The sequence below is a fragment of the Ovis aries genome, chromosome 1 (assembly GCF_016772045.2).
Source record: "Ovis aries strain OAR_USU_Benz2616 breed Rambouillet chromosome 1, ARS-UI_Ramb_v3.0, whole genome shotgun sequence".
In the NCBI taxonomy this organism is placed as follows: domain Eukaryota; kingdom Metazoa; phylum Chordata; class Mammalia; order Artiodactyla; family Bovidae; genus Ovis; species Ovis aries.
This window is the reverse complement of record NC_056054.1, coordinates 110274717-110346805: the sequence shown is the minus strand read 5'-3', so window position 1 is coordinate 110346805 and position 72089 is coordinate 110274717. Positions and strand designations below refer to the sequence as shown.

The 72089-nt window shown below is 37.9% G+C and overlaps 1 protein-coding gene across 1 annotated transcript; it reads right to left on the bottom strand.

Annotated features, from left to right (window-relative positions):
• Window positions 1-20809: 20809 nt before the first annotated feature.
• Window positions 20810-53874, bottom strand: LOC101113975 (olfactory receptor 10J1-like). The gene is given in 5 exon segments (XM_027965428.1): window positions 20810-21756; window positions 47288-47300; window positions 53397-53656; window positions 53659-53799; window positions 53802-53874. Coding segments are annotated over 5 exon segments (1434 nt in total).
• Window positions 53875-72089: the final 18215 nt, after the last annotated feature.

The window sequence follows — 72089 nt, the reverse complement described above, 5'->3', positions numbered from 1 at the left end:
CCCTGTCTTATTCCTCTGCCGTCTTGGGACTTCTCCTAATTATATAATTTAAACTGTATTTGTATCCTTCAAAACCTAGTATATCTATCCTTTAATTCACCCATTTATTCAAGTGGTGTTTATTGAGGGCTTCATTAGCTGTTTATATTGATGTGATGAAATTAGCTCTTAGAAGCCTGGAGCCATCTCAAAATTTTTGATCAAGGAACCCTTTAAACTCTTTAAAAATTATTGAAGAGCCTGAGAGATTTTATTTATATTATTTTACTTTAGCAGGAATTAAAACTGAAAAAATTGAAAATATTTTTAATTAATTTATTTAAAAATAGCATTAAGCCTATTAGATACTAACATAAATGACATGTTATGAAAAAAAGTATAATCAAAAAATATTTAGAAGAGTGGTACTGACTTAGATTTTTGCAAATCTTTTTAAGATCTGGTTTTAACAGAAGATATTTGGATTCTCATGTATGTTTCTGTATATCAACTAATGCCATGTCACATATTATGTACCCTCTGGAAAACTCCTCTCACAAAAGAGAATGAATGAAAAAGATAATTAATGTCAGCATTCTCATGAAAATTGTTTTGACCTGACAGGCCCCTTGAAAGGAATCCCCTGACCACTCTGAGCATGTCTGAGCTAGTGCATAAGATGTTGTCTACCTGTTGTGAACTGTGTTTGCTGAGGTTTCCTCTCCTTGCCCTGACCACGCTGACTTTAGAATTTAAAAAGGAGCTAGATGTAGGAGTGCGGAAGCATCCTCCTCATTGAGGAGGTCATGGGCCTCTTTCATCTTTGGGCATTTCTGTGGTCCATTGGAAGGGGCATTAAAAAATGCCTGAACTGGGGAGAGGAGGAAATGAGATGTAGAGCTGGGGTCAGGAGGTTCTAAGTGGTGCTCATCACTCATTATTTTTTAATATATGTGTGAGAGATGGACTTTATAAAACTTGTTTTCTTGTTGCTTTTCTCTTATTTCTAAATTCCAGCCAGTCAATTAGAGCCTATGCTGTGCTTAATAGCATCAATTGCTGAGAATCAAAGGAGACCGTTTTTTCCCCCTCCCTCCCTTCCTTCCTTTCTAAAGTTATTGGCTCTGAGGGCACTGCAGTTCAGAGCCAAGAAGTACAGTTTAAAAAGTCTAAAGATAAAGAGCTTCACTATTGCATATGTCTAAGCCATTGGTCATACTCCTTTCTTCTTTTCCATATGTCAAATTAGTATATGTGTACACATCTACACACATTTTTTAAAATTCTATTTGTTTGTATAGATCAATTTTGGCTATTTTTGTACCAATTTTATGCTGTTTTAATTAATATAGATTTATGATATACCTTGATATTTGCTAGATGAAGAAACCCATTCTAATTTTTTCTTAAATAGTTTTTTGTCTATTTTAGCACATTACTAAATATAAGCCCCATGAAAGCAATGATACTGTTTATCAGTTTGATTGCTGCACCCCTAGAAGCTTTAATAAAAGTGACACAGTGTAAGCACTCAATAAATATTTGTTAAATAAAGGAATGAACTAATTTTAGAATTAGTTTTTCAGTGTGTGTGCAGCATCTTACTGGGCTTGTTAATAGGACTGCACTGAATTTGTGGATTGACTTTGCATCTTTAAATCTTCCCATCAATGAATATGGCTCCATTTATGCAGTTCTTTCTTTGTGTCCTTCAGTAAGCTGACATAATATTCTACAGAAGGATCTTGTCTATTTTTTGCTGTATTTTTGTAAGGTGCTCAGGTGTTTTTGTTATTGCTGTAAATGGATATTTTTATATAACAGCTCTATTGAGCTATAATTCACAGAACATAAAGTTCAGACTTTCAAAGTGTGCAATTTAGTGGTTTTTAGTAAATTCACAGAGTTGTGCAACTATCACCACTGTCTAATTTCAGAACATTTTTATCACCCCTAAAGATACCCTCCATTAGCCATCAGCAGCTGCTCTATTTCTCCCCATTCTCAGCTGCTCACAAATACTAATCTACCTTCTATCTCTATGGATTTGCCTGTTCTGAACACTTTATATAAATGGAATCATACAATATGTTGTTTTTTGCGATTAGCTTATTTTGCTTAGTGTAATGTTTTCAAGGTTCAACCATATTGTAGCATGTATCAATATTTCACTCATTTTTATGACTAAATAATATTCTAATATGTTGACAAACTCTATTTGTTTATCCATTCACCAGTTGACTGAAATTTGGACTGATACCACTTTTTAGGTGTTATAAATGTAACATGTGTTTATTTCTTTTGGATATATGCCTAGAAATGAATTGTTGCTGGATTCTATTTTGGTGAGGAATTTTGCATCTCTATTCATAAGAAATATTGGCCTATAATATTTTTTCTTGTGATATCATTGTCTGGTTTTGATATTAAGATAATACTAGTCTCAAAAAAAAATACAATACTAGTCTCATAGAATGCATTGAAAAATATTTCTTTTTCTTGTTTTTTTTTTTTTGGATGAGTTTGTAAACAATTGGGATACATTCTTAATGTTTCATTGACTTCACCAGGGAAATTTTCTGGTCCTGGGCTATTCTTTACGGGAAGTTTGTTCTTGTTATAGGTCTATTCAGATATTCTATTTCTTCCTAAGTGGGTTTTGATAGCTTATGAATTTCTGGGAATTTGTCCATTTTATCTAGGCTGTCTTATTTGTTGGCATACAGTTGTTCATATAATTATATTAAGACCTTTTAAAATTTCTGTAAGGTTGCTGGTAATATCTTCTCTAATTCCTGACTGTGGCAGTTTGTGTCCTCTCTCCTTTTCTCTGGGCTTCCCTGATGGCTCAGATGGTAAAAAATTTGCCTGCTGTGCAAGAGACCTGTGTTCAGTCCCTGGGACAGGAAGATCCCCTGGAGAAGGGAATGGCAACCCACTCCAGTATCCTCACCTGGAAAATTCTATGGACAGAGGAGCCTGGCAAGCTACAGTCCAAGGGATTACAAACAGTCGGACATGACTGAGTGACTTTCACATCCTTTGGCAGTTTGTGTCCTCTCTTTTCCCCTTGGTCAGTCTAACATTAAGTTTTATTAACTGTGTTGATTGTTTTAAATAATCAATTTTAGGTTTTGTTAATTTTTCTATTGTTTTTCATTATCTATATCATTTGCTTCTCCTCTTTTTTTTTTTTTTCCTGTCATTTTGTTTATTTAGATTTAGCTTGCTCTTCTTTTTCTGTTTCTTAAGGTGGAATCTTAGGATACCAGCTTGAGGACTTTCTTTTTTAAAAATATACCCATTTACATATTTCTCTCTAAGCATTGATTTTTCTGTATTTCTTAAGTTTGGGCATGTGTTTTCATTTCTTTTAAAGTAGTTTCTAATTTTCATTATGATTTTTTCTGTGATACATTGGTTATTATTTAGGAGTGTGTTAATAGCCACATATTTGTGAATTTTCTAAGTTTCTTTTTGTAAGTGATTCCTAATTAATTTCTTTACATGGAAATATACATTGCTTGATCAATCCTTTTAAATTTCCTGAGGTTTACTTAATGGTCTAATATATCGACTGTCCTAAAGAATGTCCTTGTTGAGGAGAATGTGTATTTTGATAGAGTGGAGTGTTCCTTGGATGTCTGTTCCATTTGATTTGTAGTATTGTTCAAGTCTTCTTTTTCCATGTAGATCTTATTCCTAGTTGTTTTAGCTATTGTTGAAGATGAAGTTCTAAGGTTTCCAACTATTATGTATATTTCTCCCTTCAAATCTGCTAGTTTTTGCTCCATGTATTTTGGGGATTTGTTATCCAGAATGTGTACAATTTAAAATTATTATGTCTTCCTGATGGACTGAACTTTTATCACTATAATATGTACATTTTTTCTCTTGTAACAATTTTGGCCTTAAAGTCAACTTAGTTGATATTAATATACTCATGTTATTTTTTGGTTAACTGTTTGCATGGAATATCTTATTCCATCTTTTTACCTGTAACAACTATCTAGGTCTTTGAATCTATAGTCTGTATCTTGTGAACACTGGACAGTCAGATCATATATTCTTAATTCACTCTGCCAGTCTCTACTTCTTTATTTGATTATCAAGTTTCCTTCTATTTGATATAGTTACTGGCCAGAAAGGATCTAATCTCCCATTATGCTATTCATTCCCTATATGTCATTCATTTTTTCCTTTTGTCATCTCTTACTGCCTTCTATTTGTTAAATAGATATTTTCTACTCTAGCATTGTCATTCCCTTGTTTTTCCTTCTCTAGATTTTTAAAAATTATTTTTTAGTGGCTGCCCTGAGAAAGATTGCGCATAAGTTTTTACTTTAAATGTTCTAGTTCCTATTCAGTTCAGTTGCACAGTTGTGTCTGACTCTTTGTGACCCAATGAATTGCAGCACACCAGGCCTCCTTGTCCATCACCAACTCCTAGAGTTCACTCAAACTCATGTCCATCGAGTTGGTGATGCCATCCAGCCATCTCATCCTCTGTTGTCCCCTTCTCCTCCTGCCCCCAATCCCTCCCCAGCATCAGAGTCTTTTCCAATGAGTCAACTCTTCTCATGAGGTGGCCAAAGTACTGGAGTTTCAGCTTTAGCATCATTCCTTCCAAAGAACACCCAGGACTGGTCTCCTTCAGAATGGACTGGTTAGATCTCTTTGCAGTCCAAGGGACTCTCAAGAGTCTTCTCCAACATTACAGTTCAAAAGCATCAATTCTTTAGCACTCAGCTTTCTTCAGAGTCCAACTCTCACATCCATACACGACCACAGGAAAAACCATAGCCTTGACTAGACAGACCTTAGTTGGCAAAGTAATGTCTCTGCTTTTGAATATACTATCTAGGTTGTTCATAATTTTCCTTCCAAGGAGTAAGCGTCTTTTAATTTCATGGCTGCAATCACCATCTGCAGCGATTTTGGAGCCCAAAAAATGAAGTCTGACACTGTTTCCACTGTTTCCCCATCTATTTCCCATGAAGTGATGGGACCAGATGTCATGATCTTCGTTTTCTGAATGTTGAGCTTTAAGCCAACTTTTTCACTCTCCTCTTTCACTTTCATCAGAGGCTTTTAGTTCCTCTTCAATTTCTGCCGTAAAGATGGTGTCATTTGCATATCTGAGGTTATTGATATTTCTCCCAGCAATCTTGACTACAGCTTGTGCTTCTTCCAGCCCAATGTTTCTCATGATGTACTCCGCATATAAGTTAAATAAGCATGGTGACAATATACAGCCTTGACATACTCCTTTTCCTATTTGGAACCAGTCTGTTGTTCCATGTCCACTTAATTTGCAAAGTATGCAAAGCCCTTGTTCTAATATAAGTTAATTACCTCACCTCTCCTTAGGCTATTGTTGAGATGTATGCTAAGTTGCTTCAGTCATATCTGATTCTTTGTGACCATATAGACTGTAGCCCACCAAGCTCCTCTGTCCATGGGATTCTCCAGGCAAAAATAGTGGAATGGGTTGCCATGCCCTCCTCCAGGGGATCTACTCAATCCAGGGATTGAACCCAAGTCTTTTATGTCTCCTGCATTGCCAGGTGGGTTCTTTACCACTAGCACCAGTGTTGACATATTATATATATATATATATATATGTGTGTGTGTGTGTGTGTGTGTGTGTGTGTGTGTGTATACATACATATATACACATTCATGTGTGCTCAGTCACCCAGTCATGTCCGACTCTTTGCAATCCCATGGACTGTAGCCCACCAGGCTCCTCTGTTCATGGGATTTTTCAGGTAAAGCTACTCGAGTGTGTTGCTATTTCCTACTTCTATATATATATATATATATATTATCTTTATACAACTTTATACAAGTCCATTGATACAATTTTTGATTCTGTTATGTGGTTGTATTTTAAGTCAAATTGTTGCTGTTTAGTCATTCAGTATGTCTGACTTTTTGCAACCCCATGGAATGCAGCATGCCAGGCTGCCCTATCCTCCATCATCTCCCAGAGTTTGCTCAAATTCATGTCCATTGAGTCAGTGATGCCATCCATCCTCTGACATGCCCTCTTCCTACTGCCTTCAATTTTTCCCAGCAACAGGATCTTTTCCAATGAATCAGCTCTTTGCATCATGTGGACAATGTATTGGAGCTTCAGATTCAGCATCAGTCCTTCCAATGAATATTCAGCATTGATTTCCTTTAGGATTCACTGGTTTGACCTCCTTGCTATCCAAGGGACTCGCAAGAGTCTTCTCCAGCACCACAGTTCAATTGCACCAATTCTTTGGTCCTCAGCCTTTTTTATTGTCCAGCTCTCACATCTGTATATGACTACTGGAAAAACCATAGCTTTGACTATATGAACCATTACAGGCAAAGTAATGTCTCTGCTTTTTAATATGCTGTCCAGGTGTGTCATTGCTTTTCTTCCAAGGAGCAAGTGTCTTAATTTCATGGCTACAGTCACCATCCGCAGTGATTTTGGAGCCCAAGAAAATAAAATTTGGCACTGTTTCCCCATCTATCTGCCATGAAGTGATGGGACCAGATGCCATGATCTTCGTTTTTTGAATGTTGAGTTTTAACCCAACTTTTTCACTCTCCTCTTTCACCTTCATCAAGAGCCTCTTCAATCCCTCCTCACTTTCTGCTGTAAAGATGGTGTCATCTGCATATCTGAAGTTATTTATATTTCTCCCTGCAATCTTGATTCCAGCTTGTGCTTCATCCAGCCCAGCATTTCACATGATGTACTCTGTATATAAGTTAAATAAGCAGGGTGACAATATACAGCCTTGACATATTCCTTTCTTTCCCAGTTTTGAACCAGTCCATTTTTCCATGTCCAGTTCTAACTGTTGCTTCTTGTCCTGCATACGGGTTTCACAGGAAGCAGGTAAAGTGGTCTGGTATTCCCACCTCTTTAAGAATATTCCACAGTTTGCTGTGATCTACACAGACAGAGGCTTCTGCATAGTCAATGAAGCAGAAGTAGATGTTTGTTTGGAATTCTCTTGCTTTATCAATGATCCAATGGCTGTTGGCAATTTGATCTCTGGTTTCTCTGCCTTTTCTAAATCCAACTTGTACATCTGGAAGTTCTTAGTTCATGTATGGCTGAAGCCTAGCTTCAAGGATTTTAAGCATTATTTTATTAGCATGTGAGATGAGTGCAATTGTGTGGTAGCTTGAGCATTCTTTGGCATTGCCCTTCTTTGTGATTGGAAGGAATACTGACCTATTCCAGGCCTGTGGCCACTGCTGAGTTTTCCAAAGTTGCTGTCATACTGAGAGCAGCACTTTAACAACATCATCTTTTAGCATTTGAAATCACTCAGCTGGCATTCCATCATCTCCACTAGTTTTGTTTGTAGTTATGCTTCTTAAGGCCCACTTGACTTCACACCCCAGAATGTCTGGGTCTAGGTGACTGATCACACCATTATGGTTATCTAAGTCATTAAGATCTTTTTTGTATAGTTCTTTTGTATATTCTTGCCATCTCTTCTTAGTATTTTCTTCTTCTGTTAGATCCATACCATATCTGTCCTTTATTGTGCCTATGTTTTCATGAAACGTTCCCTTGAAAATGAAGTTGCTCAGTCATGTCTGACTCTTTGCAATCCCTTGGACTGTAACCTACCAGGCTCCTTTGTCCATGGAATTTTCCAGGCGAGAGTACTTGAATGGGTTGCCATTCCCTTCTCCTGGGAATCTTCCCAACCCAGGGATCAAACCTGGGTCTTCTGCATTCCAGGCAGACACTTTACTGAGTCACCAGGGAAGCCTGGGTATCTCTAATTTTCTTGAGGGGATCTCTAGTCTTTCCTATTCTATTGTTTTCCTCTATTTCCTTGCATCATTAACTTAAAAAATGCTTAAAAAAAAATCTCCCCTTGCTATTCTCTGGAACTCTGAATTCACATGAGTATATATTTCCTTTTCTCCTTTGTCTTTCATTTCTTTTTTCAGCTACTTGCAAGGCCTCTTTATACAACCAGTTTGCCTTCTTGCAATGCTTTTTCTTGGGGATGATTGTTTTTTTAATTATTTTTTATTGAAGGATAACTGCTTTATAGAACTTTGCTGTTTTCCGTCAAACCTCAACATAAATCAGCCAAACTCCCTCCCATCTCCCCCATTTCCCTCCCCATTCCACCCCTCAAGGTTGATACAGAGCCCCTGTTTCAGTTTCCTGAGCCATACAACAGATTCTTGCTGGATATCTATTTAATGTAAGTTTCTATGTTGCTGTTTCCATACATCTCATCCTCTCCTCCCCTATCCCCATGTCCATATGTCTATTCTCTGTGTCTTGGGGATGATTTTGATCACCACCTCCTATACAGTGTTACAAACCTTTGTCCATAGTTCTTCAGGCACTCTGTTTTACAGATGTAATCCCTTGAATCTATTTGTCACTTCCAGTGTATAATCATATGGGATTTGATTTAGACCATACCTGTATGGCCTAGTGGTTTTCCCTACTCTCTTTAATTTAAGTCTAAATTTTGCAATAGGATTTCATTATCTCAGCCACAGTCAGTCCCTGGTCTTGTTTTTACTGACTGTATCTCCATCTAGAGCTTCTCCATCTTTGGCTACAAAGAATATAGTCAGCCTGATTTTGGTGTTGACCATCTGGTGATGTTCATGTGTAGAGTTGTCTCTTGTGTTGTTGGAAGAGGGTGTTTGCTATGACCAGTGCATTTTCTTGGCAAAACTCTGTTAGCCTTTGCCCTGCTTCATTTTATATTCCAGGGCCAAATTTGTGTTACTTCAGGTATCTCTTAACTTCCTACTTTTTCATTCCAGTCCCCTATAATGAAAGGACATCTTTGTGTGTGTGTGTGTGTGTGTGTGTGTGTGTGTGTGTGTGTTAGTTCTAGAAGATCTTGTAGGTCTTCATAGAACCATTCAACTTCAGCTTCTTTGGCATTAGTGGTTGAGGCATAGACTTGGATAACTGTGATATTGTATGGCTTGTCTTGGAAATGAACAGAGATCATTCCGTCATTTTTGAGACTGCACCTGAGTTGGACTGTGAAGAAGGCTGAGTGCTGAAGATTTGATGCTTTTGAACTGTGGTGTTGGAGAAGACTCTTGAGAGTCCCTTGGACTGCAAGGAGATCCAATCAATCCATTCTGAAGGAGATCAGCCCTGGGAGATCAGCCCAAACTCCAGGGCTGAAGTTGATGCTAAAGCTGAAACTCCAGTACTTTGGCCACCTCATGTGAAGAGCTGACTTATTGGAAAAGACTCTGATACTGGGAGGGATTGGGGGCAGGAGGAGAAGGGGACGACAGAGGATGAGATGGCTGGATGGCATCACTGACTCGATGGACTTGAGTCTGAGTGAACTCCGGGAGTTGGTGATGGACAGGGAGGCCTGGCGTGCTGCGATTCCTGGGGTCACAAAGAGTCGCACATGACTGAGCGACTGAAATGAACTGAACTGCATTTCAGACTCTTTTGTTGACTCTGTGGACTACTCTATTTCTTCTAAGAGATTCTTGCCCACAATAGTAGATATAATGGTCATCTGAACGAAATTCTCCCATTCCTGTCCACTTTAGTTTACTGACTTCTAAAATGTTGATGCTCACTCTTGCCATCTCCTGTTTGACCACTTCCAATTTACCTTGATTCATGGGCCTAACATTCCAGATTTATATGCAATATTATTCTTTAGAGCATCAAACTTTACTTTCACCACCAGACACATCCACAATTTCTTGTTTATTCTGCTTTGACTCAGTCAAATGCATCAAATAGGAGCAGAAAAGAGGTGTAAACAAAATATATCCATCTTGTCTTTTATCCTTACTATGTGTATACATTTTTGTCTTTTTCCTGGATTTAGTTGAAATGCTCAAATGTTTAGTCAATATTTATACTGTTTTGTGCCTACTTCTGATAGGTGCTTAAAGGTTAAAAGAATTTCTTTTTCAGTCTTAATTTGGTAAGAGTGTTTCTGATTAATTGGATGTTGGATTTATATTTAATGTTTTGTGTTTGTCATCTTTTGAAGTAGTCATATGAATTTAATAATTTAATTTGTTAATATGGTCAATTATTTTGATAGATCATTTAGCATTTAATCATCCTAGCACTCCTGGTCTAAACTCAGCTTGGACATGCTGAGTTTCTTTAAACTGTGGATTACTTTTGTTAAGATTTTATTTAGAATATTTGCTCTTATCTGTCAGTAGTGTTGGTGTTTAATTTTGTGTTTTTAACTGCCTGTTTCTGGTTTGATACAAAGTTTTTGAAGCTAGTGGTTTCATGATTTGAGTTGGGGAGATTCTCCTCTTTTTTTATTAGACTTGAAAGAATCTGCATATTTTCTCTTAAATGTTTGGTCTCATGTCTTTCTCTTCAACAGGAGTAGAAGGTATATTTTGATTAATTTTTTGTTTTTGACTGTTGCCCTGTTTATTTTTCCGATTATTCTCAGGCCAAGGTTAATTTATATTCTGTTAAAATTACATATTTAATCTATGTTTTAAAAAATTTATTGATCAAAGTTTTTCCTGCTATTATCTTAGTTTTAAAAATTTTATTTGTATCCCTAGTTATATATATGTCTTTATTTTATTTGTGGTTTTACTTAGGTAGTTCTTTTATCATTTGTTCTTTATTATGTATACCTAAACTTTTATTTTCAAGACATAATTTATTTTATTATTTTTATTAAGGTATAGTTGATTTATAGTATTACATTAGTATCGTGTGTACAATGTAGTAATTCAGTATGTGAATCACTGTATTGATTTATCTTCAATATTCATATATTGTCATCTTATATCACTCCTGTTTGTCTTCTTGTTCTGTTATTCAAGACATTCCATCAAATTTCTCTTTCCACTCCCATATTTAATTTTTTATTTCAGCTAATATATTTTTAATTTGTGAAATCTCTTTTGCTTCTCAGAACATACCTTTTATATAGCACTGCTTTTGTTTCTCCGATAAAGTATTTTGTTGTGTCCTTCTGAAAATGTTAAATAAGTATCTTTGGAAAGATCTTAATATATTCCCTGCACTGTATCTGATTCTTCTGTATTCTTTTGTTATCTTTTTATTGTGTTGATGTCTCTTTCCATGTTAGTGGTTTTACTCAAATACTTGGTGATCCTTTCTGTCAATTGTGACTATGATTGAAATTTTTTGTTGTTGTTGTTGTTTGGTCCCTAGTCATGTCTATGTCTGACTCTTTGCAGCTCTATGGATTACAGCATGCCAGGATCCCTGTCCTTCACTGTCTCCCAGAAAGTGAAAGTGAAAGTTGCTCAATCGAGTCCAACCTTTGCGACCCCGTGGACTGTATATAGTCCATGGAATTCTCCAGGCCAGAATAATGAGTACGTAGTGGTTCCCTTCTCCAGTGGATCTTCCCAACCCAGGGATGGAACCCAAGTCTCCTGCATTGCAAGTGGATTTTTTACTAGCTGAGCCACAAGGGAAGCCCAAGAATATTTGAGTGGTAGCCTACTTCTCCAGCAGATCTTCCTGACGCAGGAATCCAACTGGGTCTATCTGCCAGAGTTTGCTCAAATTCATGTCCGTTGAGTTGGTGCTGCTCTCTAACCATCTCATTTTCCACTGCCCCTTTTCCTTTTGGCTTCAGTCTTTCCCAGCATCAGGGTCTTTTCCAGTGAATTGGCTCTTCACGTCAGGTGGCCAAAGTATTAATTGACATTGTATGCTTGACATACTAATAAGCTATTTAGAAACCTTGTAGTATTTATGTGTGGTGGGATGAGATAGATTGGGTGGTGGGCTTTATTTAGCAGGGTGATAAAGCTGGGTAATATGGTAAAGTTGACTTTATTAGGGTAAGCTTATTTTTTTCAACATAGAACATTGACCTGTCCATATCTAAATCTTTGTTCTTGAAATGCTGAATTCCCCAGGGGAAAATCCTTCAGTTTCGAGGTGGGGGGCTCTAAGACTTATTGTCAATATCCTGTGAGGTGTGATGATATTCTTTTACCTGTCCCTCACTTAAAAAAATATATTATTATAGCACATTCCCAACCCTACTTCATCTCTTTAACTCTCTCCAGGAAGTAATCCTTCAGCCTTCTGCTCAGGTGGAGGAAAGGTTCTAATTGTGTGATGTCTCTTAAAATTTTTCAAGCAACTCTATTTTGTTAGATTAATCATTCACTCTTAGGTTCACGAGTACTTACTATCCACCTTCTTGAATATGTCTGGCATTCTGATTGATAAACTGACATTTAGGTTGTTCTCTCTGCCTCAGGCATCTCCTGCACTTTCAATAATACATCAGCATTCTCCTGTGTGCTAAGTCACATAGAAATCAATAACAACTTACTAAACTGCTTTCCAGATTTCAAAATTTTGTCACAGACATTCTTTTGCACTTGTCTCCTATTTCCTTTTGCTATGGAAGTGAGGCTATTCTTAAATGTAGTACAGTTTTAGGAAAAAGTCATAAATAATGCAATGTAAAATCTATGTTTTGTCAAAATTCTCTCTACTCTGAACTTACATTTAACGGAATTTCTATAAATTTTATTTATTTGTTCTAAATTGTGGTTAGGATTAGCTGGTATGTTTAGCTTCACATTGAGCAGGAGAAGTGAGTTTAATTTTCTTAATTTATTTTATAAAAATATTACTGCTTTTTTTGCTCATCACTTCTAATATCTGGTTGCTTCTACCTGTATTTATGTGTTATTTTATCTCCCTAGTATTTGTTATTGCTAGACTCTGTGTCATTAGCCATGCTTCTAAGTATTGCTCTTGTCTGGAAATCACCAACGCTGTTCTCCTGGGAGCAAGAACTGTTGGGGATGGCTCCTTCTCCTGGACTAATAAACTCTCTTACTTTGTCCTGGCATTTATCATTATCTTTTTTTCCTCCACCTCTGAGTATGAAGCAACTTTTGTGCTACTCCCAAGTTTCAAGCCTAGACTTTCCTTTGGATTCCTACATACTTCTAAGATACCTTATCAATCCAATTGCATTTGTTGGAAGTCTCTTTTCATGCCTCTCAGTTGCTCAACATGGCTCATAGTCTCTAGTCCACTAGAGACTTGGGGATAAAAAATATTCCATTTTTAAAAGCACTGGCTATATAATCCCAATTTTAAACTCTTTTCTTTCACTTCTCGTATTTGGTACAGGAGTAGGGTTGGCAAGTGTGGAGAAGAGAAATGTTGTAGGTATTTGTTTTATTATTGTTGCTGTTCAGTTGGTAAGTTGTGCCTGACTGTGACCCCATGGACTGCAGCGCTCCAGGCTTCCCTGTCCTTCACTGTCTCCTGGCATTTGCACCGGGCTACAGTGAACATGAAAAAGACAAAGTTTCTTCTGTATAATTTTCTGAAATGTTTTTCAAAGAATCAGTATTACTTAAAAAAATAAATTTATTTATTTTAATTGGAAGTTAATTACTTTACAATATTGGTTTTGCCTTACATCAACATGTATCTGCCACAGGTGTACATGTGTTCTCCATCCTGAACCCCCCTCCGTCCTCCCTCCCCATACCATCCCTCTGGGTCGTCCTAGTGCACCAGCCCCAAGCATCCAGTATCATTCATTGAATCTGGGCTGGTGACTTGTTTCATATATGATATTATACATGTTTCAATGCCATTCTCTGAAATCATCCCAACCTCTCCCTCTCCCACAGAGTCCAAAAGACTTCTACATATCTGTGTCTTTTTGCTGTCTTGCATACAGGGTTATCATTACCATCTTTCTAAATTCCATATATATGCATTAGCATACTGTATTGGTGTTTTTCTTTCTGGCTTACTTCACTCTGTACAATCGGCTCCAGTTTCATCCACCTCATTAGAACTGATCCAAATGTTTTCTTTTTAATGGCTGAGTAATACTCCATTGTGTATATGTACCACAGCTCTCTTATCCATTCATCTGCTGATGGACATCTAGGTTGCTTCCATGTCCTGGCTATTATAAACTGTGCTGTGATGAACATTGGGGTACACGTGTCTCTTTCAATTCTGGTTTTCCCCATGTGTATGCCCAGCAGTGGGATTCCTGGGTCATAAGGCAGTTCTATTTCCAGTTTTTTAAGGAGTCTCCACACTGTTCTCCATAGTGGCTGTACTAGTTTGCATTCCCACCAACAGTGTTAGACCGTTCCCTTTTCTCCACACCATCTCCAGCATTTACTGCTTGTAGTCTTTTGGATATCAGCCACTCTGACTGGCATGAAATGGTATCTCATTGTGGTTTTGATTTGCATTTCTCTGATAATGAGTGATGTTGAGCATCTTTTCATGTGTTTGTTAGCCATCTGTATGTCTTCTTTGGAGAAATGTCTATTTAGTTCTTTGGCCCATTTTTTGATTGGGTCTTTTTTTTTCTGGAATTGAGCTGCAGGAGTTGCTTGTATATTTTTGAGATTAGTTGTTTGTCAGTTGCTTCATTTGCTATTATTTTCTCCCATTCTGAAGGCTGTCTTTTCACCTTGCTTATAGTTTCCTTTGTTGTGCAGAAGCTTTTAAGTTTAATTAGGTCCCATTTGTTTATTTTTGCTTTTATTTCCAATATTCTGGGAGGTGGGTCATAGAGGATCCTGCTGTGACGTATGTCGGAGAGCGTTTTGTCTATGTTCTCTTCTAGGAGTTTAATAGTTTCTGGTCTTACATTTAGATCTTTAATCCATTTGAGTTTATTTTTGTGTATGGTGTTAGAAAGTGTTCTACTTTCATTCTTTTACAAGTGGTTGACCAATTTTCCCAAGATCAAACACAAAGAACAAATATTAAAAGCAGCAAGGGAAAAACAACAAATAACACACAAGGGGATTCCCATAAGGATAACAGCTGATCTTTCAATAGAAACTCTTCAAGCCAGGAGGGAATGGCAAGACATACTTAAAGTGATGAAAGAAAATAACCTACAGCCCAGATTACTGTACCCAGCAAGGATCTCATTCAAATATGAAGGAGACATCAAAAGCTTTATAGACAGGCAAAAGCTGAGAGAATTCAGCACCACGAAACCAGCTCTCCAACAAATGCTAAAGGATATTCTCTAGACAGAAAACACAAAAAGGGTATATAAACTCCAACCCAAAACAATAGAGTAAATGGCAACGGGATTATACTTATCAATAATTACCTTAAATGTAAATGGGTTGAATGCCCCAACCAAAAGACAAAGACTGGCTGAATGAACACAAAACCAAGATCCCTATATATGTTGTCTACAAGAGACTCACCTCTAAATAGGGGACACAAACAGACTGAAAGTGAAGGGCTAGAAGAAGATATTCCATGCAAATAGAGACCAAAAGAAAGCAGGAGTAGCAATACTCATATCAGATAAAATAGACTTGAAAACAAAGGCTGTGAAAAGAGACAAAGAAGGACACTACATAATGATCAAAGGATCAATCCAAGAAGAAGACATAACAATTATAAATATATATGCCGCCAACATAGGAGCACCGCAATATGTAAGACAAATGCTAACAAGTATGAAAGGGGAAATTAACAATAACACTATAATAGTGGGAGACTTTAACACCCCACTCACACCTATGGATAGATCAACTAAACAGAAAATTAACAAGGAAACACAAACTTTAAACGATAAAATAGACCAGTTAGACCTAATTGATATCTATAGGACATTTCACCCCCAAACAATGAATTTCACCTTTTTCTCAAGTGCACAATATTACTTTTATAACCAGAAAAATGCCAGTTCACATACTACTATTTTATTTTATTTTATTTTTTAATTTATTTTTTATTTTTTTTAGTTTTTTATTTTTTTAATTTTAAAATCTTTAATTCTTACATGCGTTCCCAATCATGAACCCCCCTCCCACCTCCCTCCCTATAACATCTCTGTGGGTCATCCCCATGCACCAGCCCCAAGCATGCTGTATCCTGTGTCAGACATAGACTGGCGATTCAATTCTTACATGATAGTATAAAAGAATAAAAGGAGAAATAAGGGACTTTCTTCTCAGATACTTTGCCGTTTCAGGCAGTTTGGAGCATCACTCACTCATGCATGCAGCATTCCTTATGGCATCCACATCTCCCATATTTTTCCTAAGTTTAGTGGGTCACACCAGGAATAACTCAGAGTTCTACTTTGCTTTTGGTATTTAGTCAAAACCTGCTGTTGAATTGCTACTTTGGTTTTCAGTCTCTACAAAGTTGATGCCTCAAATTCTTGTATGCTATATTTTGACATCTCTGAATTTGTAGGTTAACAATGATCATGTAACAGCATAGGTTATTATCTCTAGTCAGTCTAACGTCAGTACTCTGAATAAGGCAAGAGTACTATTTGTATATTTATGTGTTCAATATACATATGTTTGGATTACACTTATGTTTTCAAATGCAGTGAATCATTCTGTCTGTGAATTACACTGAAATAGCTTTATATGCTTTACATTCTATAAGTTCTATTAAGAAGGTAAATTCTATTATATTATATTCATAAAATTCTATTAAGTGAAGAATATATTTTATTATTATAAAAGTAAAATACAAGAATAAATAATGGTAATTGTGAGAGTTGTTCATTTTCTGAACAAATTTAAGAGTTTTAAATAGTTAAATAGGAAAATAATGCTTCATATAAATATTGAAATTTGTTGGTTATTAGATAGTTTTAGAAAGAACATTATATACGTATAAAGCCAAAGTTTAAATATACAAAAAAAGAATAGTGGAAATTAACTATCATAATTCTAATATTTGTAAAATTATGTAGTGTTCTTTATTTATAATACTAAATAAAAACAACTTTTAAACATGGTATTTTTAGCTTCTTAATTCCACTTAATCCATGAATCTTATCAAATTTTACACACAAGTTACGGCATGATTTCAAATCGTGTAGGACAATATAGAGTATACATTATTTTAATATGTACCTAATAAAGAATATGAAGGAAAGAAAGTGTTAGAGAAAAATGAGATGTTACTCTCAAGATATTTTGCTCCTCTACAAATCAGCTTCTCACTTGAAACCTATCTACCGAGTACCTCCAAGTGTGTGTTTTAGTGACTGCTAGAGTAATCTAGCAGCTACGATGAAGACTAAATGTCCTTTCTCTGAAGTGTCAAGTGTTTAAATATGATTACCAATGTTTAATAATAAAATTCCAATGTTATTAAGTTTTCAAATAGCATTTTAATTTTATTTCACTATCCCAGATACACAATCTAATGATGTTAGGCTGAGGCATTGGCTTCAGTTAAATATTTTAATTTTCAATTATAGAGTATTTGGTCAAAATACATTGTAGATGCTCCTCTCTCCACTAATATTACTTAAATAAAATGAAATGGGACAGATCAAGCTAGAATGAAGACATCAGAATGCACTGCCTGTAATAAGAGTAAGTATTATTTGTCAATGTTTCGTTTATATGTGAATACACACAGACACAGAGAAGATGTATATGTGCACACTAGGTTATATTATGATATGCATTTCCTATTGAGGATCATCATGGATCATGGTAAAGAGTTTGATTGAATTTTACTGAATGAAGGGGAAAGTTTTTGATGTAGAGCAAGATAGGCATCAAATTGCTAATGAAAGATAGTAATACAGAGTTTAGAAGCGTTTTTTGTTTTTTTTAATGAGACCTGCACATTTAAGGAAGAATACATCAGTAATTAGAACTTAAAAACAAGTGGGAGGAAGGTAGAAGTCAAAAATTAATTAGTGAAATAATATAAAATGGCCTGGAAAAATTGGAAAGGTAAGAACATAGGGATAATGTTAGCCAATAATTATGGAGATAATGATGTATTATATTAACTTCCTATGGTTACCACAAGAATTCCAATCTGTTAATTCTACTGTAGTTGATTTTTTCAATAGCCTAATGGGAAAGATGGTTGACATTGATAACCTCCTATCATAGATAAGGAAATATTTCCTTACTACCTTAGGAATACATAGTTGGGAAAGTTATACATAGTTGGGAGAGTTAAGGTGTGTCTTAAATTCAAGTCTCAATTTTGTGTTCTTCCAAACAAAGGAGTCCAGTTCAGAAATGAAGGGGGGAGCCCATACATCTGGGGAAACTAAGTACAGTAATCACTTTCTGTACTCATGAGCTGTTTGAAGCACTGTACCAGGCTAAATGACTGGGATGTGTCTGGAAGGTGAATCATCCAGAAGCGGAATTCCTCTTTATTCTCCAGGATGTCTAAGAAAAGAGAACGACCCTGAACCAGGACTAGGGATTAAAGTGATAACATGCAGACAGAAAGGCAGAATGGTAAATATTTGTGGTTTGTACACAGTACTGTATTTAAAATGGAAGAACCTACTGTATAGCACATGGAACTCTGCTCAATGTTATGTGGCAGCCTGGATGGGAGGGGAGTTTGGGGGAGAATGGATACATGTATATTTATGGCTGAGTCCCTTCACTGTTCACCTGAAACTATTACAGCATTGTTAATCGACTATACTCCAATACAAAATAAAAAGTTAAAGAAAAAAAAAATCTCTGTGGCAGTATCCTCCTCAGATGGATGACACTGAACTCTCTGATATAATTAGAAGTTTACAGAGATTATATTGCTTTTCTTACTCCAATAAAAATAAAGAATATTTGTCCCTGATTTGTCATTTACAAAGGATTTTCACACTTACTGTCTCATATGTTTGTCAGGAGAAACTGACATATTTTGTAGATGAAACATCTACAAAATGTTATTTGTTTTATCTACATGTTTTTCAGAGAAAACTTAGGCTTAGAGAAGCTAAATAAACATTCAAATATATGAAGTGAATAAAAAGTAAAGCCAGGACTCAGAATGCAGTCTTTTTCTTACAGTGCTTATGTTAAAGTGAATACACTTTGCCCTGCTGGCCTCCAAGCACTACTTGCTGCTATTTTCAGTGGCTAACTTTGCAGGTAGAGATTAGTAGTAGTAAACTTGAAGGGACAGAGCAACATTTTTGAAGCTACAATCTAAAACTGAAAAGTATTTACTGAGTAAGAGAGGCCATTAACAAAGAGTGGGTAATTTTATTTTGGAGTTCTCTTGGATTCCACCATGCTGCTGCTGCTAAGTCACTTCAGTCGTGTACCACTCTGTGTGACCCCATAGACGGCAGCCCACCAGGCTCCCCGGTCCCTGGGATTCTCCAGGCAAGAACACTGGAGTGGGTTGCCATTTCCTTCTTCAGTGCATGAAAGTGAAAAGTGAAAGTGAAGTTGCTCAGCCGTGTCCGACTCTTCGCGACCCCATGGACTGCAGCCCACCAGGCTCTTCTGTCCATGGGATTTTCCAGGCAAGAGTACTGGAGTGGGTTGCCATTGCCTTCTCCAAGATTCCATCATAAATTTTGAAAAATACTCAGATGTGGGTAAGATTGAACCACAATGGGCTATTTATGAAATTACAATATTTGAACATAGTCCTAATTTTTGAGATTATTAATAACATGAAGAAGAACACAGCCTCTGAAAATGTCACCACTTGGTACAACTGAAACATTAATGAGGACTAATGAAGTCCACCTAATGAAGACTTCATCTGGTTATGACATCACTCATTCATTTCAAGCTTTCATTTTTAAAGACATCATAGGAAATGCTTATTCTATAATAATGTATGTGCGAGTTTGGAGGTAGGAGAGTGAGGGGTGACTTCTTCATTAGAAAGATCATAAAAGGGAGATGCTTTCAGTTTGGTGTTTTAAAAGGAGTACACTTTGGTTGAAAAGGCAGTGAGGGTGGCAGTAAATGATTTTCATGAAGTGACAGTAAGCTGTAGAAACACACGAGAATATGAAATAGCGAGAAGTCACAAGTCACTAGGTGTTCTGTGTGGAACTGGATGACAGGCTCGTGGAGGGGGACTGGAAGTAGAGATGACTAGTGAAAGATGGCATATTAATTCAGATCCTGGGGGTCTGGGACTATAGGGTTGACGGTTTAAATCTTTTTCTTTTTTTGAGTCACTGAGTTATCATACCATACTTTCCTTACCCATCCACTTCTTTCCAGTCCTCTCACCTGACTAATCCTTTCTGTAGATTCTCTCTTGTCCTCCCATTCACTATCCACTTTTATCCATTCTGCAAGCATCTCCAAAGGCAATACTATTTTTTTTAACTGAGTGAACTATTTACATATATTATCACTAACAATCCTTGTACATTCTTGAAATATAAATGCCAATATGATTACTTGGTGCTACCTCTTTAATTAAATTATCAAGGAATTTTAACCATTTTCCAAAAATGTTTCTCTTACATATTCCTGAAAACTTAAGTTCCAGGTTGGCCATATACATGAAAAAGATCTAGATTTCAGGAGTTGATAAATTATATAGATGCTTATTATCACTGACAGCTATTTATTTATGGTGTTTAAGATGCAAGGAACTTGAATTGTCCACAAAACAATGACTTCAATTGGATATTAAGCCTTTGTAACTATAAATGGATAAAAGGGAGCTTCACGTTGAAAGAGTGTTCTAGAATGTATTTAAAGTTTAGTACTGCCTTGAAGCAGCCTCCCCTCATTAATCCTTTCTACTATCTTGATCTCAGTCTGTCCTAGGCTATGCATACAATCCGTGTACTTCCCCAAATCAAGTTCTTTCTCTTATATTGATGCTCCATACCATCTATGCTGTCTTGTCAGAGGCAGGCTTGCTTGTACTTTGGAGCCCCTTTCTCCAGGGCCTGGATATATAATCCTTTTATCTCCTCTACCCAACCAATGCATGGTAGGCTCCAGAATTTTCCTTCTAGGTGCTGTTGGCACTGCTTTACTTTCTCTTCCCTGTAGAATCTTCCAAGATCCTCTTTGTAACAGGCCCATCTTATCAGGAAAGCTTCCTGCCAATGGCCCGGAGCAGAGCTTCCTTGGCCTCTTTGTTCCTCAGGGTGTACACCACAGGGTTCAGTAGTGGGGTGATGACAGTGTAGGTCACTGAGATCAGCTGATCCTCACCCTTGCTGTTCTCTGACTTGGGCTTGAGGTAGGCAATGGAGGCACAGCCATAGTGCACAATGACCACAGTGAGGTGGGAGGCGCAGGTGGCAAAGGCCTTCTTCCGGCCCTCAGCTGAAGCAATCTTGAGGATGGTGGATATGATGAGGATGTAGGAAATGAAAACCAATCCCATGGGAACCAGGATCACCAGGACACTGATGATCAAAGTCAGGATCTCATTGACAGTCGTGTCAATGCAGGAGAGCTTCATCACGGGCCGGATGTCACAGAAGAAGTGGGCCACCTTTGTGGCACAGAAAGGTAACCTGAATACAGACGTCACCTGTGTCATGGCCACAATCAGCCCGATGCCGCAGGCCCCCCACACCAGCTGGATGCACACCCTCCTGTTCATGATGACTGTGTACCTCAAGGGATGGCAAATGGCCACATAGCGGTCATAGCCCATCGCTGTGAGCAGGAAGCAGTTGTTGATGGCCAAAGTGATGAAGAAGAACATCTGAGTGGCACAACCTGCCAATGAAATGGACTGACTCAGGCCTATGAGGTTGCAGAGCATCTTGGGTATAATGATGACTGTGTACACAGTCTCTGAAGCTGACAGTACGCTGAGGAAGAAATACATGGGGGTGTGGAGGTGATGGTCAAGGCTAATGATGGCCACAGTGATGATATTGCCTGCCAGGGTTAACATGTACAGTGCAAAAAACATGATAAAGAGGGTGAACTGGTGCTCACAGAAGCTGGAGAAACCCTGGAAAGTAAACTCACTCACCAGAGTGTGATTCTCTTTCTTCATTAAGTCATATATGGTATCTAAGAAAGTAAAAAAATATTCTATAAGGAACCTAGTTGGTTAATTTCTGTTATTAGTAGACTGGGCAGATTCTTTTGGTTAATCTACTTCAGGTTTCTGCTGATTTATAGCCACACTCATGCTCATTTCTTTTAGGAATAGACAGAGGAGAAATGTTCTTTTCTCGCTAAAGTGGGTGGCTTTTAGAGTCAAATGGTATAGACTCATATCCTACTTCTGTCATACACTAACTTATCTTGGGCAAAGAATTAACATATCTAAGACCAATTTCCTTACCTTTATATTAATACAGTGGTGATAACAATATCTCAGAATTGTTGGTAGAAACATTTTAAACTAAGTATCATACTTAGAATTTGAACAATTATTGAATCCATTCAAGTTCAGTGGTGTCAAGCAGAGCTCTAGGCTCCATGTATGCTCCATGTCTGACTCTTGGTGACCCCATGGACTATAGCCCAACAGGCTCCTCTGTGCATAGAATTTCCTAAGCAAGAATATCAGAGAAGGTTGCCACTTCCTCCTCTAGGGGATCTTCCTGACCCAGGGGTCAAATCCACAACTCCTGCACTGGCACTAGGATTCTTTGGGGCTTCCCTACTGACTCAGACGGTGAAGAATCTGCCTGTAATGCAGGCGACCCAGGTTCTATCCTTGGGAATCCCCTGGAGAAGGGAATGGCAACCCACTCCAGTATTCTTGCATGGAGAATCCCATGGACCAAAGATCTTGAGAGGCTACAGTCTATGGGGGTCTCAAAGTTGGACACGACTGAGTGATTAACACTGGGAACACTGGTGCCACCTGAGAAGCCCCTCTTGGCTCTGCAGATACCTCCTAATTCCTAAGTGTCTAGGGTTTAAGGTAGAGGTCTTGTCACTATGGTTTACACACTGCCTTTTCATTTCAGCCTTTCAACTCCAAGATACTATTCCTCTCAGCTTTGGTCCTGCACTACTTTTCCCGAGACACTGCTCAGTTTTCAAAGCTACACAAAGCTCATGACCTCTGTAAAATCCTCTCTCTTCCCTCCCTCTCTCCCTCTCCCCAAATCCATGTCCTTGTACATGTAGGACGTGTGTATACTGGTTCTTCTGTGTTGAAAGAACTATAGTGCCTATGTGATTACAAAACATGTTCATAAGCATTATTTAATTTCATCACCATCCAGTGGAACAGGGAGGGCAAGAATTATTATTTCTATTCAGAAGGAGAGACTGAGGATCAGCTGTACTCAGGAAATTGTCTGTGGACACACAGATGTCAAAGGATGAAAATCAATATTTGAATACACGTCTTGTGATCCTATGTCTGTTGTTCCTTTTACTACAAAATTGTATCATGAAACTTGCCCCCATAATGGCTACATTATACAGTCTTTGAGAGTAGGGACCATATATTCCAACTCTGTGTTGCTAGTGTGACCACTGCAATGTAGGGCACAAGGGTTTGCTGGTGGAATCATTACAGGTCACTGGTCCATCAAACAAATTGCCTCTTAGGAGACAGGTGTTAGGCTACCATAGTGAGGTCTTCTTCAAAGAAGAGGAATATTCCGTGTTTATAATCTCTGTCTCCTTGTCTTTCTGTCTATACTTGTGAGAGCAACAAACTGCTAATGAACTAGGCTAAATTTTGACACTGGAGTTATAACTAGAAAAAAGCATGACTCTGTGAACATCTAATTGGAAAATAGACTAGTAGTGAAACTTTTCTAGTAGCCTTTATGCTATTACTAAACTACATGTAATTATGTAACAGGTTAGCTATAAAAACAAATTTAATAATAGAAAGCATGAAGTTGCTGAAAAAGTGCATTTTGCTGGAAGTAAAGCAAATTAGCAACACAAAAATGACTTACTATTGGGTAAATTTCAACGGCAAGCTTCTTTAATGCTTTTAAGATTAATCAATTCCTCAGAAATATACCATTTTAAATAAAGGAAATCTACAAAATGGTATTTTTAAGGGGTTGGTGCACAGTTACGCTTCAGGTCTTCAGAGCATTATATGAAAGGACCACAGTATGAAGTTGAAAAAAGAACAGTTTTTTTGGTTAGATGTCAGGGACCATTTCATAACATGGAAAGTTGTTTGGCCTTGATGTGTATATTGTGGTTTGGTTCAGTTCAGTCTCTCAGTCGTGTCCGACTCTATGCAACCGCATGTTTTGCAGCACACCAGGCCTTCCTGTTCATCACCAACTCCCAGAGTTCACTCAGACTCACGTCCATTGAGTCAGTGATGCCATCCAGCCATCTCATCCTCTGTCATCCCCTTCTCCTCCTGCCCCCAATCCCTCCCAGCATCAGAGTCTTTTCCAATGAGTCAACTCTTCACATGAGGTGGCCAAAGTACTGGAGTTTCAGCTTTAGCATCATTCCCTCCAAAGAAATCCCAGGGCTGATCTCCTTCAGAATGGACTGGTTGGATCTCCTTGCAGTCCAAGGGACTCTCAAGAGTCTTCTCCAACACCACAGTTCAAAAGCATCAATTCTTTGGCGTTCACCCTTCTTCACAGTCCAACTCTAACATCCATACATGACTACTGAAAAAACCATAGCCTTGACTAGACGGGCCTTAGTTGGCAAAGTAATGGCTCTGCTTTTGAATATACTATCTAAGTTGGTCATAACTTTTCTTCCAAGGAGTAAGCGTCTTTTAATTTCATGGCTGCAATCACCATCTGCAGTGATTTTGCAGCCCCCCAAAATAAAGTCTGACACTGTTTCCACCGTTTCCGCATCTATTTCCCATGAAGCGATGGGACCGGATGCCATGATCTTCATTTCCTGAATGTTGAGCTTTAAGCCAAATTTTTCACTCCCCACTTTCACTTTCATCAAGAGGCTTTTGAGTTTCTCTTCACTTTCTGCCATAAGGGTGGTGTCATCTGTAAATCTACTCTATGAGGCTTTATAAAAAGTGTCTATGTGGATTATCATTTGTCTGAAGACAAGATATAGACAAGGATACATGGCTGCTAAGTGGCAGAGTCACAGATTACCATATTAGTCAAGATACTCTTTAATCCTGGAAATGATTCCTTAGGATTAGCAGATGATCTTTCAAGTGGTAAATAAAGGATAAAGAAAAAGAAAAATTCATACACACCTGGACCCTTTCCAGCTTAATATAATTCCACCCTTTAACGTCAATAAAACCCTTGATTGTTGAGTTGCTAAGTCATGTCCTACTCTTGCAACCCCATGGACTGTAGCCTGCCAGGCTCCTCTGTTCATGGGATTCTCCAGGCAAGAATACTGGAGTGGGTTGCCATTTTCTTCCTGAGGGGATCTTCCCAACCCAGAAATCAAACACAGGTCTCCTACACTGCAGGCAGATTCTTTACCAATGAAGCTTTAAGGAAGACCCTCAATAAAACTCTTACATCTATTGTATTCCTCAGTGGCTCCCTCTGTAAATCCCTGATGTCTTTTCCAAAATCTAACTTACTTTTCTTCCTGCAAATTTGTGGCTCAACAGAAAAATGGAGGAGGAAATAAGAGATATGGCCCATTGGTCAGAAGTATTCACAAATCAAGGTTGTGAGAAAAAGGTACCTAAATGCAGTCCTTTCATCTGCTTTAGAGCTCTTCCAGGGATGGTGGTAAAAGGAAATTTACTGGGATACTAGATATTTTCTCCAGCTGAAGGAGGAGCTTTTGACACCCAAGAAAGGCTCTTTGGGGCTCATCTCTCAAGGTTTCTGGGTACAAGTCCCTGGGCACTCTCGAGAGTCAATTTGGGGCTAGAAGGAAGCAGACAATGGGTGCCCAGGGGCCTTGTTAGGTAGAGGGCTCATTTACCAGATTTTATGTGCTTGTGCTTTGGGAGTCTCACGGCATTTTGCACTGCAAGTAGAAACAGCAGTGGCGTATCTGTCAGGTTTTATTTTTTAAATATTCTATTTTTATATAGTTGGGCCTTGGAAAACCATGGTTACAAAGCCCAAGTGAGCTCTAGCAAAGAGTGAAGAGCCTCTGTCTTAGATTCCAGGAAACTATACAGCTCTCCCTGTAGTCTCCTTGGTTATCAGAAGCTGGGTTGTTGTTGCTGTCATCATTTTCCCTTTCTCTTCTTTTCTGGAACTGAAGCCATCAATCTGGCTATTGCTTTTGTCCTATTGTAGGGCTTTAGAAATGGGAGACCAAAACTCAATAGACGGTAGAGACTTCTCTGAAGGCCAGGAGACCACTGTGCATGTCTAAAGAAATCTGAGCCAAGATTTCATCCCATGGGGTTTTCCAAGAAAATGGTTAAATACACAGAACATCACAAGCCCAGCCTGGAGTAACCTCCACACTAGTTTCCCCACCCAATCCCAGGCACCCTCTTTGCTTTTTTGGTTGTTTAGTGGCTAAGTCATGTCTGACACTTGTGATCTTCAAGTCACAAGTCTAGTCTGTAACCCACCAGGCTCTTCTGTTCATGGGATTTCCCAGGCAAGAATACTGGAGTAAGTTGACATTTCCTTCTCCAGAGGATCTTCCCAACCCAGGGATTAAAACTGCATCTCCTGCATTGTCAGGCAGATTCTTCACCCTCAAGCCATCATGGAAACACTTTTCTCTCCCTAAGAGCATATTATTCTCACCATTTTGATCTTTTCTGTTGGTAAAAGACAAACTGATGCATAATAAAAATTTTAAGCGTTTACTTGAGCAAGTTCAGTTCAGTTCAGTCACTCAGTCGTGTCTGACTCTTTGCGACCCCATGAATCACAGCACGCCAGGCCTCCCTGTCCATCACCAACTCCTGGAGTTTACTCAGACTCACATCCATCGAGTCAGTGATGCCATCCAGCCATCTCATCCTGTGTCGTCCCCTTCTCCTCCTGCCCCCAATCCCTCCCAGCATCAGAGTCTTTTCCAATAAGTCAACTCTTCACATGAGGTGGCCAAAGTACTGGAGTTTCAGCTTTAGCATCATTCTTTCCAAAGAAATCCCAGGGCTGATCTCCTTCAGAATGGACTGGTTGGATCAAGCTCTATTCAAATTAGATAGTGCCAAACCAAAAGTAGTTATGGGTACTCCATTGCCAGGAACTTGGGGAGAAACTTCTATAAAGAAAAGACAGATTCATCCACCTCATTAGAACTGACTCAGATGTATTCCTTTTCATAGCTGAGTAATATTCCACTGTGTATACATACCGCATCTTCCTTATCCGTTCATCTGCCAATGGACATCTTGGTTGCTTCTCTGTCCTAGCTATTGTAAAGAGTGCTGTAATGAACATTGAGGAACATGTGTCTTTTTCAATTTTGATTTCCTCAGGATATATGCCCAGTAGTTGGATTTCTGGGTTGTATGGTAGTTCTATTTCTAGTTTTTAAAGGAATCTCCATACTGTTTTCTACAGTGGTTGTATCAGTTTGCATTCCCACCAACAATGTAAGAGGGTTCCCTTTTCTCCTCACTTTCCCCAGCATATTGTTTGCAGAATTTTTGATGATGGCCATTCTGACCAGTGTGAGATACCTCATTGTAGTTTTGATTTGCATTTCTCTAATAATGAGTGATATTGAGTATCTTTTCATGTATCCATTAGCCACCTGTATGTCTTCTTTGGAGAAATGTCTGCTTAGGTCTTCTCCCCACTTTTTGATTGGGTTATTCATTTTTCTGGTATTAATCTATACCAGATTGCTTGTACATTTTGGAAATTAACTCTTTGTCAGTTGTTTCTTTTGCTATTGGATGAAACTTGAGCCTATTATACAAAGTGTAGTCAGAAAGGGAAAGAGAAATAGTGTATATTAATGCATATATGGATACACCCATTTGAATGCAGAGTTCCAAAGAATAGCAAGAAGAGATAAAAAAGCCTTCCTCAATGATCAGTGCAAAGAAATAGAGGAAAACAACAGAATAGGAAAGACTAGATATCTCTTCAAGAAAATTAGTGATAACAAGGGAAAATTTCATGCAAAGATGGGCTCAATAAAGGACAGAAATTGCATGGACTTAATTTGGCTTAAAGCTCAACATTCAGAAAAGGAAGATCATGGCATCCGGTCCCATCACTTCATGGGAAATAGATGCGGAAACAATGGAAGCAGTGTCGGACTTTATTTTTTGGGGCTGCAAAACCACTGCAGTTGGTGACTGCAGCCATGAAATTAAAAGATACTTCCTCCTTGGAAGGAAAGTTATGACCAACCTAGATAGTATATTCAAAAGCAGAGCCATTACTTTGCCGACTAAGGTCCGTCTAGTCAAGGCTATGGTTTTCCAGTAGTCATGTATGGATGTGAGAGTTGGACTGTGAAGGCTGAGCACCAAAGAATTGATGCTTTCGAAGTGTGGTGTTGGAGAAGACTCTTGAGAGTTCCTTGGCCTGCAAGGAGATCCAACCAGTCCATCCTAAAGGAAATCAGTCCTGGGTGTTCATTGAAAGGACTGATGTTGAAGCTGAAACTCCATTATTTTGGCCACCTCATGTGGAGAGCTGACACATTTGAAAAGACCCTGATGTTGGGAAATATTGAAGGCAGGAGGAGAAGGGGACAACAAAGGATAAGGTGGCTAGATGGCATCACCAACTCAACGGACACGAGTTTGGGTAAACTCCGGCAGTTGGTGATGGACAGGGAGGCCTGGCGTGCTGCGGTTCGTGGGGTCACAAAGAGTTGGACACAACTGAGCAACTGAACTGAACTGAATACATATATATGGAATCTAGAAATATAGTAAAACAATCCTATATGTAGGGCAGCAAAGGAGACACAGATGTAAAGAACAAACTTTTGGACTCAGTGGCAGAAGGAGAGGATAGGATCATTTGAGAGAATAGCATTGAAATATATACATTGCTATATGTAAAACAGATAACCAGTGGGCATTTGATACAGATACAGGCCACCCAAAGCTGGTACTCTGTAACAACTTGGAGGGATGAGGGGTAGCAGGGGGAGGGAAATGGGAGGGGTGTGCAGGATGTAGGGGACACATATGCCTATTCTGATTCATATGCCTATGCTGATTCATATTGATGTATGGCAAAAGCCACGACAATACTGTGAAATAATTATCCTCCAATTAAAATAAATTATATATATATAAAAATTCTTGGAAAAAAAAAAGGCATGGAAGCAAAGTAAAAGTATTGACTGTCTGTAGCTTAAAACTTGGTTGGCTGTTTGTGATCAGTTGTCCTGAGGCTTTGACTTCATAACTTGGAGGCATTTATTTCCAGGGTTCGTTTGTTTACATTAAATTGCTCCCTCAGTCTAATGATCTCCTTGTTCTGTTAATTTAATAAAATGTACCCTTACCTATCTCATGGCCAGATCCTGACAACTCTACACTAAGTTAATTTTTACACACATAGAAAAAAATGAAGTGCCTGCCTTCATATCTGATAAGCTTAAAAAATATCCCTTGTATTTGGTTTTGGTTTGTTTTTTTTATTTTGGAAGAGATTATTTTATATTCCTTCTTCGTCTCTACTGAATTTGTGGTAGCTTTTATGTTTAGAAAACCATAAACAGAAATGTATATACAAAACATGAAGATACTTATAAAATTTGCTTTTATCCTTGTCTGTTTCAGAGACATAAGAAGAGGAAATTCTAGCCAAATTAGGATTTCTTTAAAAAACTCAATTTTTTTTCATTAAATTATCATTAAAGAAGTTAACATCTCAACTTCTTTTCCTGGCTGTTTGCTGCTGAGTGGTATCTTCATATCCATTATAGCCTTTAATGTTTTGGAGTTAAACTATGATTGGCTAGTCTTCCATTTTGGGGCCACTCCTCTGATTAAACTTGTGTTTTGTTTTGTTTTTTTTCTCTGCTCTACTGAGAGAAGAGTCAATTTGTCACTCCAGTTATCACCAGAAACACAAGCCAGCACTGATGCATAAAGAGCCTCCCTGCTTCAAGTGGGAAGCAGGTAGAAAACCTCTTTCACAGGAGGCAATGAAAACAGCTCTAGTAACACCAACAGGCTTCCCAGATGGCACAGTGGCATTCACCTGCCAGTGCTGGAGCTGCAGGAGTCATGAGTTTGATCTCTGAGTTAAGAAGATTCCCTGGAGGAGAAAACGGCAACCCGCAACAGTATTCTTGCCTGGAAAATCCCATGGACATAAGAGCTTAGCGGGCTACGGTCCATGGGATCACAAAGAGTCAGACGTGACTCAAGCGGCTGAACATGCACGCACAACACACAATTAGGCTGGGGAGAACTTTGTCCTGTTACAGTCTGGGCTCTCTATGAAAAACTAGGAGACTGTATTGTTGGAGGATGCACTAGTGACCTTTTCCAGAGGAGGTGTCTTAAAAAAGGCTTGTTTTAAGAGTTGAAAAAGAGATCTAGCAAGTTTACAAACAGCCAGGAGAGGAAAGAGGACAGGGGTTAGGGGTCTGTTAGGAGGTTGATGGCCAACAACCTCTGACTTCTGGTCAACAGGTCTCTCCAGGGATGGCTGTGTGAATAGTTGAAGGGCTGAGATAAGGAAGAGCTATGTCCCTGAGTGCCTTAACCTCAGCCTAGAGTTGAACGGGTAGGTTTATCCACATGCTTGGCTGTAGTTGTCCACATCTTTGGTTGCTTGTACTGAAACTTTGAGGTTCCAGTTAGCAGCATAACAAATTACATGAACTTAGTGTCATAAAGCAACAATGATCCGCCATCACCATCTCTGGGAGACAGATCTCAATCAGGTCATCCTCACCCTGGGTTTCCTGTATAGCTGTGGTCAGGAGGTGGCAGGGGTTTGCTTTCTCACATGTCAATCAGTCGATACTGGCTGTTGAGCCTGGACTTCCTCACAGCCTGTGCTCTGGATTTCAAGAGCAAGCACCCCAAGATGAATAACCCAACAGAAACTGTATGATCCTTTATGCCCTGGTCTCAAAGGTCAGGATGTCACAGCATGACTTTTTTGCCCTCACATTGGTCCAGATAATCACAGAGACCCACCTAGTCTCAAGGGAAGGAGTAGAGACTTTGCTTTTTAATGGGGGTGCAGCATATTAACAGAAGAACATATGGAGTGGGAGATAGTATGTCAAGCTTTTGAAAATACAGTCTGCTAGATGACCAGGATCTTCTCTCAAACAGTTTAGACTCATTGTCCTCAAAGGGAAACAGGAGACAAAGTAAAAATTAGACTAACCAAACTCTAGGATCCCCCTTCTTAGGTTTGTCTGTAAACTTGGTCTCTCTTTTTGAAATGCTTAAGTTCCAGAGATTCTTGGAAAAATTAAGGGAAAATGTGAACACCCTCCCCTCTAAAAAAGTGAAATCCTAGACCTCCTGCTAATCTAATATTAGAAATTTAACAGGACATTAATGTAACTTAGAAAATAAAAGAGATATTTAGTGAATTAGATGATAGCTAGAAAGCTAAAAAAATGTTCCAAACAACAGCAAAATTAACAAAGCTCTGGTTAGGCTGACAAGAAGACTTTGAAGCTACTGCTTGCAATTTGCTTATAGGTTTTTGTGACCACATGTAGCCTTTGTGTATGTTATGATCTTTATTTATCCAAAAAATTTATTTCTCTATCATTTTACTAGAATGCTTTTTACTTACAAAACACTATGTTTAAAATGTGTAAGTTGAGATGCATAACAATAAGATAAACATTTGAAAACACACTACTCAAGAACTCCACTCAGATATTTCTCATTTTTCCTTCCTTATCTCTTTTTACTTCATCCCCCATCCCCACTCTCACCTCCAACAATTACTACTATCCTGGTTTTTATGGTTATTTTTGTCTCATTTATTTTATATCTTTATTCTATATCTATAATGTGTTTAAACAATACATTTTTTAGTTCTCTGTTTTTGAGCTTTATAAAAATGATAAACTGTATATAGTTTTCTGAGACTTGCTTTTTAAAAAATTCACTGTCCTTTTCCTAAGATCCAGAATAGAGCTGCAGTTTATTAATTTAAGCACTTTATGCTATTCCATCATGTGAATATACCACAATGTTTTTTATCCATCCTACTGGTGAAGGGATAATGGAGCTGTTTCCAGATTTTTGTTTTTATAAATTATAATGCTTCAAATACTTTAATACACACTATATTGAACAAGTGTGCAAAAGTTCCTCTAAGGTTTATATCTTTTAGATGAATTATTAGCTCATGGAATATAAAATGTTTCTACTTTACAAAATAATGCTAAATGGAATTTTGTGATGGTTGTACACTATGCCAAGCAAAGGATAAGAAAGTTCCAGTTGATCTACATCCTTCTAAGCACTTGTTATTAGACTTGCTAATTTCTGTCAAACTAGTGGGTGTGACATAGTTTTGGTTTTAATTTTTCATTTTCCTGAACAACAAGAGATTGAAGAGCTTACAACGTTTGTTGGTTATGTCTGTTTTGTCTTCTGCAAAATACTTGTTCATGCCTTTGACCACTTTTTGACTGGCTTGTGTGTATTTTACTTATTCAACTGGTAGCAGCTTTATACATACTCTGGACACCAAACTCTTGTCCTTAATGTGTTATGCAAATATTTGCTACCATTTTGTGGTTTGTCTTTTCATTTTTATGGTGCCCTTTATTGAACAAAAATTATTTTAATGGAATCAAATTATAATTCTTGTCCCTTTTTGTTAGCACTTCCACATTTCCTTGGAAAAAAGAAATTTCTACCTCAGTGTCAGAATAATCTTTTTTTTTTTTCATCTAAGCCTGTTAATATACTTATCATATTCAAATCCATTTGGAATTGATTTTTATATATGAGGTAAGATAAATGTCCAAACTCATTTTTTTTAACTGGATAACTAATTGTTTCATCAACTTTGTTTGAAGAGTTCTTCCTTTTCCCTCTGGTCTGCAGTTTTATCTCTTTTATGTATCATAATTCTTTAAAAGCCTTGATCAGTTTAGCCACTTTATTATGCTCCATTGGTCAGTTAAATTCTCTGTTACCAAATTATACTATCTTAACAACTATAAAGTTATAATAAATCTTAGTTATCAGGGAGATCAATCCCTCTTATTTTTATGTAATGTGTAGGTTTTCTTTTTCATAAAAATTTTAGATCATGTTTTTGGAATTGCATTAAATTTAAAAATCATTAGGAATGTACTGGTATAGGCTCTTTTTCCATTTATTTAGGTGTCTTTAATTTTTGTTGGGGGTCTTCAAGATCACCATCGAGCTAGATGATTCTCTTAGAATGATTCACAGGGTACAGAAAAACTATTACAATCATGGTTCTAGTTTATTATAGCAAAAGGGTTCAAATGAAAATTAGACTAAAATTAACAAAGGGAAAAGGTCCATGGGGGCAAAATCCAGGAGAAACCTAGCATAAACTTCCAAGTGTCCTCCCCTAGGAGAAGCATGTGGGCATGAGGAATTTTCCCAGCAAAAGTGCAGAGTGACCACATAGGTGCAGAGTGTTGTCAGCAGGGAAACTCACCTGAGCCTTGCTGTCAAGTTCTTGATTAGGAGTCAGTCATGTTAGGCATGTAATAACTGCTCTATGAACCTCAGGTACTGATTCTAGCCCTTCAGGGCAAAAGCAGGTGTTCACCATAAAACACATTGTTAGCATAAATGATCTGATCAAACAGATATCATTTGGTTTAAGGCTTTGGACATACTAAAATATTTATCAAGCAGAAAAATTCAAGAGATAAGAGCTCATCTCCCATGAGCTGGCCAAGGGCCAGTCCTAAAGACAAGCCTTTCTTAGGAATGTGCAGGGTTTGAGCAACCCTGGCCTGCTGACTTGGCTCTTTCCTGCACAAATATCTTTATAGATATTTTAATAACTTTTTCATGTGTTTTTTAAAGCTTTTTAAAACGTTTTAAAGATACAATTTCAAACTTACAGAAAAGTTGTATTACTGCCAAAACTCCTAAATGTCTTTTGTCCAGGTATCCCAACTTTTCACATTTTGTCCCATTCACTGTATCACTCTCTCTCTCTCTCTTTCTCTTTCACCTATCTATCTATATAATTTTTTTCCAAATTGCTTGAGAGTAAGTTGAAGCCATTGCATCACTTTAACCCTAAATATTTTAGTGTACATTCCCCAAGAAGAAGCACATTCTTCTATGTAATCATTGTAATTATTAAAAATCAGTGTAATTATATACATACAAAGACTCATACACATATATTAATATCAAATGCAATGCTATTGTCTAATTTGCAAATCATATTTCAGTTACCTTATTATCTCATAATGTCCTTTATAGTTAAATTGTTTTGCAGTTTAAGATCCATTCCAAGATTATCCTTTGCATCTGTTTCTCTAGTGCCTTTTGATCTAAAACAGTAGTTTACTTTTCTTTGTCTTCCTAGACCTTAGTACTTTTGAAAACTACAGGCCAGACATTTTATAGAATGTCTCTCAGTTTTCAGTGTTTATCTAAATGGTGAATCATTTTTTCCTACACTCATATTCAATTCTGTTTCACTTCTTCCCCTTCTTTGTACTTACTTTTATTTAATTTCCTTTATATCTAGATTTAAATTTTGAATTTTTAACAAGAATATTGCAAGAGTGATGTATCATTCTTAATACACCATACCAGGAACCATGTGACATCAATTTATCCTAATATTAGTGAAGCTAATTTAAGATAGTGTCCACCAGGTTTCTCCATTGTAAAGTTATTATTTTCCCTTTTTATATTTATAATTTATAGAGTGATATATTGAAATTAATATCCTACTCCTCATCAAACTTTTACCCTCTAGTTTTAGAGTCCATTGATGATTTCCTAACTCCATCATTCCTTCTCTAGACTGATATTCTGTAAGAAAGAGATACTATTTAGATAATATAGATACTATGAGACAATGTAATATACTACTGACATTATTTATGTTGATGTTCAAGTCATAGAACTGGCAAACAGGAACTGCATTTGTCTGTCTCCTTTGTTGTTTTGGCATGTCTCCATTATTATTTGAGCAGTTTTAGTTTTAGTGGTGCTGTTATTCAGTAACCAAGTCATGCCCAACTCTTTGCAACCCCATTGGCTACAGCACACCATGCTTCCCTGTTCTTCACTATCTCCTGGAGTTTGCTCAAACTCATGTGCATTGAGTTGGCGATGCCACCCAACCATCTCATCCTCTGTCACCCTCTTCTCCTCCTACCCTCAATCTTTCCGGGCATCAGGGTCTTTTCCAATGAGCTGACTCTTCACTTCAATGGCTGAAGTATTGGAGCTTCAGCTTTAACATCAGTCCTTCCAATGAATATTCAGGGTTGATTTCCTTTAGGATTGACTGGTTTGATCTCCTTGCTGTCCAAGGGATTCTCAAGGGTCTTCTGCAGTGCCACAATTCCAAAGTATCAATTCTTCAGTGCTCAGCCTTTTTTATGATCCAACTCTCACATCCATACATGACTACTGAAAAAAATATATAGATTTGACTAAATGAAACTTTGTCAGCAAAGCGATGTCTTTGCTTTTTAATATGCTGTCTAGGTTTGTCATAACTTTTCTTCCAAGGAGCGTCTTTTAAGTTAATGGCTCCAGTCACCATCCACAGTGATTTTGGAGCCCAAGAAAATAAAATCTGTCACTATTTCCACTGTTTCCTCATCTATTTGCCAGGAAGAAATGGGACTGGGACTGGGTGCCATGATCTTAGTTTTCTTTTTAATTGAGATATAACCAACATATAACATTATACTTGTTTCAGGTGTACAATTTGTCAATTTGGTATTTGTATATATTATGAAATTGAGAGAGTAACAGGCAGGAAGGCCAGGGGTCTCCAAATGGAGGAACTAAGCTGCAAGTTTCTCTTAAAATTCTGTGTTGCCATGACGATCAACACCTGGTTCCACCTGAACTTAACTTTTCTCAAACTTTGAGCTAACCAATGGGTTTTTCTTATAGAATTTTTTTTTTTTAAGCTGTGTTAATGAAACTATGTATTTGTTTTGGAATTTGCCTTTCTTCAAAATGGTTCCACCTAAGACTAACGTTCTTTCTTTTCTCAAACCTTAGGCTGATAATAGCTCAACAAACCAGTATTCATATCAATTGCTTTATGGCTGCGGGATGACACACCTAGTGCCATCCTATCTCAAAACTGCATATTGTGGGAGAGGGGCCTGGTGAAACTCCGTCAGCCTTGAGGCGTCTCTCTTATCTGATTAATAGCTTTCTAACTGACATAAAACAGCTTGCTGAAACTAGCAAGGGGGGGGGCACTCTCCGTCCCCCTCCTGATGTCTGTGTCAGAAGCTTTCTCTGTTCCTTTTTCACTTTAATAAAACTCTGCTACACAAAAGCTCTTGAGTGATCAAGCCTGGTCCCTGGTCCTGAAGCTAAATCTTCTTTGGAGATCATGAATCCAACACATTCACCATAAGCTCTCAAAATGATCACAATGAATCTAGTTAAAATCCATCAGCATCATCATAAGCACAGACCAATTTTTTTCAACTTTTGGCAAGCTGATAGGTAAATTTTTCTTTGAAATTTTACTTCTACAATTATGAGTGAGGATAAGTATCTTTTCGTATACTTAGTAATCATTTGCGCTTCATTTGCTGTGAATGTCCAATTACATGTTCTTGTTTTTCAGTTGTGTCTGTTTGTGACCCCATGGACTGCAGCACTCCAGGCCTCCCTGTCCCTCACCATCTCCAGAATTTGCCCAAGTTCATGTCCACTGCATCAGTAATGCCAGCCAGCCGTCTCATTCTCTGACACCCTCATTTCCTTGACTCTGGGAGAGAATAAGGGCAGAAGGAGACAAGGGCATCCATTTACATATCTTGCTCATTTTTCCTGTATCATCATTTCCTTACAAGAGTTCAATTATAAGTAACTATGCCTTTTATTATATATGTTGTAAAATTTTTCTGTTTATCATTATTACTGAGTTTGTGAGTTTGAAATTTTCTTAGTATTTTATTTACATGTCTATCAAGGCCTTTCTAACTCCAAGATTACTTTTTTAAGTACCCATGTTTTCTTCTATACTTCTTGTATTTCAGTATTTGATACATCTGGAATCTAATTGGTTTTAATGAACAAAGTAAAATGTACTTCTTAAAATCAAATTAGATATACTTTTTATTATTATGTGTAACTAGGCCATTGTCTCAACACCATATATTGACTAATAAACTCATATCATTACTACATTATATTATTACTGTATGCTAAATCTACCCCCCACCCCTGATTATTCTTTAGAGTCTCCCTTTATTCTCACATTTAACAATTAATGGTATTTTTATTGATTTCTCATTGAATTCATAGAAATTTAAGAACAAACATCTTTAGTCTTTACAACACTAAAACCAAAGTCTTAATGTTGGAACACTGAGGAAAGTGTTACTCATTTTAAAAGGAACACTTTTAAAAGGAAAAGGAAATGTTTATTTTCTTTTATATGTTTCAGTAGGGTTTTAGAGGCTTCCAAGGTGGCCCTTGTGGTAAAAAAAAAAAAAAAAAGCAAAAAAGCAAAAAAAAGCTGTCTGCCAGTGCAGGAAATGTAAGAGATGCAGGTTCAGTTCCTGGGTTGGGAAGATGCCCTGGAGGAGGGCACAACAACCCTCTCCAGTTTTTTTTTGCCTGGAGAATCCCATGGACAGGGGAGACCAACAGGTAATAGTCCATAGAGCTGCATAGAGTCAGAGACTGAAGCAACTTAGCACACAGCACTGGGTTTTAGAATATTCTTCATATAGGAAATGAGCATTTTCTATTTCCATGTATTTGATCTGTTTTGTTTTATTTAGGAATGGAATATCTTATTCCATTATATTTTCTTTTTTTAAAATTGGTTTTGCCGTACATCAACATGAATCCACCAGGGGTGTACATGTGTTCCCCATCCTGAACCCCCCTCCCACCTCCCTTCCCATACCATCCCTCTGGGTCATCCCAGTGCACCAGTCCCTAGCATCCTGTATCCTGCATTGAATCTGGACTGGTGATTCATTTCTTATATGATATTATACATGTTTCAATGCCATTCTCCCAAATCATCCCACCCTCTCCCTCTCCCACAGAGTCCAAAAGACTGTTCTATGCATCTGTGTCTCTTTTGCTTAAAGAGCTATTATTTTTATTGCTTATCTTTTCAGTTCATTCTCACTTGTATTTTTAAAAATTCCTCAATTTATAAAGTCTTACATTTTATATCTATGTTTATTTCTATCATTTTCAGGGTTCCATGCTACTACACCCTTGTGTCCTCCATAACCTGTTAAAATCCACAGATTATCATTTAGTTGCATTCACCTTTAATTCACATGCCCCAATCTTATCTGGCATGATACCAACCTTGGTTAAGTCAAATTTTCTTCTTATGCAGAGTATTCATGCAGTTGAACTCCACTGGTGAAAAATACATTCCTATGATAGCTGCTGCTGCTGCTAAGTCACTTCAGTCATGTCCTACTCTGTGTGACCCCAGAGATGGCAGTCCACCAGGCTCCCCCGTTCCTGGGATTCTCCAGGCAAGAACATCGGAGTGGGTTGCCATTTCCTTCTTCAATGAAAGTGAAAAGTGAAAGTGGAAAGTGAAAGTGAAGTCGCTCAGTTGTGTCCGACCTCAGCGACCCCATGGACTGCAGCCTTCCAGGCTCCTCCATCCATGGGATTTTCCAGGCAAGAGTACTGGAGTGGGGTGCCATTGCCTTCTCCTATAATAGCTAGTTTTACTTAAAAGTCATGACATTTAACATTAAGTGGAGTATTGACGTTATGGCGAAAGCACTGTATTTCTGTCTACCATTTTCTCTTGCCAGTTTTCACACATTCTTTTTTATTCTCTAACTTCCAAAGACTCTTGCTTATCCTTTGTAAAGCACGTGACTTTATTTTTTACTTCTTTTAAGAACAAATAAAGCAGTTAAGAAGAGTTAACTCATTGGAAAAGACTTTGATGCTGGGAGGGATTGGGGGCAGGAGAAGAAGGGGACGACAGAGGATGAGATGGCTGGATGGCATCACTGATTCAATGGACGCGAGTCTGAGTGAACTCCAGGAGTTGGTGATGGACAGGGAGGCCTGGCGTGCTGCGATTCATGGGGTCGCAAAGAGTCGGACACTACTGAGAGACTGAAATGAACTGAACTGAACTGAAAGCAGTTAAGAGAGATCTTTCATATATTCCCACCAACACCTCAGCCCAACTATGTGCATCTGTGCTCAGTACCATGCCTGTGTACTCTCACTGTGGGGTGTGCTCCATGCACTCTAACAAGCCCATCCGTACACTTATGCACTGCACTCCAATCCCCTTTCCTACTTAGAACTTTGCTTTAGCAGTTCTCCCTTATGTCTTTTGAATCCTCAAATTTGCATTAGATCACCTTCATTTACAAACTTGTTTGTAATTTTCCTCATCCCCAAAAAACAAGCATAAAATCAAATAAAAACAACCTTCTTGTGATCCCACATCCTTCCTCAGCTAGAGGCTCATTTATTTGCTCCCTTTTACATCAAAACTCTTTGAAGGAATTACATTGTCTTAAATTTCTCTCCTTTTTTCTCTTGAATTCACATTAAACAATCTTTTATCACTATCCCTCTACTCATACAAATTTTTTTCATTGAGACTGAACACCTGATATTGTCATGTCTAATAGTCCATTCTAACAGACTGTACAACATGGCTTACTGGCAGCATTTGACCCGATTGACTAATTTATCTTACTTGCAAACTGTTTTTCATGTGGTTTCCAGGACATAACCTCTTTTAGTTTTCATATCCCTCCCTTTTTTTTTACTTCCAGTGTCGTTTCTCTTTTCTCCTCAATCTCACAGTGTTAAATTACCTCCTTTCAGCCACAAACCACTTCACTGTTCAGTTACACCCTAATGATCACTTCCTCTTCTGGCTCTAAACAATTTCCAAAATTAAGTCTCCAGTCCATACTTCTTTCCAAAACTCCAAATTTATATCCCATTTTCTTTTCTTGAATATTTTCTTGGCATCCCCAACAGACCATATCCCAAACTGAACCTATAAACTCTTCCCTCAAAGGTACACTTTGTTCCAAGCTGTTATCACTCCTAACTTGGATCACAGCAAGCAAGGTCCTGACTGCTCTCTCCCTGCCTCTTCTTTGGTTCTGGGTGTTAATCACAGTAACACTCAGAGTGCAGATTTTAATGTCTAAATCAAATCAGGTAGTCCCTTTGCTCAGATGTCTCTACAATGCTTTGTCATCCCTCTTAGAATAAAATTCAAAGTCCTTACCATGGCTTATAAAGCCAGTTTCAATACTCCCCTTAATTGCCTTGGTCATTCCTCTCAACCACACTGGCCTGTTTTTTGTTCCTCACACATGCCAAGTTTAACCCCTTTTCAGGACCTTCCCCTACACTTTACCTTAGCCTGGAGCACTCTTCCCTCAGATTCTGTAAGGCTGACTCACTTCTTCATTCATTCTTCCGCTTACACATCACCTTTCCTGACCACCTGACCTAAATAAACTATTGTTTCCTGCTGCCAGGAATGATTGTCTTGCGGTCCTCTTTCCTTTTGTTTTATTTTCTTCAAACATTACACTCCCCAAAATAACATTATATATTACTTATAAATTGTTTATAAGTGTAAAAGAGAAGTGAACGATTGCCCACTCCAGTATTCTGGCCAGGACAGTTCCAAGGACTGTATAGTCAATGGGTCACAAAGAGTTGGACATGTTCCTTTTTGAAAATAAGTTCTATGACAGCAGGAACTTTGTTTTGTTCACTGTTTGTTTTTATTAGTGTTTTTTGTTCTCTTCTATTAAGTATTTTGCCTGGTTTACAGTTTTCCATCCCTTATTTGCAATCTTATTATTTTGCTTCAGCTAGTGATAAGTGCTATAAAAATCATAAAACGCCTAATGGAGAACGACAATGGGGAGCATTTCTATAGATGAAGTGGTCAGGGAAGGAATCCTTAAGGATTACTTCTCATTTCAGTCAAGGCTTGAATAATAGAGAATGAACAAGCACAAATGAATGAATGGGAATCTGGAGAAAGAGAGTACTCTGGACTGAAGGAATAGCAAGTATAAATTTCCCAAGTGGGAGTAAATCTATGTTAATAGTTACTGGACTAGCAGGTAAGAGGTTAGACATAAGAGTCACTCTTAATGGCATGGAGTGATAAGGATAGGGTAAGGCCTGTAGTTCATCATGAGGAGAGTAAATTTTATTCCAAGTACACTGGGAATCCATTGGGTGTCCTTAATTAGGAAAAGAGCATGATCTGATTTTCATCTTTAAAAGACAACTTGGGCTGTTATGTAGAGAATACTGGAAAATAATAAGGATAAACAAGGAGAGTAGATAGTGAGAGAAGACTGTTTCTGGATAAGACCAGTTTCAGTGGAGATTGAAGGAAGTGGATAAATTTGCCTTGTAAGTAGAACTGACAAAACTTGTCAGGAAATACTAGTTGCCATGACCCCAAAGGCTAATTTTCTTTCCCTTTTCAGTAATTTGGCAAAGAACTGACAATGGAAGAATAGGTTGATGGTAGCTGCTGAGTTCTTGATGCTCTCTTTTCTAACAAAGATCTTTCAACTAAGAAGCTCCTGTTGTTATATAATCACTTAGGTGGCTTCCCTGTTCCTCTTTTTAAAATAAATACGCCAATCCTGTGAAAAATTATGTAATTATATCAACTTGACACCGAGAAACATTGGACAAAATCCAGCACTCATTCATAACAAAAATTCTTAGAAAGTTAAGGATTGAAGGGAATTATCACAATTTGATAAAGACTGTATAAAAAACATCAATAACAGTATACTTAGTGGTGAAAGACTGAATACTCCCTCCAAAAAATCAGGGACAAGGCAAAGATGTCTGCTCTCACTACTCTTATTCAATGTTGTAATGGACGTTCTCGTCACTGCAATAAGACACAAAGAGGAAATAAAAGGCATATAGATCAGAAAGGAAGAAATAAAACTGTCCCTATTTATATGGGTGATATAATTATCTATGTAGAAAGATCCAACATATGGGCAGAAACAAAACAAAATAAAAAATTCTTCAAACTAGTGAGTTAAACAAGGTTACAACATACAATATCAACATATGAAAATCAATCACATTTCCTTATACATCATTAAAAATTAGGGAACCAAGATTAAAAACACAGTATCATTTACAGTTTCTCCAAAGAAAATGAAATAGTTAGGTATATGCTTAACAAAGCATATATAAGATTTGTGTACTGAATATCAGTGGTCTCTGACCATTTTGGCACCAGAGACCAGTTTCATGGAAGAGTTTTTCCATGGATCAGGTTGAGGGGGTTGGGGCGGGGGGGCGATGGTTTTGGTACGATTCAAGCAAATTACATTTATTATGCACTTTATTTCTATTATTGTGGCTCAGCTGGTAAAGAATCTCCCTGCAATATGGGACACCTGGGTTCAATCCCTGGGTTTGGAAGATCCTCTGGAGAAGGGAAAGGCTACCCACTTCAGTATTTTGGCCTAGAGAATTCCATGGACTGTATAGACCATGAGGTTGCAAAGAGTTGGATATGACTGAGCGACTTTCACTTTCACTTATTTCTATTATTATTATGTCAGCTCCGCCTCACATCATCAGGCACAAGATCCTGTACATTGAGGACCCCTGCTGAAAATTTCTAAATGATGATGAAAGAAATCAAAGAGTACTCAAATGGAGAGACATACTTTGATCATGAACTGGAAGACTCAACATTGTAAAGCTGGCAGTTTTCCTTAAGTTTATGTATAGATTTAATGTAATTAGATATAGACAACCTTATTCTAAAATTGATGTGGAAATATACAAGCTTTAGAATAACTAAAATAATCCTAACAAATAAGAATAAAGTAGAATCACTCTACCTAAAATTATTAATAAAACTTATTATGCATGCATGCTGAATTGCTTCAGTCATGTATGACTCTTTGTGACTCTATGGACTGTAGCCTGCCAGGCTCCTCTGTCCATGGGATTCTCCAGGCAAGAATACTGGAGAGGGTTGCCATGCCCTCCTCTAGGGGATGTTCCTGACCCAGGGATCAAACCTGCATCTCTTACATTTCCTGCCTAGTTGGGTGGGTTCTTTACAACTAGTGCTACCTGGGAAGCCCAAGATTTACTGTATAGCTACATTAATGAAGATAGTGTGGTATTAGCGGAGCAATAGACACGTAGATCACTAGAACAGATAAAAAAACTCATAAATTGATCTACAGAAATATGCTCAACTGACTTTTGACAATGTGAAAAATGGAGAATGCCAGTCCTTAAAATGGAGAAGGCAATGGCACCCCACTCCAGTACTCTTGCCTGGGAAATCCCATGGATGGAGGAGCCTGGTAAGCTGTAGTCCATGGGGTCGCTAAGAGTCAGACACAACTGAGTGACTTCACTTTCACTTTTTGCTTTCATGCATTGGAGAAGGAAATGGCAACCCACTTCAGTGTTTTTGCTTTGAGAATCCTAGGGACGGGGGAGCCTGGTGGGCTGCCATCTATGGGGTCGCACAGAGTCTGACATGACTGAAGTGACAGCAGCAGCAACAGCAGTCCTTAAAAAAAGATTCAGTTGAAGCAACTGGATATCTGAAGGCAAAAATTTGACCTTGACCTCAATTTCACAGCTTATTATAAACAAACTAAAAAATGAATAATTGACCTAAGTGTAAAAAGTAAAACTATAAAACTTCTAGAAAAAAAGTTATAGAAAAATGTGTAAAACATGGAAACACAAAAGACCCCAAACAGCCAGCACAGTCTTAAGAATGAAGAGGAAAGCTGAAGTATCATACTCCCTGATTTCAAACTATACTACAAAGCTATGGTAATCAAAACAGCATGGCACTGGTACCAAAACAGACACATAGATCAGTGGAACATACTAGGGAGCCCAGCAATGAACTCATGTATATATGGACAAGTAATCTACACTAGACAAGGCAACATACAATATACAAAGGGGAAAGGACAACCTCTTCAATAGTTTTGGGAGAACTGGACAGCTACATGCAAATAAATCAAACTGGACTACTCATACGATACATAAAAATAAATTAAAAATGGCTTAAAGACAAATGTAAGACCTGAAACCATAATATTTTTACAAGAAAACATAGGTAGCAAGCTATTTTGGATATGTCTCTTCAGGGAAGTGCAATGAAAACAAATAATAAATCAGACTGTCACACTAAAAAACTTTTGCAAATTGAAGGAAGCTATCAACAAAATGGAAAAGCCACCTACTGAATGGGAGAAGATACTTAATACTTGCAAACAATATATGCAATAAGGGATAAAAAAGAGCACATCTAATTCAACATCAAAAAACCAAATGACCTGATTTTAAAATGGACAGAAGGCCTGAATAGATAGTTTTCCAAAGAAAACATGCAAATAACCAACAGGCACATGAAAATACATCCAACATCACTAATTATCAGGGAAATGGAAATCAAAGCCAGACTCGACATTACCTTACAATTCTCAGAATGGCTGCTATCAAAAAAGAGAACAAAAACCAAATGGTGGTGAGAATGGGAAGGAAAGGAAGCCTCTATGCCCCGATAGAGGGAAGGTAAATCAGTATAGCCACTACAGAAAACTGTATGATGATTCCTCAAAAAAAAACTACAAATAGAATTACAATTTGACCCAGAAATCCCACTCCTGAGTACTTATCAAAAGAAAAGGAAAACAAAAACACAATTAGAAAAGTTTCATGCACCCCAGTGTTCATTACAACATTATTTACAATAGCCAAGAGAAAAAGGTAAATCAAAGTGAACTAGACATGCTCAAGCAGGAGATGGCGAGTGAACATTGATATTTTAGGAATCAGTGAACTAAAATGGATGGGAATGGGAGAATTTAATTCAGATGACCTTTATATTTATTACTGTGATCAAGAATTCCTTAGAAGAAATGGAGTAGCCCTTATATTCACCGTAAGAGTCCAGAATGCAGTACTTGGGTACAATCTCAAAAACAACATAATAATCTCAGTTCATTCCAACTCAAACCATTCAACATCACAGTAATCCAAGTCTATGCTCCAATCATTAATGTCAAAGAAGCTAAAGTTGACAGTTCTATGAAGACTTCCAAGAACTTCTAGAACTAACAGCAAAAAAGAAAAAAAGTCCTTTTCATCATAGAGGATTGGAATGCAAAAGCAGGAAGTCAAGAGATACCTGGAGTAACAGGAAATTTTGGCTTTGGGTACAAACTGAAGTAGGGCAAAGGCTGAGGTTTGCCAAGATAATGTACTGGTCAAAGCAAACACCCTCTTCCAACAACAAAAGAGAAGACTCTACCCATGTACATAACCAGATGGTCAATACCAAAATTATATTGATTAGATTCTTTGTAGCCAGAGAAGGAGAAATTCTATACAGTTAGCAAAAACAAGACCAGGAACTGACTGTGAGTCAGATCATGAACTCATTGTACAGGAGGTGGTGACCAAAATCATCCCAAAGAAAAAGAAATATAAGAAGGCAAAGTGCTTGCCTGAGGAGGTTTTACAAATAGCTGAGAAAAGAAGAGATGCGAAAGAAAAAGGATAAAGGGAAAGATATACCCAACTGAATGCAGAGTGACAGAGAATAGCAAGGAGAGGTAAGAAAGCCTTTTTAAATGAATAATGCAAAGAAATAGAGGGAAAAAAATAGAACGGGAAAGATCAGAGATCTCTTCAATAATATTGGAGATACCAATAACATTGGAGATGCCATCTTTCATGCAAAGATGGTCACAATAAAGACAGAAATGGTATGGACCTAACAGAAGCAGAAGATATTAAGAAGAGGTGGCAAGAATACACAGAAGAGATAATATGCAAAAATAACCCAGATAACCATGATAGTGTGGTCAATCATCTAGAGTCAGGCATCCTGGAATGTGAAGTTAAATGGGCCTTTGGAGGTATTACTATGAACAAAGCTAGTGGAGGTGATGGAATTCTAGCTAAGCTATTTCAAATCCTAAAAGACAATGCCATTAAAATGTTCCACTCAATATGCCAGCAAATTTGGAAAACTCAGCAGTGGCCACAGGACTGGAAAAGGTCAGTTTTCATTCCAAACACAAATAAGGGCAATGCCAAAAAATTTTCAAGATATAATACAATTTCACTCATTTCACATGCTAGCAAGGTAATGCTCAAAATCCTTTGAGTTAGGTTTCAACAGTACTTGAACTGAGAACTTCCAGATATATAGACTGGCTTTAGAAAAGGAAGAGGAGCTAGATATCAAATTGCCAACATCTATTGAATCATATAAAAAGCAAGGGAATTCCAAAAAAAAAAAAAAAGCCATCTCCTTCTGCTTCATTGACTATACTAAAGCCTTTGACTATGGATCACAGCAAACTGTGGAAAACTCTTAAAGAGGTGGGAGTACCAAATTACCTTATCTGTCTACTGAGAAATCTTATGCAGGTAAAGAAGCAACAGTTAAAACTGGACATAGACCAACTGACTGATTCAGAATTGGGAAAGGAGTATGTCAAGCGTGTATATTGTCACCCTTACTTATTTAACTTCTATGCAGAATGCCCGGCTGAATGACTCACAAGCTAGAATCAAGATAGAGGGGAGAAATATCAACAATCTCAGATATGCAGATGTTACCACTCTAATGGCAGAAAATGAAGAGGAACTAAAGAGCCTCTTGATGAGGGTGAAAGAGGAGAGTGAAAAAGCTGGCTTAAAACTCAACATTCAAAAAACTAAGATCATGGCATCCAGTTCCATCACTTCCTGGCAAATAGGTGGGGAAAAAGTGGAAACAGTGACAGATTTTATTTTCGTGGACTCCAAAATCACTGCAGATGGTGACTGCAGCCACAAAATTAAAAGACAATTGCTCCTTGGAAGAAAAGTTATGACAAACCTAGACTGCATATTAAAAACAAAATCATCACTTTGCCAACAAAGGTCCTTATAGTCAAACCTATGGCTTTTCCAGTAGTCATGTATGGATGTGCAAGCTGGACCATAAAGAAGTCTGAGTGCCGAACAATTGATATTTTGGAATTGTGATGCTGGAGAAGACTTTTGAGAGTCCCTTGGACAGCAAAGAGATCAAACTAGTCACTATTAAATGAAGTTAACCCTGAATATTCTTTGGAAGGACTGATGCTGAAGCTGAAGCTCCGGTATTTTGGCCACCTGATGGGAAGAGCTGACTCACTGGAAAAGAACCTGATGCTTGGAAAGACTGAGGGCAGGAGGAGAAGTGGGCAACAGAGAATGAGATGGTTGGATGGCATCAGTTACTCATTGGATATGAGTCTGAGCAAACCCTGGGTAATATTAAAGGACAAGGAAGCCTGGCATGCTGCAGTTCGTGGAGTTGTAAAGAGTCGGATGCGACTTAGTGACTGAACAACAACGAGACAAGACATGGAAGCAATCTAAGTATTCATCAGTAGATGAGTGTGCAAGGAAAATGGTAAATATTACCAATGGAATATTAATCAGCCATAAGAAAGAATGAACTCTTTCCATTTGTGACAAATTGGTTGGATTTTGAGTATTATACTAAGTGAAAGAAGCTAAATGTATACTGTATGATTTCACTTATATGTAGAATCTAGAAAGCAAAACAAATGAATAAACATAAGCAGAAACAAAATCATAAATATAGAGAACAAACAGGTGGTTGCCAAAGGGGAAAGGGATGGAAGGAAAAAAGAAATAGGTGAGGGATATTGAGGTACAGACTTCCATTTGCAAAATAAATGATTCATGGGTATGAAAAATAACTATGTGTATCTTTGGATGGTGACATCATAATTAGCGTTATCTTTGTTGATCACTGAAATGTAAAAGGTAAAAACAAAAGAAGAATTAAACCAATGGAAAATAATACTATGTTTTTATTATGGAGACTTAAGATCATTAAAATATTAGTTTTTCACAAATTAACAAATGCACCAGATTCTGACTTGCTTGAATGTAACTGTTTTGAGTATGTGTGTGTGTTGGGGAAGGGTGTAATTTAAATAAGCTGCTTCTAAATTTTATATGAAAATCTTAAGCAAACAAAAACATCTAAAAATATTCTGAGGAAGAATAGTGGCAGGTAAATATCTCTATTAGGTAATAAAACATTTTAAAACAAATATGTAAGTGGAATAGAATTAAAATTCTGCATTATTTCTGTATTTTACATTGTGTCCGAGGACTTTTCATTTGCTCCAGGGAAGGGTAAGCCCAAAAGAATTCAGGAAAAAAAAAAGTCAATTGAATTTCAAAAAGTTATTTTTTTAATGCATAATGAAAACATTTGCCTGAAAAGCTGAAATAGTTTTTAACTTGAGCAAACTTTTCTAGAGAGGAAAGCTTATTTGAGTTTACAAAGAATACTTTTGAATATCAAAAGCCTAAGCACTAAAAGTACTTTGTATGTGAAACATATAATGTAAACTACTACAGAGTTAGGAAGGATTTAGGTTTTCCTGCTAAAATAAAATAAAGGTGTCTGGCTTTGTGGAGATGATAGCACTAGAATTAGCTGGTTATTGGGGAAGGCCCACTCTTGCACCTACTGGAGATGCCAGGTTTACCCTATTGTAAAGAAGGAGGGGAGGCATCTGATAAAGCAGAAGTGATATGTCCCTCACTTCCCAGCCTCGGAAAGCATGTGACTGCTGGTGAAGCAGAAATAGGTGAGTGATACATCCAACAGGATGTCTTGGTGACTCCTCATTGTGTCCTATTTACTCCATTACAGAGTTAAGGGTACAACTAAATGTCCAAGTGCCCTCAAGTGCTTGGAGAGAGAGGGCCAGTGAGCTGAGAGTAATCACAAGGAAGATGAAGCAGGAACCACATTGTTTGAAGAACATGACAAGACCAGAGTCATCTCAAAAGATACCAACAAGGATGACTACAACGGTCATGTATCTATATTGAATCCAGCATGGACAGATGGAAGTGACCATGGATCACGTTCCTCTTCTTCCCTGCTAAGAAAACTAGAAGCCTCTGTTACCAACCCAAGGTTCTTGGACTCCTTAATCAATAGAAATTGATAGGTCAGACAGGAAATTCAGTCAAGGCTTTACTGGGACTTGGGTTGTGGCACAAAGTAGTGAAAGAGAGTTAACAGGTTCCTTTGCTGGCTCCTGAATGGGGGTGAGGGGGTGAGCTAGTCCTTTAAATAGGATGAGGCTAGGGGCAGACCTCTTGGGTCAGGGCAGAGGAGCGGCTTAAGTGGTCTGCTCACCTCCTTGCTGGTGCTATGTGCAGGGATCATGCATAGGACCCTGCTTTTGCTCAACACTTTAGAAGCGGCAGTCGGGGTTTTGATAGTTTTGTATTTTATTGTTCATAATTGCCTGACTGCTTCCCAGGTGGCACTAGTGGTAAAGAACCTGCTTGCCAGTGTAGGAGACATAAGAGATGTTGGTTCAATCTCTGAGTTGGGAAGATCCTCTGGAAAAGGAAATGGCAACTCACTCCAGTATTCCTGCCTGGAGAATCCCATGGACAGAGAAGCCTGGCAGGCTACAGTTCATAGGGTCGCAATGAGTCGGACATGACTGAAGCGACTTAGTACACATGCAAGCCATGTGTGCAGTTATTTTTAGCTACTTATAGTTTCTTTGTATTTTGTTGTTGGGAGGATAGGTTTGTTCAGATGTAAGAACTGCAACAGTGACAGTTCTGTTATTTTCTTGGGTTCCAAAATCACTGCAGATGGTGACTTCAGCTACTATATTAAAAGATGTTTGCTTCTTGGAAGAAAAGCTATGGCAAACTTAGACAGCATATTAAAAAGCAGAGACATTACTTTGCTGACAAAGGTCCATATAGTCAAAGCTATGGTTTTTCCAGTAGTCATGTATGGATGTGAGGGTTGGACCATAAGGAAGGCTGAGCGCTGAAGAATTGATGCTTTTGAAATACGGTGTTGGAGAATGTCACGGTCTTCGTAGACCAGGACCTAGGGACTGGAGTCGGGGTACTTTATTTCCAGAAACACATGCTGATGTATCTTCAATAAAAAGATTAGTCAGCCATTAAAAAGAATGAAATTCCACCAGTTGCAACAAGATGGATAGTCCTTTAAGTAAAAGGTCACTGAAGAGAGTCACTGAAGGGAGTCGCTGAAGGGAATCCAAGCAGGTGCTCTTTCCAATGATCTCAGTTCTGAGAACTACATGCAGCTCTGCTCGTTCCTGTTTCCCAGGAACTGATAAGGAACAGAGAGTCCTTGAGAAATGGCACACAAGGGAAGAAAACAACATATTGGATCCCTTAAAGTTGAATGTCCCCTGACAGGAGAACAGTCTTGAGAGTCCTTGGTTTGCAAGGAGATCAAAGCAGTCAATCCTAAAGGATATCAATCTTAAATATTCATTAGAAGGACTGATGCTGAAACCAAAGCTACAATCCTTTGGCCACCTGATGTGAATAGCCAACTTGTTAGAAAAGACCCTGATGCTGGGAAAGATTGAAGGCAGGAGGAGAAGGAGATGATTGACAGAGGACGAGATGGTTGGATGGCATCACTGACTTAGTAGACATGAGCTTGAGCAAGCTCTGGGATATGGTGAAGGACACGGAAGTCTGGCGTGCTACAGTCCATGGGGTTGCAAAGAGTTGGACAAAACTGAGCGATTGAACAACAACAACAACAACCAGCACTGCAACAAAGGGTTCCAGGCCCCAGGTCTAGACTGTCTCACCTCCACCAGAGCATGATCCACTCAGAGGATAATGAGGAAGAAAGGAGAGGACCAGGACCTTGAGTTTCACTGTTTAGTCATAAAAAGACTTAATTACTAAATTGTCTAAGTTTACAGGAAAAGACTAGTTGTCTTTTTCTGGCAGACTCCTGAGTGGGGGTGAGGGGATGAGCTAGTCCTTTAAATGGGATGCTGTTAGGGACAGACCTCTTGGGTCATGGCAGAGGAGTGGTCCAAGTCAGGCCCTTTTCCTACCTGACTTTTTCAGGCAGATCGGCAGCTCAGAATTACAAAGCACACTGAATTGCACATCGGTTTTAAAGTTAGATTTTTACGTGCTATAGCCTATATAGCTTATAAAATGCATAATCACTTTATAGATTTTATTTGATATTTCTATATTTTAAAAATATTTTGCAATGAGAATACTGTGTATTCATATATATCTTATGTATCTTTTAATAAATAGATCAGTATAATAATTTTGACTTGCTCAGTAATTATCAATATTGGCCATTATAGTTTGATTCAACACCTATTTTTTAATCACAAAATCTAAAGTTCATCCTGATTCTTTTTTTAAATTTATTTTTAAGATGAAGAACAGTACATTGTCTTCTATTATTCCATTTCTAACTCAGTTGCTTTAATTTTATGGAAGTTTTCAAGTCAAAAGTCCCTTTAGTGTTGACTTTTTTTCAGATTTTTTCTTTATTTTACTTTACAATACTGTATTGGTTTTGCCATACATCCACATGAATCCACCATGGGTGTACACGTGTTCCCAATCCTGAACCCCCCTCCCACCTCCCTCCCCATACCATCTCTCTGGGTCATCCCAGTGCAAAAACTACCTAATTTATCAGAAAGGTGCTATGCTGATTCTTTTCATATTTCCATTTAATTCTGTTTCTTTGCCTTTGTGAATTTACATATAAAAGGCAGGAGAAGACCCAAACTGAACACCCTTTTCTAAACTCTCTTTGGCTCCTCCTGACCATCCCCTTGCCCTTCTGGTTTCTCTCCTATCACAAGAAGTTCTAATTTGGATCTGCTTTTAATTTTTCTTTCTTCTTAGCTAATTTCATAGCATTCTTCCAATGCTTTGATCTCTGAGCTGTTAGTCTTCTCTTTTCTTGAGCCTGCTATATATCCTGCCCATGAGAGAGCCCTTCTTTAAGCCTCACAAGGACTTTTTCATGTGACTTATTTCTAGCCAGAAGAAGTGAAGTGTCAGACCAAGTCACGTAAGCTCCATACACGTCATATGTGGTTAGTACTTCTCTCCGCTCAACTTCTTCACTTCTCACAACCCTGGTTTCCTTTCCTTTGAAGTCCTGCATGCTTGAAAATATTCTTTCTAGAAAGATTCTAGCTGATTGTAAACCCATTTCCTAAAAAGTATTTATATTTTCACTTTGTTTATCGTATTAAAACACAAGGCACTTAGATTTCTGCACAGTATCCTTCCTGGTGACTACTTGTTCAAGCATCCAATTTTTGTTAGAAGATTCAGTGAGGTGGTGATTTTAATGTGGTTTATACCACATTAAAAAGTGAACTGGTCACTTTAAATTTAAGTTTGAGATGACCTTGGGTGGCCTCGGCCTACAACAGCTTGGAGTGGGGCTTGGGTTCCCAGAAAGAGATTGAGGCTGGGTTGAGGAGAAGCGAACATCAGATCTTAGCCACTAGACAAGTGGTCAGTGATAAGGGCCCTGTCCCTTCGGCTTTGCAGAAAAGAATCAGCACAAAGAAGGAAAGTAGTAAACCAAGTGAAGTATTTATTAAGAGGAAAAGAGGACAGGACCTGTGGATATACACACAGGCAGACTCAGAGTTCCTGGGTCACACCCTTGTAGTAGTTTGAATTACTTTTATTGGGTATTTCTTCCAAGTTTCCTTTGGCCAATCTTTTTGATTTGCCTCGTTCACAGTCCATATTCCATATGTCTTAGGATCCTCCCATGTGAGTGCACACATCTCTTAGCCAAGATAGATTTTACTGAAAAGGCATCTGGGCAGAACTTCCCTTGGCATAACTGCTCTTTGGCCTCCAAGGAGGCTTTCTGCACATGTGTAGTCAAGGAGGTCTCCTGACTGCAAGAATGAAAAATATGTGGTCTGGGTGGGGCCCAGCCTCCTCCTTTAATTGTCCTGCTATTCTTGACTTGGAGTTTCAATCCACAGGGAATAAATCCCAAATAGCTTTACCATGGGGAGAGGAAAGAGGCTCATCTACCTCCTGCCTCAAGATGAACATGAGATCACATTCTGATCTTAAAATTATCTCCTGGAATAGGGCCAGTGTGTATTTATTTACAGGTCTGTAGAGTGACTTGTGTTTTTATTATGCTAACAAAGAGGCTGACGAAGTGAAAAATCATTTGTTAGAGGCTTGCCCCTCAGCTCCAGTTTTGCTCTGGCCCTGTATGTGATGTATGAAACTTCGCCAATCATTTGAAATACTGGCTTTGTAACTTTACCAGTATAGACTTCCTCCTGGAAGGCATGCACACCTATTTGGGTAGGGATCTCATCTTAGGAAAAGGATTTCTACTCACCACTCTCTGCAGAGTATCCTGGACTTCTTTGTTTCTTAGACTATACACAGCAGGGTTTAGTAAAGGTGTTATGACAGTGTAGGTCACTGAGATCAGCTGATCCTCATCCTTGCTGTTCTCTGACTTGGGCTTGAAGTAGGCAATGGAGGCACAGCCACAGTGGACAATGACCACAGTGAGGTGGGAGGCGCAGGTGGCAAAGGCCTTCTTCCAGCCCTCAACTGAGGCAATCTTGAGGATGGTGGAGATGATGAAGATGTAGGAGATGAAGAAGAAGGTGGCAGGGCCTGTGATGGCCAAGAGACTAATAATTAAGGTCAGGATATCATTGATGATTGGGGTAGCACAGGCCAGGTTCAACACAGGTCGAACATCAGGGAAGAAATGCTCAATCAGTGCCTTGCAAAAGGGCAATCTGGAAATAGCCACAGCCTGAACCAGTGAGAGTGAGAACCCCGTGGCACTGACAGAGAATGCCAGCATGGCACAGACCCTCCAGTTCATGATGACTGAGTAATGAGGTGGGTTACAGATAGCCACATAGCGACCACACCCCATTACTGCCAACAAGAGGCAGTTGGTGATGGCAAAGCAGAGAAAGAGAAAAAGCTGAGTCCCACAGCCCTCCAGGGATATGGACTGGCTCAGACCTACAAGGCTGAAAGGCATGCATGGGATGATGACAAGGAGTAGAAAGTCTCTGATGTAGACAGGACACTTAGAAAGAAGCACGTGGGTGTGTGGAGGTGATGGTCTTTATGGATAGCAGTCACAATGATGGCATTACCAGCCCGAGTTAGAATGTACAGGATGAGAAACACCATGAAGAGCTCAGCTGATGTTCTTGGAAGTTGGAGAAACCTTGGAAAATAAACTCTCTTATCTCTGTGTAGTTGGCTGTCCTCATTGGAGATCTCAGGGCTGAAAAACAAAGAGAAAGTCAGCACCATCTCTTGGTGCTGCCCTACCCTCTGGTGAGCACACATTCAATACCACAAAGATTCGGTTCAAAATTTCATGAATCAACTGCCCAGAGATGTGGCAGACTAGGTCCTAGAACTGGAATAAGAGATACAGAAAATTTGTGCAGCATTATTTAAATGCTTGAGGTAAAGCTTTCTTTTCAGGTACTCCTGAGTCATTAAAAAAAAAAATGATAACCTATTTATGGCCCATGAAATTGGTCTCAAAATTTTCTTAAAACTATATTTTCTGTAGACCACAGTCTCAGCCCACAATGTAATTACGCTAGAAATTGTCACAAAAAGAAACTTTAAAACGTACAAATATTTGATAGTCTAACCAATGGTTCAAAGAGGAACTAATAATGGAAGTTAAAAAATATTTAGAACTAAATAATAGTTAGAGAATCACATATCAGCATTTAGAACATTATTAGAGGGAACTTTGTAGTTTAAAATGCTTTTTTGTTACTTTTATAAAAGGCTGAAAATTAGTGAGTAGAGCATCCACCCTAAGAAGTTATAAAAACAAGATAAAAAAAAAAAGAAAGTAGAAGTAAGAAAAAATGATACAATATAAAAAAAAGATAAAACAGATAAGATCCAAAAGGGTAAAAATTTATAAACTTTAGGTAAACTGCTAGTGAAACCATCAAAGGAGAAAAAAAAAATGAAGACACAAACTCTAGTAAGAATTAATAAAGAGACATAAAGACAGAACTTTCAGACACAAAAAGATGAAAAGCAATTTTATGAAAAACTTTGTCTCAATACATTTTAAACTTCAATGAAATGGATACATTTCTAGAAAAAAAATTACTTATCAATATTGAATTAAGAAGAAGCCTGAAAACTATTTTAAGAAATAAAGACAGTAGTGAAAAGTCTACAAATAAACCTCTAAGCCAAGAACAATTTACAACATTCAAGGATAAGTTAATTTCAATCTTAAGACTGAAATAGTTTAAACTATTATGGGTAATAAAAATAGAAGGGGGTAGGGGAGCAAAATTTGCCACCCCCAGGATGTGTCTCTTTAGCATGAAGATTAATTTAGGCTGGTTATTTTTAAGGTCCAAAGACTCAGGAAGAATCTTTGACCTTCCCCCTAAATGCCTAAAAGTTTGTAGATAGAGGGCTTATTCCAGGAAGAGAGCCATCACTATAGGTAACTGTGGTATGAACCAGGTATGGTAGGTAGAGAGAAATCTAGCAAAGTCAACTCATTAAAATTTCTCTGTCCCATTGTTTCTGCCTGGCTCAGCAAACATTTGTTTATCAAACATTTGCTTTTCTTGGATTGTCTTTTTCCTCTTGGAAGTCCCAAATCACTACTCCCAACATCCTCTTTTTTCTTTAGCTGAACATGATATTCAAGGTGAGGGTTTCAGTCATTTTGGTGAGTTATTCAGTCTTCCTGAATCTCTCACATATGTACTTGTTATTTAACTTTTGTTTGATTTTTCTCTCACTAATATGTCTCAGGTCAATTTAACTCTTAGACCAGTCAGAAGAAACTAGAAGGGTAGAATAAAATTTCTTTCTCCCTGATGAGGGAATACTCCTAACCCCATTTTATGAAGTTGGAATTATCTTGATACCAAATTTATCAGGGCAATCTCACTCATAGAAATAGATGCAAAACTCTCAAGCAAAATGTCACCAGGCCAAATTCAACCATATATAAAATGGGCATATGACCAAGCTGGTTTTATTTTAGGATGCTAAGCTTGTTTAACATTAAACAGCCCAATTATATTTTTCCTCAAATGAATTGTTTAAAGGAAAAGAGACATGATTATTTCAGTAGCTGCCAAAAAAGCATTTTTAAAATTCAGAGTCTACTTATAAGAACGCTTAGTAAACAAAGAATAAAAGATTTTTTTTAACTGATAAAGCATATGTACAGCAATTCTTCAGCCAGCATATACTTAAAGGTGAAATACTGAAGGATTCTTTTTAAGATTAAGAACAAGATAAAGGTGACTGCTTTATTTACTTCTATTCAACATTGAAAATTGAATATTCTAGCTAGCCCAGTAAGGCAAGAAAAAAGGAATTAAAGATACAAGAATTGAGAATAAAGAAATTCTTTGTAGATGATGTGATTGTGAACATAGAAAATCCAAGAGAAGCTACTGATAAACTATTAGAATTAACAGAGTCTAACAAACTTTCTGGTATGAAATTTATATATAAAAATTCATCACATTTCTGTACTTAAAGTGATAGAAAATTAAATTTAAAAATAGAAAATATCTAGGAATAAAGACCTTTATTAAGAAAATTATAAAACTTTAATAATAAACACTAAAGATGAATGGAACAGTACACCATGCTTATGAATTGCAAGATCTAATATTACAAAGATTTCAATTAATCAAAACTCTGGTGCAGCTCAATCAGAATCCCAAATGGATTGTTTTTGGTTCATTGGTTGCCAGATTGACAACTGATAATAAAATTTATATGGAAGTACAAAGAGAAGCCAAAACACTCTTAAAGAAGAAAAGCAAGAGCAGAGGGTTTGCCTTTCAAATACTGTTGCTTATCCTACTGCTGCTGCTGAGTCGCTTCAGTCGTGTCCAACTCTGTGTGACCCCATAGACGGCAGCCCACCAGGCTCCCCCGTCCCTGGGATTCTCCAGGCAAGAACACTGGAGTGGGTTGCCATTTCCTTCTCCAATGCATGCAAATGAAAAGTGAAAGTGAAGTCTCAGTCGTGTCTGACTCTTCGCGACCCCATGGACTGCAGCCCACCAGGCTCCTCTGCCCATGGGATCTTCCAGGCAAGAGTACTGGAGTGGGGTGCCATTGCCTTCTCCGTTGCTTATCCTAAGGCTATAAGAATTAAGAAGATGTGGTATTATTACAGGGATAAGCAATCTCACCAATGGGGGGAAAAATTGAGTTCTGAAATAACAGAAAGTATTTGCACCAGGGCTGGCTTTGCAGATTGGTGGAAAGCACAGAGTCATCAATTAATAGTCCCGGAATAGTTGGTGTACCCATATGGAAAAAACTGAGATTAGATGAGCTTACACCATTAAAGAGGAGGGCATGGCAACCCACTCCAGTACTCTTGCCTGGAGAATCCCACAGACAGAGAAGCCTGGCAGACTACAGTCCATAGGGTCACAAAGAGTGGGACATGGCTGAAGCAACAGCACCCACACCATTAAAGGGCTTCCCAGGTGGCTCAGTGGTAAAGACTCCGTCTGCCAATGCAGGAGACACAGGATATGCAGGTAAATCCCTGGGTTGGGAAGATCCCCTGGAGAAGGAAATGGCAACTCACTCTAGCATTCTTGACTGGAGAATCCCATAGACAGAGGAGCCTAGCAGGCTACAGTCCATAGGATCACAAAGAGTCAGACATGATTGAGCAACTGAGCATGAACATGCACAGCTTTAAAAAAAAAAAATTGGTTTCAGATGTATTAAAATGTAAAAACAAACAAACAGAACATCCTACAAAACATCTAGAAGATAATAGAATATTTTTATAATTTGGGATAGTGAAAAATACAAAACAGAAAAGAAAATAATGATAAATTTTATCCCATGAAAAATTAACTCCTATTTTTCAAAAATAAATCACAAGAAAAGGAAAAGGTAGAAATAGGAAAAACATTCACAATAAAAATAACAGATAAAATACTAGCACCTGGAACTTCTAAAAATCAGAAGGAGAAGATTAGCTTAATATAATAATAGATTAAAAAGAAAGCAACAGGGATTTTATATGATGAAACACAGTTAGCATGTGAACAAATTTTTAATATTGTTAATAGCCAGAGAACATAAGACCACAGACTACAAGTTAAGACCACAGCCCATTTCATGCTTATCAGATTACAAAACATCAAAACTATCAAATACAGTGCAATGGAAGCTATGGTTCCCTAATAAATGGAATGTAAATTGATAAAAATTGTTAAAATTATTTTGAAAAACAGATCTTACCTGTCAGAGCTGAAAATAAACATATCCTATGCAATTCTATCATTAGATATTTAGCCCAGAAAAGCTAAAGAGTCACAAACAAGAAGATTATAGCAAGTTTGTTTATTGTTGAAAAATGAAACTGAAACAAACCAAGTATTTTCAAAAGCAGAAAGGATATTTAAATTGAAGAAAATTCTTACAATGAAGTATTTTAGAACAGTGAATGAATTAATTGTGAAACAGGGGTGGGCAAACTACAGCCCACAGGTCAGCTGTTTTTGAAGTAAGCCTTTATTGGAACACAGTCACACCCATTTTTATGTATTATGTATGACTGCTTTTGCACGAACATAGTAGAGTTAAATAGAGGCAATAAAGATTGTCTGGCCTACACAGACTAAAAAGAGGCAACAAAGATTATATGGCTTACACAATCTAAAATATTTACTAGCTGATCCTTTATAGAAAAAGTTTGCTGACTCCTGAAAGGGACAAATTACATTTTCACAAATCAATGTAGATGAATCTCAAATCATAATGTTGAATAATAGAAGCAAACCAAAGTTTGTATATATATATTTGTGTGTGTGCATTCCATTTATTGGGCTTCCCCAGTAGCTCAGCAGTAAAGAAACTGCTTGCCGATGCAGAAGACATAAAAGACACAGGTTTGATTTCCTGGGATTGGAAGATACCCTGGAGGAGGGCATGACAACCCACTCCAATATTCTTGCCTGGAGAATCCCATGGACCTCCAGAGAATCCTGGCAGTATACAGTCCATAGGGTCATAAAGACACAGACACAACTGAAGCGACTTAGCATACACACATACATTCTATTTATTTAATTTTCCAAAGAAGGCAAGATTAAATAATATATCATTAAGAAATAATAAGTTCTTCAAAGCAGTATGTTCTTTAAAAACATGAGAAATTTAAAATATGGAAATTCTTTAACCTGAAATTCATGATAGTGGCTATTTGGCATCTATTGAAGTATTTGAAAGGAGCATATATGAGGCTTCTAGTTTTATGGTGATTTTGTTTCTTAGCTTAGGCAGAGGGTACCTAGGTATTTGTTTTATTATTTTTCTTAAAATGTGCATTTGTTTTATATGCTCTTTTTAATGCATACCATACTTTACAATAAAAATTTTAGTGTTATGTATCAAATGTTCATGATATTGTTAAATGGAAGAAATATCAAAATAGTAAAGGTCATGCGATCCCTATATTGTAATGAAAAGCAAAGATATATACCCACATAAATGTGGATACATATGTATATACAAAAGATTTAGAATACAGAAATGATTATATGTGATATTTATAAACAGAAACTAATACTAGTATAATATTTTTAGACTATCAATATATTGCACAGCTTTTAAATTATGCATAAGAAAAGTTTTTAATTCAATGGAAAATGATGGTTGAAAAGCAGGATATTATTTGGTATATGCAGAATTATCTCAACTAATTAAAATATAGAATACAGAGAAAGCTAAATGGAAATCATCTAAATGTTAGTAGCACACAATTCTGCATGGTATAACTCACGGTATAAATTTCTACCGTCTCTTGAATTTTGCAAAGTGTCCATGATGAATATGCACAATGTAGGCAGTGGGTGGAGGATAAGTTCAATTCTTTAAGCTTGAGGTTATTCTTATCACCATCTTTTCATCTCAGTATCTCTCCAGTCTTAGTTCTGTTGGCGTTTTTCATTCTCATGTGATGGCGCTTATCACATTTAGTTGAAATTATTTATCTAACTTTTGAACTATATTCTAGGCTTTTTTATGACAGGGATAATGTAAGTGTTGAAAGTGTTGCTGATTCAATCATGTCTGACTCGTTGCAGCCCCATAGCCTATAGCCCTCCCAGGCTCCTTTGCCCATGGAATTTTCCAGGCAAGAATACTGGAGTGGGTTGCCATTTCCTCCTCCAGGCAATCTTCCAGACCCAGGGATTGAACATGTGTCTCTTACGTCTCTTGCACTGGCAGGTGGATTCTTTACCACTAGTGTCACCTGGGAAGCCTCTTATAGCAGAGATCATACAGTCATTTCCATATACCCAGAACCTAGCCTAATATTTGCCCTCTCTTAAGCTTTTGATAACTATGTGAACCAATAATTGAAGTAATACTCTTGAGGTACATCTAGTCTGGGGAAGGAGACCCATACCTTTGCCGGATATATACAGCAGCACTGCCTTGGGCACATGGAGACTAGGACAAAGTATTGAAGTCAAAATCTAGACTTAGTCCCATTGAAAGTGAAAGTGAAGCTGCTCAGTCGTGTCTGACTCTTTTCGACCCCATAGACTGTAGCCTACCAGGCTCCTCTGTCCATGGGATTTTCCAGGCAATAGTACTGGAGTGGATTGCCATTTTCTTCTCCAGGGGATCTCCCCATTAAGTAGTAAAAATTGAGAAACTGCCAGAGAAAAAAATACATGAATGAACAATACAGGAAAAAATGAAAACCATTATTATTAAGAAGGTGCTGGTTTAGCTGCTAAGTCATGTCTTATTCTTGCGACCCCATAGACTGTAGCCTGCCAGGCTCCTCTGTCCATGGGACTCTCCAGGCAAGAATTCTGGAGTGGTTGCCATTTCCTTCTCCAGGGGATCTTCCCAACCCAGGAATCAAACCCTAGTCTCCTGCATTGTAGGCAGATTCTTTATTGACTGAGCTACGAGGGAATTTCCATTATTAAGAAGGGACATAGATAATTCATCTGGGGTTAGTTTTCCAATACTTAATCTAACTTTTGGTGAACAGCTCTTTCTCCAAAAATATGGTAGAAAATTATAGGAATTTTGGCCATTTTACAGTTTCTTTTATTCTTCAAAGTAATAAAACATCTACTGCTCAAAAATAAATATATTGTAGAAATGTGATGATGCTTAGTTTCAAAAAGGATAAAAGTGTTGTCTAATATCGTATATTTAGTTCATGGCAGAGAGGACTTGGGAACCCAGCTCTTTTTAGCTTGTACTCTGAGTTCTCTGTTCTTGAAAGTTCTTAACACTGGAGGGAAGATGATGTCCTTTCCGTCTCAGCTGAGATACTGATACATGTACCACTGATAGACAGAAGTTGATGAGCCTTCTCTAGGAAGATATTAAAAAGCAGAGGAAACACTTTATCTTCCTCTGGGTTGCTTTGATATCTCTGTGCAGAGGCAAGGATATGGGTTGATATGTATTACCCAATTTCCTGTTAGTTCCTAACACAGCTACTAGTGTCTGGTAGAAGGGCAAGTCTCAGAAGAAAACTGTATTTCTTCTGCTGCAAGACTAGCATCTATCTGTCTAGAAACTCCAGCTCCAGCCCCATTCACATCCATGTCCACATCACACACACACGTATATACACCCCACCACACGCACACACAGATTATGTAAAGGATATTTCTCTGGAAGTAGTCATCTGGATGCCCCTGTGTTACATTGCTGGATGGAAGCAGGGCAGAGATTAAGCCTAACTGAGCCTAACCCAAGATTGAGCAAAATAAGTAAGGGGAGTCAAAACAACGTATAGACCTCAAACGCCGATAGAACAATAAAGTTGGTCCTTACACTCTGAATGTCTGAGTTAATTTGTAAATGCAAAAACAACACTTGATTAAAATATAGTATATATTGTCCTCTTAAGACAGTCTGCACAACTTAAAGCTTAGAAATTATCCTACAAGGAAATAAAATACGTACTCCCATTTTAAAGATGGACTACTTGAAGTTTGGAAATATTAACTACTTGTCAGACTCATATATCTAGTAACTGGTAAGACCAGGTGTGAAACACAGTATATGTGACTCCAGATTCTACATGCCTTCACTGAATCAAAACTTTGCTGATTGAATATTCAGGAATGAGGTGTAGGTTAGAGGGGAAGAAGACAACAGCTGTATGAAAAATGTCTGACCCTCAGTCTTATTTACTCGAAAGATAACAGGGACTTCAGTAGTAGATGAAAACTCTGGCATTATGAAGGTTTTCCAATTTACTATCTCTCCCTCCATAGTTTTAAACAGACTCTTCCATTATTTAAAAATAAAACTTATGACAATATTCTATTCCACTTTATAGGCACTTGGTCTCAAAAAGGTCATCATGCAAAACACAGGCAAAGTATGAAACTCTAAGAAAACCATCAGAAAACCAGAATGAGAAATGAAAGAAACTTATAAAATTTAAAACCTCTTTTTTTTTTTCCTACCAGCCACCACTTACTTCTTGCAAAGTTGGCAAAAGATCTGAGAGAAGTTCTTTTAGTGGTTGTGCATCTGAACTTAAAAAAAAAAAAAAAAGAACAAAGATAAGACTCTCTCCAAGAGGCCCATAAGGGTACAGGGAGGGAGGAGGGAGGGGGGTTCAGGATGGGGAACACGTGTATACCTGTGGCGGATTCATGTTTGGCAAAACCAATACAATATTGTAAAGTAATTAGCCTCCAATTAAAATAAATAAATTTATATTTTAAAAAATTGAAAACCCCAGGCATAAAATTTCAGCATTTCCTGAATGTCAGAGGTATGGGGACCAACTTAAGGCCAGGGCATTGTATCCTCTGGCCTGGGAGGATCTTCTTGCAGAGAGAAAGCCTCTTGAAACCCCAAATCTGAGAGCTCTGCTTATTCCCAAAAGAGAACCAGATCCATCTAAGACTCTAGGGACTTCCTCTTGAGAATCATTCCAGGGCACAAGGGGTAGCAAAGAAAGAGCTTGAGGCTCTGTACCAGGGGCTTGATTAGGAACTTGAGCAATTAGTAGGACAAAATACTGCCTTTGGCTAATGACTCAGAAGAGCAGTTTGCATTGTAGAAACTGAAATGAGTTTTGTTAAAAAAAAAAAAAAAAAGGCATGACAAACAAAACAGTGAACCTGGAAGGAACATGCAAAATAAAATACATGTCAGTTATTCTATGCCTGAGGATTATTTCTTCATTTAATGAAGCAATAACTATTAATGAACAACTATTTATGCTGCATGTAGTATGCTGAGTGTTGGAAGTGCAAGCATGACAAAAACCACCATTGTGTTTGTTCTCATAGAGCTTATCAAAGGAGGCATATTGAGTTGTGAAAGTGAAAAGTGAAGTCGCTCAGTCGTGTCTGACTCTTTGTGACTCCATGGACACCAGGCTCTTCCGTCCATGGGATTTCCTAGGCAAGAGTACTGGAGTGGGCTGCCATTTCCTTCTCCAAAGAATCTTCGCAACCCAGGGATGGAACCCAGGTCTCCCGCATTGTAGACAGACGCTTTACCGTTTGAGCCACCAGGGAAGTCCATATATTGAGCTGTAGCTAATCCATTGGGTATCTTTTGTGTGAATTAGGAAAAAAAAAAAGCTTGTTTGGATAGATGCAACCCATGTGCACACACAGTGAGTAGACAATATATTTGTGTAATTAGTAAAAGAGCATAACTTCAGTGGATGTTTGGGGCTGTATACCAGGATGTATATATCACCGGGAGGCAGTGAAAGACAGGGAAACCTGGTGTGCTTCAGACCATGGGGTCACAAAGAGGTGGACATGACTTAGCAATTAAACAACAACCAGGATGTATGACTTGTCAAGTGGACTGTGGGCTGGATTTAACCCTTCATTCTCCTCCTTGATTGCGTACCCCTGTGCAGTGCACAGCTTGCACACTAGGCAGGTTTCAGACAAATAGTCTCACAAATAAGCACCATAGCACAAGCAAAAATAGATGCTATAAGGAAAAAATGCATAATTTTTCTTTAAGAATTTATTATTTATTTGCTTATTTATTTTTGGCTGTACTGGGTCTTTGTTGCTGCTCACTACTTTCTCTAGTTGCAGTGAAGTGTAGTGTTGGATAAGACTCTTCAGAGTCCCTTGGACAGCAAGGAGATCAAATCAGTCAATCCTAAAGGAAATCAACCCTGAATATTCACTGGATGGACTGATGCTGAAGCTGAAGTTCCAATACTTTGGCCACCTGACACAAAGAACCAAACACTGGAAAAGACCCTGAAAAGGGAAAGATTGAGAGCAGGAGGGGAAGGGGGCAACAGTGGATGTGATGGTTGGATGGCATCACGGACTCGATGGACATGAGTTTGAACAAGTTCCAGGAAATGGTGAATGACAGGGAAGCCTGGTGTGCTGCAGTCCATGAGGTCACAAAGAGTTGGATAGGACTTAACAACTGAACAACAACAACATGATTTTCACATTAAGTTGTGTTAGTTATCAAAGGGAAAATGTCAGTTCAGAGATAGCATCCAGTATTCTCCCTAAAATATCTCTCTTATATTCAGTCACCCTGGTAAAGAGATGCAGGTTCTTAAAAGAAGAAAGGGAAGGCTACAGAGTGGTGAGAACATACTTTATAAATATATTCAAAGAATTAAAGGACATGGTGTTCCCTGGTGGCTTAGCAGTAAAGAATCTGTCTGACAATGCAGGAGATGCAGATCCCCTGGAGAAGGAAATGGCAACCCACTCCAGTATACTCGCCTGGAAAATTCCATGGACAGAGGAGCCTGGCAGGCTGTGACCCATGGGATCACGAAAGAGTTGGACATGACTCAGCAACTAAACAACAAATGTTTAAAGAATTAATCTCAAAAGAGAAATAAATGCAATAAAAAAGAAGCAAATGCAAATTCTAGAGATGACTATAGTAACTGAAAGGATGATCCAGAAATTTGAGATGGCAGGAGCAGGATCAGTGAACTTGAAAATCAATCAATAGAAATTATCCAATCTAAAGAACAGAAAAACAGAAAAAATAAAGAAAGATGAATAATCTCAGAAACCTGTAGGAGAGAAAAAAGCAAACTTTCCAACACAGATGTAGTGGGATTCTTTGAAAAGCAGAAATAAAAGGACAGAAAAAATCTGAATATATAATGACTAAAACCTGCTCAAATTTGATGGAAAACATTAACTTAAGAGATTCAGTAAGCTCAATAATTCTTGAGTAAGGTAAATGCAAGCAACGTGATGGACATAGATTTGAGTAGGCTCCGGGAGTTGATGATGGACAGGGAAGTCTGGTGTGCTGCAGTCCATGAGGTTGCAGGGAGTTGGACACAACTGAGTGACTGAATTGAACTGAAGGTAAATGCAAAGAGACTTATACGTAGGCACTCCAGAGTCAAACTTCTGAAAGCAAATACAAAGACAAAATCTTGAAAACAGTCGAGAAAAGTGAATCATCATGTACATTTAAAACAAAAAACTTTGCCTAGCAACAATATCCTTCAAAAACAATATCCTACAAAAATAAAGGTGAACTCAGTAAACAAAGATTTGCCAGACAACAAATACAAGAGGAAGTTCTTCAAGCTGAAAGGAAATGGCAATTTAACATATATCCATGCTATATGGATATATCCAACTTGTATCCACAGGGAAGAATGAAGAAAACCAGAAACACTACCTATGTAACACATGTCGGTAATTATAAAGGACTGTGTGTGTGCATGTGCTGTTTATATATCTGCATTTCTGTGTTCTTCTTTTAGTTTCTTAAAAAAAAAAAAACAGAAAACTGCTTAAAACAGTTATTTATTTATAATATTATATTTTTAGATTTATAGAAAATAAAGTTGTAATATATATGATAATAATAGTACAAAGGAGAGAGAGGAGGAAATAGATATACTGAGGTTAAATTGTTATATGTCATTGAAATCAAATCAGGATTAACCTGAACTAGACTTTGATATTTAAATATGCATAGAAAAACTGCTTTAAATAAATTAATTTTAAAAATCTATCTATAAAATCAACAGGGGGATTAATATGATACAATAAAAAAATTGAACAGAGAAGGCAGTAAAAAGGAAACAGAGGAATGAAAAAGACATGCAACATAGAAAACAAACAGTAAAATTGTATCATTAATTACATTGAAAGTGAATGCATTAAGTCCTCTGATCAAAGGGAAAACTGTCATATTGGATTTAAGAAAGCAAGATCCAGCCATGTGCTGTCCATAGGAGATGCAATGTGTACAAATACTCTGAGGTTGTAAATGGTCCTACCATGCAAACAGAAGGCATAAGAGAGCTGTAGTGGCTATGCTGATTTCAAACAGCATAAAACTTTCCGACAAAGTTTCAATTTCAATAATTTATAATACAACTGGTCAGAGAAAATATAAGGATATAGAATACTTGAACAACACTATCATCAACCACCTTGTCCTAACTAACATTTATGTAAATTCTAGACTCTACGTCAGGCCACAAAAGAAGTCTCAAGGGACTTCCCTGGCAATCCAGTGGTTAAGACTCTGTGTTCCACTGCAGGCAGTTGGGTTTGATCTGTGGTTATGAAACTACTCACAAGCCATGTGGTGTGGTAAAAAAAAGTTCCAAAACAACAACAACAAAAGCCACCAAAATTTTTAAAAATTGAAATCTTCTTTGACTAATATTAACACAAAACAATAATCTCCTAATAAATGTTGTTTGTATTATATATATTTTTCATTCTTTTGTTTTTTCAGTTGTTCTAATTCTGATAATTAATATATGATCCTTATTAACAAAACCTTATTTTCCTACTCAATCTATCAATTTATGTCTACTAATGGGATTATTACAAAACTTTATTTTCCTACTTAATCTATCAATTTATGTCTACTAATGGGATTATTATATTTAATGAAAATTAAACTTTAAATTTAATAAAATTACTGATATATTTGGGTTTAAATAACAAGTTTAGAAGTTGTATTCTTCCCACGTTTTTTGTGTGTACCTATTCTCTCATCTTATATTTTTTTGGAGGGAGAGAGTAATCAAGAATTTTTTAAATTATTTCTTTCCTTTTTCATTCATTACTTTTAGATAATTTTAATGGTTATTTTGCACTGTACTTGTGGCTCAGTGGTAAAGAATCTGCCTGCAATGCAGGATTCAGTTCAGTTGCTCAGTTGTGTCTGATTTTTTGCTACCCCATGAACTGCAGCATGCCAGGTCTTCCTGTCCATCACCAACTCCCAGAGTCTACCCAAACCGATGTCCATTGAGTCGGTGATGCTAACCATCTCATCCTCTGTCGTCCCCTTCTCCTTCTGCCCTCAATCTTTCCTAGCATCAGAGTCTTTTCCAATGAGTCAGCTTTTCTCATCAGGTGGCCAAAGTATTGGAGTTTCAGCTTCAACATCAGTCCTTCCAATGAACACCCAGGACTAATCTCCTTTAGGATGGATTGGTTGGATCTCCTTGCAGTCCAAGGGACTCAAGAGTATTCTCCAACACCACAGTTCAAAAGCATCAGTTCTTTGGTGCTCAGCTTTCTTCACAGTCCAACTCTGACATCCATACATGACTATTGGAAAAACCATAGCCTTGACTAGACAGACTTTGTGGACAAAGTAATGTCTCTGCTTTTTAATATGATGTCTAGGGCAAGAATACACAGAAGAACTGTACAAAAAAGATCTTCATGACCAGGATAATCACGATGGTGTGATCACTCACCTAGAGCCAGACATCCTGGAATATGAATTCAAGTGGGCCTTAGAAAGCATCACTACAAACAAAGCTAGTGGAGGTGATGGAATTCCAGTTGAGCTATTTCAAATCCTGAAAGATAATGCTGTGAAAGTGCTGCACTCAATATGCCAGCAAATTTGGAAAACTCAGTAGTGGCCACAGGACTGGAAAAGGTCAGTTATCATTCCAATTCCAAAGAAAGGCAATGCCGAAGAATGCTCAAACTACCGCACAATTGCACTCATCTCACACGCTAGTAAAGTAATGCTCAAAGTTCTCCAAGCCAGGCTTCAGCAATACATGAACCGTGAACATCCTGATGTTCAAGCTGGTTTTAGAAAAGGCAGAGGAACCAGAGATCAAATTGCAAACATCCGTTGGAGCATAGAAAAAGCAAGAGAGTTCCAGAAAAAACATTCATTTCTGCTTTATTGACTATGCCGAAGCCTTTGACTGTGTGGATCACAATAAACTGTGGAAAATTCTGAGAGAGATGGGAATACCAGACCACCTGACCTGCCTCTTGAGAAATCTGTATGCAGGTCAGGAAGCAACAGTTAGAACTGGACATGGAACAACAGACTGGTTCCAAATAGGAAAAGGAGTACATCAAGGCTGTATATTGTCACCCTGCTTATTTAACTTCTATGCAGAGTACATCATGAGAAATGCTGGACTGGAAGAAACACAAGCTGGAATCAAGACTGCTGGGAAAAATATCAATAACCTCAGATATGCAGATGACACCACCCTTATAGCAGAAAGTGAAGAGGAACTAAAAAGCCTCTTGATGAAAGTGAAAGAGAAGAGTGAAAAAGTTGGCTTAAAGCTGAACATTCAGAAAACGATGATCATGACATCCGGTCCCATCACCTCATGGGAAATAGATGGGGAAACAGGGGAAACAGTGTCAGATGTTATTTTTTGGGCTCCAAAATCACTGCAGATGGTGACTGCAGCCATGAAATTAAAAGATGCTTACTCCTTGGAAGGAAAGCTATGATCAACCTAGATAGCATATTCAATAGCAGAGACATTACTTTGCGGACTAAGGTCCATCTAGTCAAGGCTATGGTTTTTCCTGTGGTCATGTATGGATGTGAGAGTTGGACTGTGAAGAAGGCTGAGTGCTGAAGAATTAATGCTTTTGAACTGTGGTGTTGGAGAAGACTCTTGAGAGTCCCTTGGACTGCAAGGAGATCCAACCAGTCCATTCTGAGGGAGATCAGCCCTGGGATTTCTTTGGAAGGAATGATGCTAAAGCTGAAACTCCAGTACTTTGGCCACCTCATGTGAAGAGTTGACTCATTGGAAAAGACTCTGATGCTGGGAGGGATTGGGGGCAGGAGGAGAAGGGGTCGACAGAGGATGAGATGGCTGGATGGCATCACTGACTCGATGGACGTGAGTCTGAGTGAACTCCAGGAGTTGGTGATGGACAGGGAGGCCTGGCGTGCTAGGATTCATGGGGTCACAAAGAGCAGGACACAACTGAGCGACTAAACTGAACTGAACTGAACTAGGTCGGTCATAACTTTCCTTCCAAGGAGTAAGTGTCTTTTAATTTCCTGGCTGCAGTCACCATCTGCAGTGATTTTGGAGCCCAAGAAAATAAAGTCTGACTCTGTTTCCACTGTTTCTCCATCTATTTCCCATGAAGTGATGGGACTGGATGCCAGGATCTTCATTTTCTGAATGTTCAGCTTTAAGCCAACTTTTTCACTCTTCACTTTCACTTTCATCAAGAGGCTTTTTAGTTCCTCTTCACTTTCTGCTATAAGGGTGGTGTCATCTGCATATCTGAGGTTATTGATATTTCTCCCAGCAGTCTTGATTCCAGCTTGTGTTTCTTCCAGTCCAGCATTTCTCATGATGTACTCTGCATAGAAGTTAAATAAGCAGGGTGACAATATACAGCCTTGACGTACTCCTCTCCCTATTTGGAACCAGTCTGTTGTTCCATGTCCCGTTCTAACTGTTGCTTTCTGACCTGCATATAGGTTTCTCAAGAGGCAGGTCAGATGGTCTGGTATTCCCATCTCTTTCAGAAATGCAGGATACCCAGGTTCAATCTTCCCTGAGTCAGGAAGATCCCCTCGAGAATAAAATGGCAACCCATGCCAGTATTCTTGCCTGGGAAATCTCATGGACAGAGGAGCCTAGTGGTGTATGGTTCTTGAAGTTTCAAAAGAGTCAGACATGTCTTAGCAACTAAACAACAACAGTAAAGTGGTTATTTTAGATTTACATTTCAAGGACAATGAAAAGACTATATGAAGTCTGAATTTAATATCATTTTCATGTTACTGTTGTATAGTTTAATTCTATAAATATTTAAAAATTCATAATACATTAATTAATGATTGTACCATATTAAGTACAATATCAACTTATACTTGCCCATGCATTTGTCTTTTCTATTATGTTTAAATTCATTTTTGTTATTTTTCATTTTTGTTTCCATCTAGGATGGATTTTCCTTCTACCTGAAGAACTCTTTTTATATTTCCTTAATGCAAATCTGATGATGAAGTCTCTCACTTTTTTCCATCTAAAAATATATTTTTTAAAATTTTTTAATGATAGAGATTTTCTCTGAGTACAGAGTTCTAGTTTGGCAGCTATTTTATTTCAGCACCTTTAAGGTGCTATTCCATTGATTTGTGTTTTCCATTATTGCTACTAAGAAGTCATTTAATAGTCTTATTGTTATTCTTTGAAAATAATGTATCTTTTTTCCTCTAGCTACTTTAAAAACTTTTAATCTTTATTTTTCAGTTGTTTTACATGATATTCCTACATGCATTTTGTGTGTAGGTGTATGTGTGTATATCCTGTGTCTGGTTCAAAGTGATTCTCAAATCTGCATCTGATGTTTTCCTCCGATTTGGAAAACATATAGCTATTATTTCTTCATATATTGCTATTGATACATTCTATCTCTTCTATCTATGTGGAACTTCAATTACACATATGCTTAACCTTTTGACTGGGTTCCATATGCCTCATATGCTCTTCCAAGCTTATATAGCTGTTAGCAGAATTTAATCCTTCTGGGTATAGGACTGAGGTTGTGTTTTCTGAGCAGCTGCCAACTGAGATTGCTCTGTTCCTAGAGGTTGGCCACATTCTTTGCCAAATGGTCTTCTCATAAGCTCTTTCAAAATTTGACAGCTTACTTCTTCAGAGCCAGCAAGGAAAGATCTCTTGATCCTTTTTGCTAAGATGAATTTTTAAAGATGAGTCTGACATGAGCGTGACATCCATCACTTATGTTTTATTCTGTTTTGTAGAGGCAAGTCACAGTTCTTCCCACATTCAAGGAGAGAGGATTATACATGGGTGTGGCTCACTGAGGGTCACCTTAGATGCATCTGCTATTATATATTTATCTTAAAGTTGTGTCTGATAATTTTAATACAGTGATTTGTATGGGTCTGTTTCAGTCAAGTGCTTGTTTTCTCTTTTTTTGAAATTTTCTTGCTCTTTAGCTTTTCAGTCTTTTTTCCTGGTATGTTTCATGTATTTTTATCACATCCTGGACACTCTATATCATTTGTAGATGTAAAAATCATTATACAGCCTGCAGGCTATGTAAAAACCACTGGTTGGCTCATGGGTAACTAGGCTGTAGCTTGCCTATCCCTGTCCTAAATTTTAAAAAATGTAAACTGTAGAAATAAATTGAGACTTTACATTATATTGTCCTCCTCTAAAAAAGATTTTATTTTACATCCTGTTGGATGGTTAGTCAAAGTTCAGTTCAGTTCAGTCGCTCAGTCGTGCCCGACTCTTTGCGACCCCATGAATCGCAGCATGCGAGGCCTCCCTGTCCATCACCAACTCCTGGAGTTCACTCAGACTCATGTCCATCGAGTCACACATGCAGGGGTTAAGTAAAATTGAGCTGGTTTCACTCTTTGTGAGGGTGGATTTATTTCCATTTTACCCTTTTGCCTAAGGTATAGACCACACATACAGATACTGCTAGATGCTCTGCTCAGCTTTTAGGCTTTTGACCAAAGATGACAGATATTAAATTACAGTTTCACAAGGAAACTACAGAGAAGTGGGTATCCAGCTAACATTTCCATATATCTTTTCATTCTGGAATCTTGACTCCTCCACTTTTCACTGACATAGAAGCTATATCTACATCATATAGTCATTATAATATCACTCTAGGGAAAGAGGAAAACTAGTTCTTTCCTTAAATTCTATAGGAATATGAGGAGTAGCAGGGTGGAAAGAACCCAGGTAATGGTAGATTATTAATCAGTTCTCTTAGTTAGTCTTAGCTGCTCCATTTGTACAATGGGGATAATAGTATTCAAATATGTAACTACTCTATCATGTGAGGTTATATATGCCCTGTACACACACATATATATGTATATATATATATATAGAGAGAGAGAGAGGTTATGTAAAACATTATGAAGGATGCAGAATGAGAGCTGTCATCTGGCAAGATATTATTGTCATCATCATCACATCATTATATCATCACTCAATGATGAATAAACAGAGGCCCAGATAAGAAAAGTGTCTATCCAAACAGTGATCAATCAGTGGCTTATGTGGAAACTGAAACCTGGGTAAACAGAATTGCTAGTCTGACACTTTTTTCACCATAACCAAGGTGTCTCTTTAGATTGCTATCACTAGTAGTGCCACCATACAATGTCAAATTAAATTGTATCTAGCCACTAT